The sequence below is a fragment of the Balaenoptera ricei genome, chromosome 21 (assembly GCF_028023285.1).
Source record: "Balaenoptera ricei isolate mBalRic1 chromosome 21, mBalRic1.hap2, whole genome shotgun sequence".
Classification (NCBI taxonomy): domain Eukaryota; kingdom Metazoa; phylum Chordata; class Mammalia; order Artiodactyla; family Balaenopteridae; genus Balaenoptera; species Balaenoptera ricei.
The window spans coordinates 18,744,987-18,817,075 of record NC_082659.1 but is presented as its reverse complement, the minus strand read 5'-3'; the positions used below and the strand labels follow the sequence as shown (position 1 = coordinate 18,817,075).

Sequence of the window (72,089 nt, the reverse complement as noted above, 5' to 3'; positions counted from 1 at the left end):
CCTCAGTTTCCTTAGGTATTGCAAGAACCTTCTAACATCAGAACCAGTGTCACCACTTGAGCATAAAGACAAAAGAAAAACATGATCATCCAGCTAAGAAGGCAGAGAATTTACAGAAATGTTTACCAAAGTCCCCAGATACTCCACAGTTGGAGAATGGCTTCAGACATTAGCATTAGATCACAAATAATTCCAAATCTGTTTTACACACATAAATAACTCATAGGGTCAACCGTGAACAAGCACCTCCTCTAGGAAGGGGGTCAATTTATAGGCGCTTTTCTGAATTTTTTCTAGAATATACATTTTAATATTTTTAAAAATCCAAAAGTAATCATACAATGCTGCTAAAGATAAAGACCATTATGGGATATTATTGTCCTAGTATTCACTCAGTTATTTTACTAAATATATTATACAAAATGATAATGTCCGTAGATATCAGATATTGCTCTTTTCAATTTTAGGGTAATTTTTTGAATCTTGTGTCATTTGATGACTCAACAATGTCTTGCACGTAATCAATTGCAATCTCAGCTACCATATCATCTTCATTATTGGTCTGGCCGAGTATATGTCACAGTTTAGCACTTGTTTTAAATTTATATGTAAAATGTTCTGCACTAAAGACTTCCAGCATTCTATAAGAAAATTCAACTTGAATAACAGTCACTTACAAATGCAATTTTTTTTGCATCACTACAAAGTAAATAACATCATTTGATTTCAATTAAATAAAGTGACACTAAAATCTTTGTAAGCAAAAATATAACAATAGAAATACATTAGGGTGGAAATTTATAGGCACACCATAACTTATGCTTTAGGATGCATTGTAATGAGTGCCAGCTGCTGCAATTGCATTCCTTAAAATGCAGAACAAACTTTACTCACTAATTCATGACAGAAAGGAATCATGAAAAATTACACTTCTTTACAATGTCTAAGTCCAATATGCTTTCAATTAGATAAGAGTTTGATTCAGATCAGGATGCAAAAACTATATAACACCTGAAAAACAGATATATGTGAGCCAGAGGGTATTGTTCTATGAGAATAAAGTGATTAGATCACTAAATTACTCCCATTGTTTAATTCAATTCAATTTAATATATTCTCTAAACACCTCTGGTATTTTCAGTAATTTTCCTTAGTTATTGCAAAAAACAGAAAGTCAAGAAAGAGTTATCATACTGGATTGGCTAAATTCTATTTTATTCAGAGTGTTTTAGGAAGTATTTCTATCCCTTACTCAGAATCTGTGCCTCTATCTTAAAACCCTATGCAGTTCCAAGCCAGGTGCCATATGGTCCAAGAGTCATCTGCCCTGACAAGTACTGTCCTTCCTCCCATCAGCATGACTTTGAGGACCTAGATACTCTGGGTGAGTCCAAGCTCTGCCTGGGGCTCTGAGGTCTTCCTCTGAGGTTGCCAGTGGTCCCACTTGCCTATATGGCTTTTGTAGGCAGTTTTCCTCCAGAAATATTGCTGGCCCTCTGCCTTCTCTGCTGGAAACCAGGGCATGTCCCCTGTATGCTGAGACCCCCAAACCACTCCATTTTCACCATCTCCCTTCACACTAGGCTGGAAAAACTTTCTAGGTCCCAGTCTTTTCCCATCTCTGGAATTTAGGAAGATTCACAGGAGTCTTCTGTATTCTCTCTTGTCCCAAAACTCACTCAAAACAACAAACATAAGTCTAACCATTTGCTTATATAGAATGGGTTGGGGTGGGAGTGGTCAGAAGAAAACAGAGGGAAAAAACATAATACCTCAAAATATCACATGACCCACACACCAAGTTTGCAGGATTGTAGTAAGATTTAGAAATGATCCATGTAAAATTTCTGGCATATTCTAGACTTGCTCTGGCTGTTGTTCTTATTATCATTATATAAGAACGTGTAAAATTACTCCTTAGATTTCTGATATTCCTGAAACCTTGGAACAATTATTTGAACAAAGACTGATAATATTAACACTGGAATAAGTGTGTGTGTGTGTATACACATACATACATATACATGTATCAATATATCTACCAGGTGGAAGATACTGAAACCCCAAGATTCAGAGAACTTGATTCAGCAGAAGCAAGCTATTGATACTTTGAAGATGCAATAAAGATTTAAATCCCAAAGAGTAAAAATCAAATTTAAATCTAAACAATGATCAAGGTTGCTGACATATTTCTCCAATAAGCAATCTTCCCACATTTCTATTGACGTTTTCTTAAAAGTTTCAATTCTCACTGGGCTTATTGAGTGCATAGTGAATATCTATATATTCTTCTGACTAATCCTTAATGGGGCTGTGCTGGTGTTATTCTGACTGCAATAAATTGGCTTTGCCTTTCTCTAGCTGCAATTTTTTTTCATAAAAGTTTATGTCATCTATAGATCATGACTCTAGAACATATGTCCAAATATGCCCACTTTCTGAGAGGAAAAGCAAGGAAGGTCAAGATTTCATGGCCTCCATACAACTTGAAAAGGTATTTGAAGAGCACGAGGCACTATGCAATAGTACAAGGAACAGATTCTCCAATAAAGGGTTTTATATATTTTAAGAGTAAGACCAAAAGGCCCCAACACTAAGGCCATTAGCTGTTTTAACATTATTTGAAGTGAGATCACAGTATGTGTTTTACCACCTAAGTGAGGAGAAAGAGGCTGAGTCACAGGATGTGAACTTCATGGGCTGTGACAGCAACAGCCCTGTGGCAGCCACACCTGGAGATGAAACCACGAGCAGAATGCATTGTAGAGGCCAACCTTATGCACCCAACTTCAATGCCAACAGACCAGGCCTCTGGGAGTCGGCATCACTGAGCCTCTAACTTCTTCTGAGTCACAGTTCTCTCCAGGTCAGTGCAGGGCTTAGAGATGGAAAGTAAAAGAGAGCCTTGGCCATCCTACCAATCTATGAGTCAGGAGGCCAAGAAAAAAATGAATGAAGCCTTTTGCTCACCTTAAATCATAGCAAATGATCAACTAATAAAGAGACCCCACAGTGGTCAGATTCTAAATCTAAATACATTAGGAATGAATTATCCAGCGGAGTAGGTTAGGGATTGAACATGAATGAAAGTGTTTATTCTAGCACTTTTCTCCTCTCTTGTACAGAATCGATTGGAATATAGTAATAGGGAGGAGATTATAAGGTTTACCCCTGAAATGTTGGAAATTAGGCAAGTACAGGGGAAATATGGCCCATAATCTTTTGAAGCATCCAATATTTTTGAGAGTGGTAACGCTGAGATTGATTACAGAGGGAAGAGCCAGTGTGAATTGGATCAAGATGGTCATAGTGAGCAGAGAAAGAAGTAGATGAATTCTAAATATTTGGGGGGTAGATGACTTTATGATTGATTTGCTAAGATCCTGTGTTGGAAAACAGAGATTGAGGAGCAAACGATCACCTATAGTTTCCAGGATGAGTAGCTAAGTAGATAGTGGGGTCCTTTGCTCAGATGGGAAGCAATGGAAGATCAGAAGGCTGTAGATAATCATCTGTAGTTTGATTAAAGATGTGCCTATAGCTATTTCTACTTGTCCCAATGACATTTCAAGTTCAATGTATCTTTAACTTCTGTTATGGACTGAATGTTTGTGTCCCCTCAAAGTTCATATATTGAAGCCCTAACTCCAACGTGATGCTAGTAGGAGATGGGGACTGTGGGAGGTGATTAGGTTCAGATGAGGTCATGAAGGTGGGGCATCTATGATGGGATTTGTGCCCTTGTAAGAAGAGGAAGAAACACCAGAACTACCTCTCTCTGCCACTTGGAGCTACAGCAAGAAGACGATGATCTTTAAGTCAGGAAGAGGGCTCTCACCAGAACCCAACCATGCTGACACCCTGATCTCAGACTTCCCAGCCTCCAGAACTGCAAGAAATAAATGTTTGTTGGGTTTTTTTTTGTTCTTTTTTTTTTTTTTGAAGTAAATGAAATAGCAAGTGTTTATTGATCATCAAATATGCGTAAGATAGTATGTGAGGTGCTTCCAGAGATTAAAAGAAGTACAATTCATGGTGCAGTTATGTTGAAAACTTTTGGAACCTGGTGGAGAAACGAGTAACAAACAAATACTTGGAAGATGATTTCTGCTTCCAAGGGGCTCAGCGTAATCGAGAAAAGCAAGGCATATCCACAAAATCAGGAAACACAGCAGTTTCTATTTTGCACGTGTAGTAATTTGTTACCAGTTAAATAGATGTGTGGGATGAGAGTGAGAGCCGGTGGCCTCCATGGTCAAGAGGTTGCTGTGGGGAGCAGTGAGCAGGTCCTTCCAAAGGAATACGACCAGCTGGGCCTTGAAGGGATAATGCAATCAAACAGTGAAACAGTTTTTCATCAGCTCCAGCCACATTCCGGAAGAAGATTTTTCGGCAGCCTCCTCCCCTCTCACTGGTATAAACTCAAATTCCAGGCTCCAAGTAAAATGTGGTAAAGCTCCAGAACTGTGCCTGCCTCAGTGCAGTCTCTGAGGAGGACGGTGAGTGTAAAAGGGACATGTTAGGAAGTGTTCCCAGGAGAGCCAAGAGGGGAGCCGGGGTTGGACAGGGGGGTGAAGTCCAAGGACGTTCACTTTAGCTCGTGAGGCAGAGCCGCGGAGGTTGTCCTGATGAATGTTTGTCGTTTAACTCACCAGTCTATGGTATTTTGTTATAGCAGCCCAAGCTGACAAAAACAATTGCTTTCTGTATACTGTCGTTCTGCTAACAATCCCCAACTGTATCGGACAAAAACAATAGCTTTCTATATACTGTCTTTCTGCTAACAATCCCCAACTGTATATATCAAGCCTGGACTTTCCTTCTGAGAATTAGCTTTGTTTTTAAGTTTGATATATACATTTGGGAATTATTTGAGAGACAGTCATAAAATTTATACAAGTAGATAAAATCACCTAGGAGAGTGCAGAGTGAATAAGCAGAGGAAGAAAGAAATTTGAGAAAGAATTTGAAACCTAGAAAACAGTACTTACAAGATGGCAAAAACATGTACCTGTATAGCTGACATGTATTTACTGATTTCCTTTTCCCAGGACTGTACAAAGACCATTTTATACATTATTTCGTTTAGTCCCTAACAGCAATGTCTGGAATTATGACTGTGGACACAGAGTATACTTCAACATTCAGTGGGAAATGATGTCTGAAATCAACCAAAAAAATTCAAACAATCATCTCTGTATTATTTTCTTTAGATTTGGGTAGAGGCACAAAAAAGAGACTGGCAAACATGTGCACTCTTTCTAAAAGTCTTTTATGCATTCTGGAAGTCAGAAATTTCTACATCTATAAAACCTCCGAGGGACAGGCTAAGCAGATATTCAGGTTCTTACAGGGCTTTTCAGGTTTTAAATGTCAGTGCTCTTAAGCCACTCTTAATTTCTCCCGAATCAAATAAATGAATAATAAATATTTGCAAGCTTTTTTCATGTATACCCTTACTAAACCCATGCATTCATTTAACAGATCTATGTATTTATAACTTGGACTACTGACCAGAGAGAGTATTATGGCCATTCTCCTTTCTCTGCATTCTATCATATTTTTATAAGGTGCTTAACATTTTAAATAATCCCTTTACACATCTAGGTTTCCCATTAGACTATGAGTTCTTTTGTGACTGAGAACATACCTTACTTAACTTGCATATCCAGAGCTTAGAAACAAATATAAGATATATTAGAACCTTAATTAGTCATGTTTTAAATAATTTTTGATATTTATAAGTATTCATTTTAATTTGTTTTGTGAGGGGTTAAAATACAATAGTTGCCAGTAGATATTTTCTTTTAGATCATGGTTTATGGTCAAAAAAGCATAGTCTTAGAGGCAGATTCAAGTGCATGTCCTCACTACATATTAGCTTTCTCATTTTTATTTTCCTCCTTTCTCATCTCCGATTCCATGGTCCATGGCGTATAACAACTTGCCTGCAAAGAACCTCAACTTCCTAAACCCTTGCATCGGTCCACGGTACTTGCCTGGTAAAACGCCACCCTAGATAAACCTGAGCACCTCCCTCCTACATGCCTGCACCCATGAATTATACTGGAGAGAAATCACCCAATCAGTCTTAGGTTTTTAAACTCTGAATTAATAATTAAAAACTTCAAATGTACACCCAAGATTTTCAGGAATTCTACTGTTTATCAAGTAAACTTGATGTCCCATTCACGATGTTTTATAACATCTCCTCAATCTGAGAGAAACAATCAGATGTATTTCGTGCCATCAAATCTATAATGAAGCAGTACAAAAAAAGTGCAGTTTTGAATAACTCAACCACCTCTCCTCACAAATGATCTTCAGGAGGATATGGTAGGAGAAAAATTCTTCACCTGGAAAATTTTGTCAGCTTCTGCACCCACATCCCCTTCAAAATTCCAGGCCTGTCCATACTTGCAGGCCTCTTGGATGAAATCTCACTACAAATCAATTGGATGAGGGAATTTAATTTCGCTAATGTTAAAATGGCAAGCCTCAAAGCATGGCCTTATCTTGTAGCTGATGTGGTCTACCAACTTTGTTTCCTGTCTTGATTTACCTACATCATCCTTGAGGATTTCAAAAGGCTTGCATCATCCATTCCTAAAAATGTTTATTGAGTGCCAACTGGGTGCCAGGTATTGTTATAGAAGAGGGAGGAACAAAGTGAACAAAAATATAAAGTTCCCACACTTGTGAAGATTATATTCTAGTGGGGAGAGCTACACTTATATATAAGCAAGTATATGAATAGACCATAGATTGATAAGTGCTAGAAAGAAAAACAAAGAAAATATGGGAAATAAAGAGGGCCATGTAGTTGGGACTCTTTTCTATAAGGCTGGTAAGGAAGACCTCATTAATAAAACATTTAAGCAGAGTCCTAAAGAAAGTGATAGTGCAAGCCATGTGACTTAAAAGGGAAAGTCGGGGGGGGGGGGCGGAAATAGTAACACATGGTGTTCATGAAGCCAAGACTACCAAGACTTTTACTCCATTGATACTACAGCATTATTTTGTGGTCCCTCATCCCCGTAATGCCCTAATTACTCCCCTTACACGTGGTTAAATATGATAGAGAATCCATTGGAGTGTTAACAAAACCCCCTTGCCTCTATCACTTTGACATAGCCCTTTGGTTAAACCGTAACTCTAGTTAAATCTGGTTCCCCACATACTGTCTGTCTGCTCTCTTGTAGCTGAACGTGGCTGGAAAAAAGCACAAAACCATGAAAACTAGTCTCTATAAACCCCATCACTAACTTCGGAGAGGTCCATAATGGTGACACAAAGTCATTGTATATTTCTGAAATCCATCTATCCCTCCACTTCCTTTTCTTTTCAAATGTACAACACCAAAACCCATTCTCTCTATGAGCTGGTGTTATTTCTTATTTCACTGAGAACACTGAGCCATCAGAAGAAAACCTCTACAAGATATCACCACCACTTACAGTTTCGGCATCTATACACATATATTTTGCTTTTTTTTCTTCTAACTATGGATATACTGCATGTTCTACTACCTAAGGCTAAGCTGTCTACTTGAGTAATTAGATCCCAACCTCTTCCCATATATACTTAGGGATGTTCTTCTAGAAATTCTTCCTTTTTTCCTATCATAGTTTTTCATAGTGATTCAGTCCCCCCAAAATATTAAATTATTTCTCTTATCTTAGAAATACTGCATTGTGTCTTATTTCTCCTCTAGCTACTGTTCAATTTTTCTTTTAGAATAAAATGTGTACAAATAATTCATTTTATGTGTCATGTCTGATTTTAATCCCTCTATTTTCTACCTCCCACTATAACTGTTTTTATCAACAACATCTCTGGCGTCACTAAGTCCCATGATCTTTCTCAGCCTTCTACTCTCGACATACAGCAGCATCACAGAGCAGTTCTCTCTCTCAGAACCATTTTCTGCTCCAGGTTATCAGGACTTCACACTAACCTGGTTCTTCTCTTTTGTGCCCCAGTGTTTTTTGTTGGTTCTTCTTCCTTCCCCTGATCTCTATAGGGAGTATCCCAGTGTTTAATTCTTGAATCTCTTCTATTTCTTACCTAAACTCATGACTGAATACCTCAATCAGTTTCATGGCTTTGAAAATCATACATAATCTGTCATTTATTAATATACATGTCCTCCCTGAACCCTAGACTCATATATTCGACCCTCTACTAGTCATCCTTAATTTGAATATCCAACAACCATCTTAAGCTTTACATATAGCAAACTAACTCTGAGTATTACTTCCCACCAACAACAAAAGCACAAATGTTCTCATAATGTTAGTCATCTCAATAAAAGGGCAACTGAGTTTCTCCAAGTATTAAAGCCAAAAGTAGCTTGGAGACTTCCTTAACTACTTTTACTTACACACTACTGCAAACCTCCAGCAAATCCTGCTCCTCTGCTTCTGACATATAGCCAGCATCCAACTGTGTCTCCCTTCTCACTCTACTACTGCTCTGTACCAGGCCACCAATATCTTCTATAGAAATTCTTGCAGTAACATGCTGACTGGTCTCCTTCTGTTGTCAGCTACAAAGCTACTAAACTTGTGGCAATTTGTTATACCAGCAATAGAAAACTAATACACCTTTGTAAAAGTTCAACCTCGTTCCCAACATTCCTTAACCATTTCCTCCTTTTTATCTTCTCCATAGCATTAATTACTTGCTAATATACATTGTATTTTGCTCATTTATCCTGTGATTGCTGTGTCCTCAGTGGAATGCAAGTTCCATGAGGGCAGTATGAACAGGTATTTGGCCTTTTTTGTTCATTGCTTTATCCCCAGCTCCTAAAGAATGCCTGGGATATGAGAGCTACTAGAAAAAGCTTGAATCAGTACATAAGTTATATATATATGGGCATACATGTATATGAATTATGTATTCATTCAACGAATTTTGTATATTTATGCATGTATACATATATATGCATACATATATACATAAATACACACATATATACTGATTGATATATATGTATATCATATACATACACACATACTGATTAATTATATTGAATTTAGATTTTCTCCATTGCTTTATTCTGTGTTGTTAAATGGCCTTCCTTTTCTATTAACTAACCTAGTTATTGAATAATAACTACTTCTAACCTCAAATAAATAATCTTACAGCTGAGTCACCCCTTTCCCACTCCCAATTCACTTGATCCTTGTCACCTATAATATTAGACAACATTCTGAAGCAAAAACTGGCCTCTAAGTCACCTATGAACTTGGACAGTATTATTAAAAACCAAGGCGTTTAGTTACTGTTGATATGTACTTGTGAAACATTGCTAAGCAGTAAACCCAGTGCTTATAACGGATTACATGGTGAAACTTTTTCATCTTAATTTTAACTGATAAATAACAACAAAACATTCATTTCTAATTACCAATAAATTATAAACATAAACTTATACATAAATAAATGATTAATCCTGTTAAGTAGTGACTAAATATGTTGCAGAGGAAAGGCCATATACAGATGTCTTTACTACCTTTTCACTCTAACCATCCATCTTCCTTCTTGCCTAGACATTTTTTTTTTTTTGCTTTTGATCACTTTTCATACCTCAGTTTGTATTACAATAGTGTGTTCAGTCTCCAATATTATACTTCTTTAAAGCACTAGCTTCTAAGAAAAATAAAATTGAATTTACCCTTGAAATCATTTTTCATATGTATAATATGATATCTATTTTATTCACATTATGCTAGATAGTAGGCCATATCTTTGAGTGGCTGATTGCCCTGTTCATGCTATTACAAGCAATCTGAAGACAAATACACTAAGCAAACTGAGTTAAACTTTATCTCCTGAAATTTGCTGCTCATTTAAAGACTTATTAGGAAAAAAACCCAGATTGAATAAAAAGGCATTTTATTCCATCTAAAAATCCTTATATATTCTGATTGTGATTACATGCAGGTTATTTTTCAAAATGTCAAATACTGCTTTATCAGAATAAGAATGACATAAGATGCACTCTGACTTATGTGACTTTGAGACTCAAAATAAGTCACTAAAGTAAATTAAAAAGAGAGATTTGAAGCAGGTTAGGCCTCTTCCCAAATTCTTCCTTGTAGAGTGTCATGATATATTGAACTATCAAGAGCATAAAATACACTCACAACAATTAATATTTCCACTATAATTCAGTTATTGTGACATCAGAATCTGACATCATATACGAAATTGTCAACCCAATGCTTAAGGGAAAATGCTGGATAGTCAAATTTAACAGTAGTCCATCCTTAATGCTGAAGGTGAATAATTACGCCATTCAGAACTCATGCTGATTATTATGGTCATTTCTGTTCATAATAACATCTGTAATCTTTCAGTAACATTTGTCTCATACAAATAATAATGTCTCATACAGAAATGAACAAAACTAGAGAAAAATATGTTAAAGCAAATTGAAATTTTTATTTCCCATAATTCAAAGAGTTAGAAAGTAAATGGCCAAAATTTTAAAATAACATTTGCTCTAATTTTGTACATCATTTTAATTAGTTCTCAAATAGAATCCTAACTATATAACATAACCAATTCATTTACAGTGGTTTTCTAAATATACTTGTGATGATAATTTGTCAATATCAGTTAGCAGAGGCCACTTTCCATTTAATAGTTTATCTGTTTCACCCGTGAGATAGCTCAGAAGCTGGGCTTTGGATGTTAATAACCATTTTGCAAACCATTGACTAAATGCTTTCTGTTTTGTTTTGTAATCCACATAATAGCAAAGTCATCATAGGGAGTTTAGCAATCAATGCCACCATTGATCAACCTACAGTGCCACAACATTATTACTCAAAGTCCAGAGCTTACATCAGGGTTCACTCTTGGTGTTGTGTATTCTATGGATTTGGACAAATGTATCCACCATTATAGTGTCATACAGAGTGTTTTCACTGTCCTATAAATCCATTATGCTCTACCTATTTATCCCTCCCTTCTCTACCAATCCCTGGCAATAGCTGATCTTTTCATTGTTTTCCATAGTTTTGCCTTTTCCAGAAGGTCATATGCTTGCAATTGTACACTATATAGCCTTTTCAGATTGGCATCTTTCTTTTCATAATATGCATTTGAAGTTCCTCCATGTCTTTTCATGGCTTGATAGCTCATTTCTCTTTAGCACTGAATAATATTCCATTGCCTGGATGTATCACAGTTTATTAATCCATTTATCTACTGAAGGACATCTTGGTTGCTTCCAAGTTTTGGCAATTATAAATAAAGTTGTTATAAACATCCGAGTGCAGGTTTTTGTATGGACAATAATTTTCAACTCCTTTGGGTGAATACCAAGGAGTGTGAGTGCTGGATCATATGCTAAGACTATGTTTGGTTTTGTAAGAAACTGTCTTCCAAAGCAGCCATACCATTTTTAATTCCCCCAGCTATGAACGAGAGTTCCTATTACTCCCCATTCTTCCCAGCATTTGGTGCTGTCACTATTCCAGATTTGGGCCATGCTAGTAGATGTATAGTGGTGTCTAGTTATTTCAATTTGCATGTGTCTGATGACAAATAATGTGGAAGATCTTTTCACATGCTTATTTGCCATCTGTATATCTTCTTTGGTGAGGTGTTTGTTAAGCTCTTTGCCCTATTTTTAAATCAACTTTATTTTCTTATTGTTGAATTTTAAGAGTTCTTTGTATATTTTGGATAACAGGCCTTGTTAGATGTGTCTTTCGCAAATATTTTCTCCCAGTCTGTGGCTTATCTTCTCATTCCCTTGGCATTGTACTTCACAGAACAAGTTTTTAATTTTAATGAAGTCCAGCTTATTCATTACTTCTTTCATGGATTGTGACTTTGGTGTTGTATATAAAAAGTCATTGCCATACCCAAGGTCATCTAGATTTTCTGCTAAGTTATCTTCTAGGAGTTGTATAGTTTTTCGTGTTACATTTAGGTCTATGATCTATTTTGAGTTAATTTGTGTGAAAGGTGTAAAGTCTGTGTCTACACTGTTGTTTTTTTCCATTATGAACAACATTCAGATGTTCCAACACTATTTTATAAAAAGACTATCTTTGTTCCATTGCCTTGCCTTTGCTCCTTTGTCAAAGATTAGTTGATTATACTTATGTGGGTCTGTTTCTGGCTCAATGTTCTATTCCATTGACCTATCTGCTTATTATTTCACCAATACCACATTATCTTTATTACTGTAACTTTATGTTAAGTCTTGAAGTTAGGTATTTTCATTCATCCAACTTTGTTCCTTCTTCTCAATACTGTGTGGGCTATTTTGGGTCTTTTGTCTCTCCATATGAACTTTGAAATCGGTTTGTCAATATCCATAAAATAACTTGCTGGGATTTTGATTGGGACTGAATCTATAGATCAAGATGGGAAGAACTAGCATCTTGACAATATTGAGTCCTCCTATCCATGAACATGGAATATATTTCCATTTTTTTAGTAGTTCTTTTATTTCATACATCTGAATTTTGTTGTTTTCCACATATAGATCTTGTACATATTTTGTTTGATTCATACTTAAATGTTTTATTTTGGGGGATGCTAATGTAAATGATATTGTGGGTTTTTTCCAGCTTATTGAGATATGATTGACATACAGTATTGTGTATGTTTAGGGTACACAGTGTGTTGATTTGACACATTTATATATTGCAAAATGATTACCACCATAGCATTAGCTAACACTTCCATCACATCACAAAACTACCATTTCTATTTTGTGATGACAACATTTAAGATCTAGTTTCTTAGCAACATTCAAGTATATAATACAGCAGTATTAACTATAATCACAATGCTGTGCAGGAGAACCCCAGAACTTATTCATCTTCTAACTGGATTTTTGTACACTTGACCAACATTCCCCTTTCCCCTTGCCCCCAGCCCCTGGTAATCACCATTCTATTCTCTATTTCTATGACTTTAGCTTTTTCGGGTTCCACATATAAATGACATCACATGGTATTTGTTTTTCTCAGTCTGACTTATTTCACTTAGCATAATGCCCTCAAGGTCGTTGCCCATGTCGTTGCAAGTGGCAGGGTTTCCTTCTGTCCAGTGGTTGAATAATATACCATTGTGTGTATGTGTATATCTATCTATCTATCTATCACAACTTCTTTATCCATTTATCTGTTGATGGATACTTAGGTTGTTTCCATACCTTGGTTATTGTAAATAATGTTTCATTTAATAGGGGAGTGCAGATATCTGTCTGATATCATGTTCTCATTTCCATCAGATATATTGCCAGAAGTAGGATTGCTGGATCATATAGTAGTGCTATTTTTAATTTTTTGAGGAATCTTCATACTGTTTTTCATAGTGGTTGCACTAATTTACATTCCTACAAACAGTGCACAAGTGTTCCCCTTTCTTCACATCCTTACCAGCCTTTGTTATTTCTTGTCTTTTTGATGATAGCCATTTTAACAGATGTGAGGTGCTATCTCATGGTGGTTTTGATTTGCATTTCCCTGATGACTAGTGATGTTGAGCATCTTTCCATGTATCTATTGGAATGGTATTGTATTTTTTATTTCAAATCCTATTTGTTCATTCCTGGTATATAGGAAAGTCTTTGACTTTTGTAATATTAACACTCGTGTCCTGAAAACTTGCTATAATTTCTTATTCATTCCAGGAGGGTTCTTTTTTAAATTAATTCTTTCATGTTTTCTACATGGGTGATCATGTCATCTGTGAACAAAGTGTTCTATCTTCCCTATCTATATGCCTTTTATATCCTTTTCTTGTCCTTTTATATTCGCTAGTATCTCCAGTACAATGTTAAAAAGGAGGCATCTTTGCTTTGTTGCTGATCTGAATGGGAAAGCTCAAAGTTTCTCACCTTTAAGTATGATGTTAGTTATAGATTTTTATACATATTCTTGATCAAGCTGAGAAAGCTTCCCTCTGTTTCTAGTTTACTAAGAGTTCTTGTCATAAATGGGTGCTTGATTTTGCCAAATAGTTTATCTATATATATTGAAATAATCATGTGATTTTTCTTTCTTAGACTGGTGATGAGATGGATTACATTAATTGATTTTTCAAGGTTGAACCAGCCTTATATACCTGGATAAATCCTACTTGGTCATGATGCATAATTCTTTTTATACACTGTTTGATTTGGTTTACTAATATTTTGTTGAGGATTTTTGCATCTATGTTCATGAAAGATATTGGTCTTTATTTTTCTTTTCCTGCAATGTCTTTGCCTGGCTTTGTTATAAGGGTAGTATTGGCATCATGGTTAGGAAGTTAGAAAGTATTCCCTCTGCTTCTATCTTCTGTAGGAGATCACAGAGAATTGGTATAATTTCTTCCTTAAATGTTTGAGAGAATTCCTCAGGGTACCCATCTGGGCCTTGTGCTTTCTGATTTGGAAAGTTATTAAATATTGATTCATTTCCTTAATACATATAGGCATAATCAGATTGTACATTTCTTCTTATGTGAGTTTTGGCAAATTGTGTCTTTCAAGGAACTGATCCTGTTTCCTATTTTTGATAATTTTTCAGTGGTTGTGGCTATGAAGACACAGGATCAAGGAAAGAGACAGATCAATGAAAATGATAGAAGAGTCATTACGTAGAAATACAAAGAATAATAAATGTCCACATGGTTTAAAATATATTTGTTGGGAAGATATACAAAATTTACAGAGAAAAACTGCCTTTATATATTATATGTATATATTATTAAAACATTGTGATTATCAGTCTCTTTAAGTTTTTGAGTGCCTAAAATTCTAGGTCACAGAGAGAGAAATGTAATTATTTTAAGTCATTTTAAGTTTGCATGTATTAACAAAATGCTCCTGCTAAAATATCCTAATATCTACTGACTTTAACTGATTGCCAATAATTGTCTAATGGAAATAATGATAGGCAAACCTAGACCAAAAAACAAATATTATTTGGAAAAGGGATGTAGAAATATACATTAAAAGCAATAACCTGTCACTTAATACATTGGAAAAATAAAGTATCCTTCATGATTAGAAAGGGAATACATCTCACACACTGCTCCTTTCTTTATGCTTAAAAACATCAGGATCTTAAGAAGCCATTTTCATTCATTCTCAAGTTGAACGCTATTTATGCTTTTGTTAAAAGCAATTAGGAAGAAATACCCTGGAAAAGAAATTTAACAACATCCTAGGGTCATAAATTCAATAAAATAATCATATTTAGTCAAAGAAACCTGACAAGAAGTGCTTAATATTCAATATAGGAGCTTCCCCATCCACTGCATGCTCCCTGGCTCACATTTAGGCTACAGAGAAAGAGCTTTGCAAGGAATGATATATTTGTGGAGTAAAGATAATACACTTTGGCATGACTCTTTGGGATAGATCATTTAAATGCGTGTCCTATTTAGAACTTTGCTACAACTTGGGTACATGGATGCTGAGCCAGTCACCCTATCTGTACTAGGTCATATAAAAAACCTAAAGCATGTTTCCATTCCCATTTAAATAGTTGCAGAAAGTATGATCATCTCTTCTGAAACAAACCAAAAAAAATCAGCCACAAGCAAAACAACCACCACAACAAAATTATTGAAGTCTTTATGATATTTTTTTAAAGGATAATGTTGTAAAATTAGTCATATTTCTTTGCTTTCTTCTAAGTCAGGAATGAACTTCTTTTTAAATTTTGTGTCTGTTTATTATCACTAAAATCAAATGGATTCCTTCTGTAAGAGATGAAATTGGGGCCCAGAGAGATTTCTTTCTTTGCTTTGCTCTCAAAACCAATTTGCTTGTGCTGTTCAAGTGTTCTATTCACTTTCAAGATCAGGGGAAGTAAGTTTTATGGATTCATGCACTGCTTTATGTATGGCAGCAACTTGAGTAAATGTAGTAAAGATGTGACTAGAAATCCCACACTTGGAGATAACTTTAGTTTACAGAATTCAACCATCTATAACTCTTACAACTCTGAGCTGTAACAACTTACAACATCAGGACCAATTTTCCATACTCAGGCAGAGTCCTGCTTCAGGAAGAGCATTCTTATATCAATATGAAAAAACTGTTGCTAAAGAAAATAATTTTTCTATCAAGAGATGCCTGTGTGTTCTTGCTCCTTTTTTAACATACTGGATTTTCTTCTTCAAGACATTTTTCTTTCTGTTTCTTAGGATTCATCTACATCTCAGTTAAATCACTTATAGTTAAGGGATCTTTTAGAGATTTATAAGGCTTATGATTTTTGATGATGCAGACACTGTATACAGTTTCTAAAATTCATTGTCTCAGTGAATCTTACTTAGTATTTTAATTCAGATCAAACTTTTAAAACATCCTGGTGTTTATATTAGATAATATGTAAGAATGAAGAGTCTGAAGATTTTGAAATAGAATACATATTTACATTGTTCATCCTATAGGTGAATGCGTCCTGTCTGGTTTGGGGGCAAAACAAGACATAATCCTCTACTGAGTATGAATGGCATTCTACTCTCATAGCAAACTCATATTTGTAGTGGTAGCAGTCAAGGAAAGATTCCCAAGGAAAGATATGATGTTTTTACATCATATTAAAATCTGTATAATCTTCAGGATTAATTATAGGGCTATGATATGCAAAACAATATATTTTTGAATGGGAATGCAGACAGAAGTTTTATTTCATCTCTATTCCACTTTCTTTTCTTTGAAATTTACTTTCTTTCTTGTAGCCAACTTAATTTTTCAAAAACCAAAGGTCAGTAGCAAAAATGAAAACTGGGACAATTGATTACACAGGGCTCTATAGAACTTTTTCTTCAAGTAAGGTCCAGCACAATGAGAGAAATGACACATCTGTTGTTCTGTCAAATAGCTATTCAGAAGAAGAATATCGAGCAGTATCGATCAAGTCTGGTGGCCTCAAAATCATGGGTACTACTTATAGGTATATCATTTCCCATCTCAGCAATCTATTTTACACAGCTGACTCTTTGTCTCATTATTCACAAAGAGTTTTTCAGAACGTTGAGCCTCTCCTTGTGTTGCAAGTGGAGTCCACTTAATTTAGACTTTCCTAAATTCCCACAGAAACGTATATAGTCTTATGTTCATGCCAACTTAAACATATACACAATCACACAAAATACTTCAGAAATTAAGATTTTTAGCTTTCCTAACATTCCTTTGGCCAGTATCTAGAAGAAATTTCTCATATTGTGGAAAATGGAAATAATATTAGCAGACAACACGTATAAAGGAGAACAAATCTGTGAACCTCTAAGAAAATAGGGTTATAATTAATCCATTAATTAATCTATTGCAAAGGAGGACAGTATATACAAGGTAGAAAAGACAGTCTCTTCAATAAATGGTGCTGGGAAAACTGGACAGCTACATGTAAAAGAATGAAATTAGAACATTTTCTCACACTATATACAAAACTAAACTCAAAATGGATTAAAGATCTAAATGTAACACCAGAAACCATAAAAATTCTAGAAGAAAATATAGGCAGATCATTCCTTGACATGAACCATAGCAATCTTTTTTCGATCTATCTCCTAAAGTCAAGAAAACAAAAGCAAAAATAAACAAATGGGACCTAATTAAACTTAAAATCTTTTGCACAACAAAGAAAACCATCAACTAAACAAAAAGACAACCTACTGAATGGAAGAAAATATTTACAAGTTATATGACTGATAAGGGGTTAATATCCAACATTTATAAATAGCTCATACAACTCAATGTCCCCCCCTCCAAAAAAAAGCAAATAAACAAACAGACTTTTTAAAAATGGGCAGAAGACCTGAATAGACATTTTATCCACAAAAGACGTACAGCTGGCCGTCAGGGACATGAACAATGCTCAACATCACTAAATCACCAGAGAAATGCAAATCAAAACCACAATGAATTATCACCTCACAGCTTTAAGAATGGCCATCATCAAAAAGATCACAAATAAATGTTGGTATGGATATGGAGAAAAGGGTACCCTAGTATGCCGTTGGTGGGAATGTAAATTGGTGCAGCCATTTTGGAAAACATTATGGAAGTTCCTCAAAAAACTAAATATAGAACTATGGTATGATATAAACAAAACACTAATTTGAAAAGATACATGTACCCCAATATTTATAGCAGCATTCTTTACCATAGCCAAGACATGGGAAGCAACCTAAATGTCCATCAACAGATGAATGGATAAAGAAGATGTGGTATATATACATAATGGAATATTAGCCATAAAAAAAGAATGAAAGTTTGCTATTTGCAACAACATGGATGGACCTGAAGGGTATTGTGCTTAGTGAAATAAGGCAGATAGAGAAAGACAAATACTGTATATTATCACTTATATGTGTAATCTAAAAACTAAAACAAATGAATGAATATAACAAAACAGAAACAGATTCACAGATATAGAGAACAAATTAGTGGTTACCAACTGGGAGAGGGGAGGGGAAGGTGCATGATAGGAGTCACAGACTGAGAGGTACAAACTACTGTACATAAAATAAGCCAGAAGTATATATTGTACAGCACAGGGAATATACTAATATTTTATCATAACTTTAAATGTGCATAATCTATAAAATATTGAATCACTATGTTGTACATATATAATATTATATATATAATATTATATTATTAAATATAATATTGTAAATCAACTATACTTCAATAAAAATAATTTTAAATAAATTTTAAAAACTGGAAGCATGCTTTACAAATCAAAAAATATCATAGTGTTCTAATAATTAAGAATATGTTACCAGTGTAACAACTGATGGAAGAATCATTTTAATAGTAAAACTAAAACAAAAATGTTGCAAACCAGGGTAACTTGATATGTTTCTAGTTAGTCATAGAATGACAAAACCTTTTAAATATTATGTATCCTAAGAAAATTATCAAAAGTGTGAATAAGGATTCATGTACAACACTGTTAACAGCATTATTAGACAGTAAAAAGAGTGGGAGTTGCCTCTAAATGTCTGTATATAAACACAAGAAGAGAAGAGTTTTCAAAGTTCAAAAAGTAAATTAAACGCATTTACATCTATTTTACCTCTCTTTTTCAGTAATCCCTGACCCACTCTATTTCTTGTCCTCATGCCACATGCTAAATCTAATGATGGACCAGGCACTAGATCTGCCCAGGCTCTTCCCCAGACTATCTCATCTAGGCTTTCTCCCTCCTCCTATTTAAATGTAATCTATTTATTCTTGACCATTTATTTGAATGAATACTAATCCTTTAACCACTATGACCTTCTGGACCAGTTCTTTAATCTCGATGAAACAATCTATGAGAAATCAAGCTTTCAACTCTTCAAGACCCTCTGTGACCCTCTAGTCTCAGAAATGTCTCCTGTAATCACTTGTTTCAAATAAGGTTTCAGAGACCAAGATAGAGACCGCAGAGACTTCACGTATGGATTTATACATTGTTTCCTTTCCCACAACTTTTCTCCCAATGACTGCTAATTAGGAGCTTGGGATTAACATGTACACATTACTATATATAAAATAGATAAACAACAAGGACCTACTGAATAGCACAGGTAACTATATTCAATATATTGTAATAACCTATAACGGAACAGAATCTGAAAAAGAAAAAATATATATATATATACACAAGTGTGTATGTGTATAACTGAATCACCTTGCTGTATACCTGAAACTAACACAACATTGTAAATCAACTATACTTCAATAAAAAAAAAATGGCTCTTACCAAGCTAAGGAGAAAAATACAGAAAATAAGAGAAGATTTTTTGTTTATACTGATATAGTGTTACAATATTTAGAATTATTATTAAATAAAGTAGAACAATCCTGCTAAAAATTTGGTGTGTATCTGAATCAAACTGGAAGTTCTGATACAGGCAATTTTGGGGTAAGTACTGGTGAATCTTTAACAAGCTGCTCAAGATATTTTGAGGCTCTCTACAGTATAGGAACCAGTGGTATGGAGCTTGGAGAGAAAATTAGTAAATCTTGAAGGAGTTACGGGAGTTAAGAACATCTGATAAGAATGAGGGCTGATTGCTGCATTAGGACAACTGTATTTTAATTCGGGACTGAGAAAGAATTAAGACTGAGACAGTGAAAGGAATGATAAAATATCTCACTCTAGAGTATCTACAAAATCTTTAAGGAGAATCTGCAGATAAAATAATGATTTCTATGTTTTCTTCCTCAAGGATCCTGATTTTTAATTCCTCAAAAGTAGTTTCAGCTGTGCTTGACTGTGATCTACTAACTGAATAAAGTTATCAAGTATCCTATTTTTTCTACTCCGAATATTAATCAGATATTATGCCAGATTGGTCAATCTGGGGAGATCGACAGAGAATAAGTGCAACCACTCTAAATGAGTATGATTCCAACTGGAAGCAAGCCTAGTAGAAGCTTATTTATCTGGTGCCATCAAGATGTGTAATTGACAGGTTAAAGGGAAAATTTTGTTAAATGTGAAGTCATTAAAGGTTTTTTATATTATATAATATATATATACACTATATATACTATTATATATGTACTATATATGTATATATAATGTTTTACATATATATGTGTACATACATAAGCATACACACTCTAATTATTTTACTTTAACCATAAAAATGTCAATTTGAACTTTTATGACATTTTACATGAAATGGCAAGTTCTTCCCTTTTGAGTTCTATGTTGCTTTTTTAAAATACACCATGGAAATCATAATCTACAGTCTTCAGTGTTGGTTCAGAAGAAAGACTTTTACAGAGCTACTTTGAGTGTAAAACCTTCTAGATTTTTATATGTCCTCCAAAATTTTAGTTATTTTGCATAAATCCAATTTTGAAATATTTTTTCAGCTATTAGCATTTCTTTTCACAGTCATATTTCAATGGCTTTCCATAACATCTTATTAAGTTGCAAAATTATGCTTAAAAGTACCGTTAGAAGGAACACGACTGAGAACAAACAAAACTGGTTCTTGGGAAGAAAATACTCATTTTGTGAAAGCAGAAGCATATAGGCGTACCAAAGAGGAATCAACTAACCTTTAGTTTTTAGGATGAACTAGACAAAACTCAGCATGTTTCACAGAGAAAATAAAGCACATTCACAGTGAGTTATTATGTAAAGGTCGGTTAAAAGATCTCGTCCTATGAAGGTAACAGCGAACCTCTGCTAACGTCTTATTGTCCTTGCACTGAACTCCTTATGTATTTTATCTTTTAACCCTCAAAGCAAGCCTGCGAGATACTATTAGTATTAGCAGATACTATTATAATTCCCATTTTACAGATGAATAAATAGGGGTACAGAGAGGTTAGGGAACTTACTGAAGGTAAGTGCAGAGCCAGGGAACTGTGAGTGAGCTGGTCTTGCTCCAGAGGCTGCAAGATTACCGGAAGCTGATTTCACAGGAAGTTAACCTATGAGGCTTGATTGTCGCTAGGCAAACATAATTTTTTTAAAAAAACACAACTTTTTCAGTATCATTTGTTTTCAAAATTTAACTAGTTCCCCCCATCCCCAGCCCCACTCTTGTTTTTAAAGTAATATTTGTCATCATTAAAAAAAATAAGGCAATTACAAACTTGAAAGAGACAATAATTATCACCTGAAATGCTACGACCTACGTTGTCAGCGTGATCATGTTTCACAGCTCAGTTTCACCACCTGAAATGCACAGACCTTTCCAGCTTCACGTGGTAATTACAGGGAAAGGTAATGATGGGTCTATTTTCAGTTAGATGCTAACACCCAAACCTGTCAATTATAGTGCAAGGTAGAGGGTACTGTAATTGGCTCGATTTCCATAAGATGCCACTTGTAATCACCATTGACAAAGGTTTATAAAATAAAGAAAATCACATTTAAATCACTGAAGCAGGTAGGAGGTGGATTTTTCAGAAGTGGATAGGATGCTGATTTTATACATTTTATACACACACACACACACACACACACACACGTATAACCATCTAAAAAGAATGGTTTGTAGAAATGATTAGAAAAAGTTTCTAGGCAGAGGCAGTACTTGAGTTGGACCTAGAGTGGTTAAAAGTTTTATAGAGGCAAGGTTTTTGGAAAAAAATCCAGGTAAAGGATTTATGTTTGCTAAGTCATGGAGTGGATTTGTTAAATGACTAAAGGTGGAATTTGGGGAGAAGTGGGTTGTATTTGTGATGTATGGTAAAAGGAAATAAAATTGAAATGGTAAACTGAAACAAAATCACTTTGAGTGATCTAGCACAAGTCAGTGTGTTCTCCTTTCATTTAAAGGTTTACTCAAAAATTTGAACTTTGAAAAAAAAATTTGAACTTTAGGACAATTTAAAATTTGTGAGCAAGATTGACATGATACCTACAAAATAGTTTCTTGTTATTCAGAAATGTTATAATGCCAATAGCTGAACCTGTCAGAAAAAGAAACAAAAGAATCTATAAGTTGCTTTAGGATTGATTTATTGCCATGTTTAAAGTAGTTTTACCAGATTGAATTGTTTTTGCCTCATCAGTGTGACTGAATCAGTGGGCTGGAAAATAAAAATTTCTGAGTTCCATTTTTACTGTGTGCCAGCTTAGAATCTGAACAAGAATCTTTGTTGAACTCCTTTTATACATATACAAATTAAATTTTTTTAAAGTCTAGCTTCCTCTAATGATTAATGTTTCACTAACTGACCAAATCTACTTGTTAAACATGGAGCTTCAATTCACGGAAAACTTGATAAAAGATTGCATGTCAGTTTACAATTGCATTTCAACACTGAATCATCTATTTTCATCTATTTTAAGAATTATAGGAACATGGTAGATGAAGTACCATTTCAATATGTTTTAGTTTACCAAGGAATACATCATCCATGGTCTCACTGAAGCCTTATGGAACACCTCTGAGTTCATCAGGCATCTCTTTTAAATGTTTTTGATAAACTCATTGTCCTACTCTCTGAGAGATGAAAGGTCTTTTCCAAACTCCAAAACTCCTAACTCAGTCGATGACTTCATTTTTACCTTATATTAAAATGAGAACTTTCACCAGATGGTAGTTTCCTTAACCTCCCACTAATCTGCCTGCATTCCACACATCCTCTGTCCTCTGGGTCCCATCTGCCCCTGACTTCTCAGAGAAATTACTCACTATGGAGGATTCCTTCTTGCCCTCTACCAGCCATCTATTTGCCTTTAGTGGCTATTTCTCATTACTATTCACACCTATTCATCCATCATTAAAAATTAAACAAATCGTTTTTTCCACCCCACTGCCTCATCAAACTCACACTTACCTGAAGCCTTATACCTAACTCATGCCACTCATTTCTGGAAGTCAAACAAGTAGGAGGTGAAAGATTCCAAGCACAATAGGAGTATGGACCCAAGCATTAAAATCTTGGCATGAGTACACACACTGGATGATGGAATATTATTACATTATTTTTCACATATTCAATTACGAAACGCAAAATGAATCTATATGAAGAGCTTTCAGGATTTTCACCCCAATCTCTCTTCTATTTATGAATAATATCCAAAAAAGATAGTACCCTGGATCCCCAATCCCTGAATATCATGTCTTTAACCACCTGCTCACTCCCATTTAAGAAAAATACTTAAAATAATAATAATAATACCATACTATAAAAATCTGTCATATGAATAAAATAGAAAAATGCTATTATTAACTATATTCTTATTACAGAAAGCATTGTAGATAAACTACTCATACAACTACAATATTATAAAGCAAACATTGTTATTGTAATATTAGATATAATGCTGTTCTAGATATACACTAGAATATAACTGCATTTTAATACTGTAGCATTTATTAAGAATTATAGAAACATAGTAAAAGACATACTGCTTTAATATACCATTTAAAACTTTAATAGTATTTCATTTTAAATGATGGAATCATTACTTATGAGCATAATAATCAGAATTATCTCCAGGAATGTCTTTTAGATAAGTTGTAATGATGCTTTTTAAAAAATTTACTGAATATAGAATAACTTTGTTCTCAGACTTCCAATAATTTATTAGTGATGTAATTTTTCAAGTTTGTTTACTCATAATAAATTCAAGTACATATGCAAGAAAATGCATTTATATGAAATTGCATGATAGAAGAAAATTAGGAATGTGACAAATGTTTGAAATTGCAAGTCTAACCTAGTACATCACAAAATCACTACAATTTTAAAACACAGATCATAGGTCTTATGGTATGGGAGATAACAGTAGACAACAGTAGGAATTTTTTTCCTGTATTGCATAGTTTTTGATACTTAAAATTTTTGTGATACCTTTATCTCTGAGATTATTTTTCTTTGTTGATACATAGCATCAAAACAATGGGATTTGCTTGCCATCAAATTGGAACATTTAATTTGTTTTCAGTGCATTTAATGCGTTCGCTTATGCTAACATTTTCATCAATTTTATTGAGGTATAATTTCTATACAATAACATGAATTCTTTTAACTGACAGTTCAATGAATTTTAACAATTGGTCCACCCATGAAATCAATGCCTCAGTCAAATTATAGAATATTTTCTTCATATCCAAAAGTTTTTTCCTTCCTCTTTACTGTCCGTCTGTGCTACTACAATCACTTATCAGCTTTCTTTCACTACCAATTAATTTGCATATTTTAGAATTGTGTATAAAGGAAATTACATAGTAGGTATTCTTTATGTCTGGTTTAATTATTTTGAGATGGACTATTTTGTGATTCAATATTTTATTTTACATTTTATCAAAAATATCCCATTGTTATGAATCTACAAAAAATGTTTTACCCATTCTTCTGTTGATAGACATTGACTTATTACCAAATTTTTGCTATTACCAATAAAGATACCATGGATAATCTTGTAGAAGTTTTTCTGTGGACATGGACTTTCATTTTTGTTCAGTAAATACCTATAAGTGAAATCACAGCTTCAAAGCGCAGGTATGTGGTAGGTATATGATTAACTGTGTAAAAATATGTCAAACTCTTTCCCAAGTGGTAGTACCCTTTTATTCAATCACCAGCAATCTATGAGAGTTCTACTCACAACATATCTTCAGCGACATTTAATGTTGTCAATATTTCTAATTTTAGTTCTAGTGGTGTAAGAAAACATACAGTTATAATTTAATTTATATTTCCCTGATAACTATTAATGTAGCATTCTTTTTCATGTGCTTTTTTTGCCATTTGTGTATCCTCCTTTGTAATAAGTCCCATCCAAAGTCTAAATGGTTGCTCATTTTACACTGGATTACGTGTTAAATTTGGCTCCTCTGAGGAGCAGATACCGAGATAGGATTAGGTGCGCAAGAGATATATTGCAGAAACACACCTGTGAAAGATAAAGGAGAGCCGCAGAAGGGAGGGAGACCTGGAGACCACTCTGCTAGTCTGACACTTGTGAAGCAAAGAGGAAGGAAGGAGAATTAATTGGGTAGGAGGAGTCTCAGACTGCATCACAGTTTTAAAAAGGCCTAAGGGAGTCCACGGGGAGTCTTCAAAGCAAAGCAACCCATTAAGGAGTCCCCCATCTTGCAGGCATGGGCCCGTGTCAGCACCACTGCCATCTCCGTCACTGCTGGGCACAGCCTGTGGGAAGCAATGCCTCAGCTGCAAATGTCAGGATGGTACCAGAAGGACAGCAGCTGTAGCCATTTACTCTTCTCTTTTTTTTTTTTTCTTTTTGCCATTTACTCTTTTACTTTTCAAAGGTTGATGAGAACAGAATGAACTGTTTCTTATACAATATAGCATTTGTAATATAAAAATATTACTAAGGTCATTCAAACAGGATAAACCATGAACAATTCAACTGTATTTAATATAAAATCCCAACTATATTTCCTGGGAAGATACCCTCTAAAGAACCGATGAGAACCGCTTGGACTACCTCTCTGCAGTTACATATGGACTTTTAAGTATAGCATTATTTTTCTCTACTGTTCCAAATCCATAAGGAAAAAGGGATTTTGAAGAGATTTTTGTGTTATCTTTCATGCATTCGATAAGCATAGGCTCCCCATATTCTGTAATACCTTTGTGCTGGTGTCCTTGTTTTATAAACAAGAAATACTACATGCCCATCATGATAAATGCAGAAAACTAAAAACTTCAGGGCAAATAAAGCAGAGGATTATTCTATGAGCCACATGACCATTTGCTGGAATCTTAGAGTATGTGAGTGATTGTTTTTCAAGAAATTAAAAAGCAAAGCTAGACCATGATAGGCAGCCTCTAAAATGCACCCTTTTGAGCCCCACTTCCTAGTATTCCTCTCCCTTGGGTAATCTTCTCCCCTTGAATGTGGGCTGACCCTTGTGACTCACATCTAATGAATAGAAAACAGCAAAAATGATGGGACTTCATTTCTTAGATTAGGCTTTTACCGGTATTAGGTGATGTCTTCTTGCTCTCTTTACTGCTCACTCAGAAAGAAGCCAGTTACCATATTTTCAGCTGTCTTATGCAGAGACCCTCATGGCAAGAAATGAACTGAGGAAGGCCTTCAGCTGATAGCCAGCAAAGATCTAATGTCTACCGGCAGCCATGTGAGTGAACTTGGAAACAGATCCTCTGAGATCAGCCAGGAACCGAATGAATCATCTTGAAGGTAATCCTCCACCAGTTGGGTCTTGAAATGACTATAGCCCAGGCCACCAACTTGATTTCAGCCTTGTGACAGACCCTGAGCCAGAGGCACTCAACTAAGCCATCTGCAGATTCCTGACCCACAGATTATGAAATAACAAATGTTTATTTTTTTAAGTTGCTAAGTTTGGGGGTTATTTGTTACACAGCAATAGGTTACTAACATATCTTGGTTCTCATAAGAAGACAACTCACTCCCACCAGATGCATAGTTCCTGAGTGATGGTATCAAACTCTATTTCAGTACTTAACAGGCTAAAGCTTCAGCAGTTTTAGCCACCTCTTTTGGAGAACATGGTATTTAAAGCCAATTACTTTTTTTTTTTTTTTTTGTAAGTCTTAGCTCATTTGCTTTAACTGAGAGTTTAGCTAATGTCAACAGTTTTAGAGCAATCTTAATTGTTTTCATATTCTATCAATAATATCTTGGTTAATTTATTGTAAATACGCAGAGAGAGGCTAAATATTTTTGAGGATTAGTGTGGTTTCTCATAACTGAATAAATTAGACACTTGGAAGATAAGTTAAGAAATTCTGTCTTCTAACTTTATTTTCCTAATCACTTGATCAAAACTGATTATGTGTCAGGGAGAAAATAGAAAAAGATAAGCAAATACTCATTCCCATATTAGGTGATTGGATATTCTAGTCTATAAAGAATGATTCAGACAAATAACACAAGTACACTGGGAGCTTAGACACTTTCAAAGGTATTCTCTGCTCCCCTGAGTGTACTTGTTGTAAAGAGTGTTACTCTGTGAATCGCCAAAGCTGCAATGCCCTGCCAGCCTCTTACCACCATACTTTTATTACTTTTAGTAGTTAGGCTTTAGAAGACAAACATGCACACTTAATTCCACTTGAGACTCTATGTAGCATTGGACGTGACCTTAGGAAAGCCAGTTTTTTAAATCCTGTTCATTGTCTTCAGTTTCTACTTTGAGTCATTCTCATATCTTGTCCCCTCTCATCAGCTCTTGCAACCAGTTTCTAACTCATCATTTCTTATTCTGTGCCTACATTCTGTCTCTCCAAACCCTCCTCACTTTGTAAAATGTAGCGCAAATGTGACATGCTTTATATAACTTTTCTATCTCCATTACACACAAAAAGAATCACTCGTTTCTCAGTACCCAGACATGTTTCTAAACTTTATTGTAGCAGTTATAACATTTTTCTTGTTTCGTAGATACTGCTATGAACGGAAAGTTTTTTGCTTCCAAAATTCACATGGTAAAACCATAATCTCCAGTGTGATGTATGTGGTATGTATGATGGGGCCCTTGGGAGGTAGTTGGATCATGAGAGTGGAGCACTCATAATGAAACTGGTGCCTTTATAAGAAGGGACATGAGAGATCTTGCTTCTCCCTCTTCTCTCTCTCCACTATGTGAGGATACAATGAGAAGATAGCTGTCTGCAACCAGGAAACAAGCCACCATCAGACACCAAATCTGCCAGCACCCTGATCTTGGACTTCCCAGCCTCCAGAACTGTGAGAAATAAATGTCTGGGCTTTTTTAAACTGAAGTATAGTTGATTTACAATGTTGTGTTAGTTTCAGGTGTACAGCAAAGTGATTAAGTTATGCATATATATATAAATATATATATACCTATATGTATTACATATATATACATATATATTCTTTTTCAGATTCTTTTCCATTACAGGTATTACAAGATATTGAGTATAGTTCCCTGTGCTATACAGAGTAGGTCCTTTTTGTTTATCTATTTTATATATAGTAGCGTGTAACTGTTAATCCCAAACTTCTAATTTATCCTTCCCCCACCTTTGGTAACCATAAATTTGTTTTCTATGTCTGTGAGTCTGTTTCTGTTTCATAAATAAGTTCATTTGTATCATTTTTTTAGACCACACGTAAGTGATATCATATGATATTTGTCTTTCTCTGTGTGTAAATGTCTGTTGTTTAAGCCACCCAGTCAATGGTACTTTTGTTATAACAGCCCAAACTTACTAAGATACTTCTGTATCTGTGTATGTATGTGTGTGTGTGCATGTGTATCATTCTTTAACTTGTAAACTCTTGAGTTACTTGTAACTTGTAAACATTTTAATGTGCAAAGGCCAGTGATAGAGTTCCCTGTGATCTCTCTTTTCAATTATATTTCTCCCTTTAATCATATTAACAATAATAATCCATCACTGTATTTCCTTCTACCTTTTTTTAATTCCTGTGGGTTTTTTCTTTTTAAACAACTTTGTGATTCTTTGTAGGAACACTTACCCTCTCAATATAGCCTTCTTTTAGCAAGATACACCAACTTGTACTTTCAGTGCGCATAATTGGACACCATTTCATACACATGTTCTGTGCCATCCATGATCCTTCAGTGTCCTATGCCTGGGCCTATAGATTAACCATAGATAATTCTGTATCTTTTCCTATCAGCTGCATAAATTGCCTAATTACTGTGCCCAATTCTGTGACTACTGGCCCAAGGCTATGCTGAGAAATATTGCCTTTGTCTGCTTAGCAACTCCCCACTACCAGCTGACTGTCCTTCTTGCTTTGTAGTGATTGTGGTTCCTGGCTTCCCATAGGCACTGAACCTGCACATTTTCCCAAAATTACCTTGCCCAACGGTATGTGCCTCCTCCCACTCTTCCTGGGTTATCTTTCAGAGCAGCAATATGTCATGCACAAAGGGTTAAGTACGGCTGTATATACTTTTTTATTAAGAATAATTGATGTGACACCAAAACATGTTCTAGTTATTTTCAAAATTGGCATATTATAAATGCCAAGTGCTTTCTAATTCAGCAATTAGGTTATAAAAATTAAATTCTGAACCTTATGTTTTACATCAATCTCATTCTCAATAGGGAATATGAAAACTGACATTAAGACAAATAGGGAAGAGTACATGAGGCAGCACAGTGAAACAGTTTATTAACAAGCACCTTGCATGATATACTCCCCTAATGTTAACTGAAACATAATTTACAAAGATGTATGAAGTGAGGGATCTTACATTCTAGGATAAGTTAACTGAGAAAAAACACTATGGAATCATACACACACATATAAATATATATATGTATATGTGTGCGGCTAGAGAAAGAAAATGGATAGAGAAAGATGCACATCTGTCCCTGTTCTCCAAAGTGGTTAGAAAGTGAATGTGTTAAGTTTCATAAATCTGAAGTAAAGAAAATGTGCCTAGTGAACTCTTGAGATTTGTTCTTGAACAACATCCCTGGAGGTGAAACTCCTCCAAATACCATGTTCAACCTTCGAGGGCAGGGAGAGTGAGCTAACATGTACAGCATGAGGATGAACAACAAATGGAGTGTGGTGAGAGAAAGGTCACTCTCTGCTCAGATAACCATCTCCAAAGGAAATTCTTGACTTCCTGAGTCAAATGCAGGCTCAACTGGTTTTGTTTGGGAGCTTGGAGTTAATCATGTTTCTAGGATAAAATGGGCTTAGTGTCTGTGTGAGAGGTAGGACTGGCCTGGGGATTCTTAACATTAAGACTCTACAACACTCTCTGGCAATGGCCAAGCAATAGTGAAAACAAGCCATTTCTTGCCCTTCACTGGATTCAAAGAAACCTTCAGATTCCTTCAACATTTGGACTATTGATGCCACATGAGAGCAGTAACGTGTGTTTCACCCCACAAACCATTCTTGCAATAGTATCGTTTTTAATAGTGCACATTTTGAATATTCCTTCTTCTCTGTATGTTGAGTATTTTAGTCACACCTCTACAGTAACACTTACCACATTTTTATTGTAATTATCTGTGTATATGTCCGTCTCAGGTGAGAGATTGCAAACTCTTGAGCATGGACTATATCTCACTTATTTTTCTATTCCTGACACAAAATCTCTTCCATACCTAGAGTAGGGACCCTATATTTCTGTTAAATAAATGCGTAAATAAATGGCTATAGAATATAGGCAAAAATGCCTGTATAGATATTTATGTATACATTTATACACTTTACACATATTAATGTTTGTGCAACTGATAATATTCATATATTTGGTGGTATTTATTTTCAAAAAGTTGTTTTTAAATAGGTGATAGTTTAGATATAATATGATCAATGTAAATATATATAATTGGAGGAGACAAATTATATAGTTATTAAACATTTTCATTTTGAGATTTTATAAATATGAGAGCGATAATAAATTTTTTGCACAACTGCTTAATTGCAAATGACAGCACATTCCATGCCATCAAATCACTGACAAAATGTAGAACTAGCAAGCTTCACAAATCATCTGCTATTAAAGATAATATAAATCTGATCAATTTGAAGGGGATTGTTTTCAGGCCAAAAAAAGATAATCAAAGAAAGATGTTACAGGTACCAGCAGTCTTAAATTTATAGGTATATATAAATATTTTTAAAGTTTCAGAAACAGTGTTGCAAATTAGTTAGGAATTTTCAACAGAGTCATTTTTTTCAGTGTTTAAGATACATTGTGTATGAATTATTCAAAGATAAACTTTTATAATTTGTTATTTCTTTACATTATCGAAATTCCTTACTAGTGTGAACAAACAGTACTTTCTCCTTTTTGTTCTATATTTCTTTGCTCAAGACATAATTCCTTCTAATAATAATTTGTTCCTAGAGTAGTTATTAATGAGTTTCATTTTAATGTCATAAAGTAAACATGAAACTTTTAATTTTGCATATGAGTCTAACTATACATATATATATATATATATATATATATATATATACACACCAGAAATATGCATTATGCAGTTATTTCTAAACAATAAACATGGAAATCACATTAGAAGGAAAACAAAACTTATGAAACTCTCGAAAGGACAAAGTAAAATGCAGATTAAATGCATATTTAATATATTTTGAAAGTAATAAAAACTATTGCTAGATAGAATATTAAGAAAAACATTTCCATTTAGGTTGTACTGTGTCAATAAAAGGCAAATTTTTCATAATTACTTTTATGGCATTCTAATTTATTAGATGATTTTAAATTATGGGAAATAAATAGTATTAATTACAGAATAATAATGTTTTTTTATGTTTTTTGTGCATAGTGTACTTCAAAATCCGAATTTCTTGTTTGCTTAGAATATTTAAATATACTTCAACTCAGAGATATGACTGTTACCTAAGACAATGCCATAAACCCAAAGAATCTTACTAAGAATTTTGATTTTGTTTCAGAAATAATAATAAAAGTAATCTAAGAATATGAAAAATAATGTTTTCTTCTCCCAACCTGGATAGCCCTGCATAGCCCCATTTTTTCATATCCCCGTTTGGAAATCTTTTTTTTCTTTCAAGATTCAGTTCACATACCACCTCTTTCCTGAAGCCTTCTCTACTTCTTCCTCCATTTTCCCTGATTTTAGTGGTTCCTTCCTCTGCATGCATATACCATTTAATTAGACTTCTATTTAGCATGTTGCCTTCTTCTTTGTAATATGGTTTTATGTTTCTCTTTACCACTAGATTGCAAATTCCACAATGTTAGGGCCAACTCTTTTCTCTGTTCTCTCATACATATCACACTGTTACACATAATTTATACAATGAAGACCTGCTGGATTCTTATTGCTATCTTTCTTCTTCCATTCACATTGATGAGGACAATATAAATTGTGCAAATGACTTTGAGTAATACAGAAGAAAATTAAAACAAAGCCGCTACTTAAGAAGTTTATATACTGTTTATCTTGAGTGAAAGAGAGAGAAGATAGAGTTGACAATATCATTACAAAGTTCATTTTAAAACAAAAACAGTATTCTGATGCTAATTACATGTTAATTGAAAAGGCCAGCATACTGAACTCCATCCATGCTATGATTAAAACTATAAAATACTTATATGCATTTAAAAGGTTTGTAATATAAAATTGAAAGCCTGACTTCCCTGGTGGTGCAGTGGTTAAGAATCCACCTGCCAAAACAGGGGACACAGGTTAGAGCCCTTGTTCGGGAAGATCCCAAATGCCGTGGAGCAACTAAGCCCGTGTGCCACAACTACTGAGACTGAGCTCTAGAACCCGTGAGCCACAACTACTAAGCCCACATGCCACAACTACTGAAGCTCGCATGCCTAGAGCCTATACTCCACAGCAAGAGAAGCCACCGCAATGAGAAGTCCACGCACCACAACGAAGAGTAGCCCCGGCTTGCTGCAACTAAAGAAAGCCCGCACACAGCAACAAAGACCCAATACAGCTATAAATAAATAAATAAATAAATAAATAAATAAATTTAAAATTGAAAACCAATGAGTCACTATAATACTTTTTCTTGACTGTTCAAATGTTTATAACACAGTTATATAAAATATTTATACAGTTCATTAAATAAATTTCCAGAGGAGTCTAAGTATCCATAAAAGCCTATCTCCATAGAGCATTATCTCTAGACTTAACAATTTGGGAATCTAAGATTCACTTTAAAGGATTACATAGGAACAACATGGTGATTTCCTGTCATTCTTAGGACTTCACGTGTTACAGTGCCAGGACTTTTTTTTTTTTTCCTGGTTTCAAAATTATTTGTAATGTACCCAAATCCTTGTAAAACACAGCTAGCATATGATGGATGGAAAACAAGTGTGCCATATTCCCTATCAATAAGATCCTAAATTTGATTTTTCCTGTTTGGGTAGATCTAAATACAAAGTTTCTGGCTTTTAATATAAAATATATGGTATGTGACCAAGGCTTTGTATGATCATCTCTTTATTCCATAATTGTGTTTCAAATATAATGATCTCAAACCATAATCTGACCTCTTGCAGTAAAATAATTAAACCCAATATCTCAACTCGTATCCCAAGATATCAATGAAATGTAAATCTCAAAAAATACATGTCTCCTGTGGGCATTTAGCTATTAACATTAGAAATGTTTAAAAGAAAAAGAAAAGTAAATTCGGGATGCTAACCACAAGTAAAATATGCCACGGATAAAATACAAAAAGGGGTGGTGTGGTGAATTGGGAGGTTGGGATTGACATATATACACTAATATGTATAAAATGAATAACCCTGAGCCTGCGCGTCTGGAGCCTGTGCTCCGCGGCAGGAGAGGCCGCGATAGTGAGAGGCCCGCGCACCGCGATGAAGAGTGGCCCCCGCTTGCCGCAACTAGAGAAAGCCCTCGCACAGAAACGAAGACCCAACACAACCATAAATAAAATAAAAATTAAAAAAAAATGAATAACCAATAAGAACCTGCTGTATAAAAAAATAAATAAAATAAAATTCAGAAATTCAAAAATAAATAAATAAATAAATAAAATATGCAAAAGGCCCAGTAAGTATAACAAAGGAGATTAACACTATATCCAGATATCAAAATTAACTAAAGTTGGAAGCTCTAAGTCTTAATCTATAGTATAGATTTCTTTATTTAGGAAAGAAGAGCAGCATAAGGGATCAAAACAAACTTAATAATCAAAAACTTTGGCTGCCTATATAGTAATAAATTAAGACTGCTGTGTTTTAGCATATGGTTATCTCCAAATGAGTTGGCATTTTATTTTTCCAAAATTGCTATCACAAAACACTGACATGTACCAAGATGCCTTTGGCAGCAGCAGTAGATATACTGCTATTTTCTTCACCACCAGAGTAAAGGTCAAATAATTTAGTGAAACTGATTTAGGACTCTGTCATAACTGGTTAATTCACAGGTAAAAGGGGAACAATAAAACATAAATTTATGGGGATATAGTGTCAATTAAGTTGTCATATGGCTGAGTGGGTGACATTCTTTTTTTTAAAAGTACAAAGTTTCAAAACATGCATCTATATCTGGGAAAACATGCTAGCTAAAGAAGTGATTTTTCTCACCTATAAAATGGGAATTATAAAGCTTATCATATCAGGCTCCATAAGATTACTTCTTGGTTTTTTTTGTTGCTGTTGTTCAAAATAGGTAATGTGGAAATCAGTATGAACTCTTTTTGAAAACACATTAATTTTGGTAACAGTGTCACAAGGTTGGCTTTAAGCAAAGCCAAACAGAGACCTTTCCATTCAAGGCAGAGCATTCTATTAAAGACAGAACATTTTGGTTACTTAAGGCCTTTGAACTCAAGTTCTATTACTTGAGGCTTGCTTCTCTTTCCTGGTAAACCTATATATACCTGCCTGATAGCAAAAGTTTTAACCTCCTCATATTCCCATCAGGCACCCTAATGTTCATCTCTCTCTTTTTCAGCTATGCCAGGGTCCTGATAAATTAAAGCATGAAGCATTCAGAAATTCTCTCAACCTGCAAATATTTATGACTGTTACTTTGTACCAGCCACAACAGCAAATGAAGCCAACTCATGAAGCTTAGAGTCAAGTGTGGAGACAGATTTAAACAAATAATAATAAGAAGAAAAAGGTGATGAGTGTAATCAAATAGTAATGTAGGATGCCATACATTAGGAGTCCCTACACGGCTGCCTTAAACTTTGGTGATTTCCCTGGGTACCCACTTAGCTTTCCTTGAGCATAATCTAGTGGTCATCAATAGAGATAATACTTTCCTCAAAGTGAGTTTAGAAATATGTGAGACAACTTTTGGTTGTCACAATGATTAGAATCTCTCTAGTTTGTCATTTGGCTGGAAAATCCAGGAATAAAATTTTCATTCCCCACAGCCTCTTGGATCTCCTGAACATAAGCCCCATTAGTTTTCAAAGCCAGACATGTGGGGGCTTGTCTCTCCGGTGCAAGTCCCAAGGGTTGGGGGTGCCTGATATAAGACATGAACCCCTCCTGCAGCTTCAGCCTGGGGGCAGGCTTCAGGTTCACCACACATCTAGAGGCTACAGAGTAACCCTCAAAGAACACAGGTGGGTGGGCACCATTTATGCATTCTGCCTTGACCTCACTGCACCTCCTAGAAAGGAAATGACATACCCATCGAGAGTTCTGACTTTTACAACTATCACCAAGGGGACACCTGCAAATTGCCTGGTCTGGAGACAAGCAGGGGTGATGATGGTGATCCCAAAGAACTGTATATATTTTTATACCTTAAAAGCTCCTGCCTAAGGGTCTGGTTTCCAATTAACCTGAAGCTAGGTGCTGACTGAGATCCCTCTGTTTGGAACACTGACATCACCTGACACAATCTCATTTGGGGACCTACCAACAATCAATCAGGCTGCTTAGACAATCACAAAGGTTTGAGAGACAACCAAGAGCTAGGGCAAGGTTAAACAATAAGCTTCATTGCCTACACAAGACCACAACTTCAAGACTAGGACAGGAGGTGTTTCACCTAATACATAAAAACAAACACAAGCAAAATGAGAAAACAGAGGAATGTGTTCCAAATAAAAGAACAACAGCAACAACAAAAACAGAAAACCTTAATAAAATGAAGATAAGAAATTTAACTGATAAAGAGTTCAAAGTAATGGTCATAAGATGCTCACTAAACTCGAAAGAAGAATGGATAACCACAGTGAGATCTTCAACAAAGAGACAGAAAATATAAGAAAGTACCAAACAAAAGTCACAGATATGAAGAATACAATAACTGAACTAAAAAATACACTAGAGGGCTTCCCTGGTGGCGCAGTGGTTGAGAGTCTGCCTGCTGATTCAGGGGACACGGGTTCGAGCCCTGGTCCGGGAAGATCCCACATGCCGCGGAGCAACTAAGCCCATGCACCACAACTACTGAGCCTGCGTGTCTGGAGCCGTGCTCCGCAACGAGAGGCCACGACAGTGAGAGGCCCGTGCACCGTGATGAAGAGTGGCCCCCGCTCGCCACAACTGGAGAAAGCCCTTGCACAGAAACGAAGAACCAACACAGTCAAAAATAAATAAATAAATAAATAAATAAATTTATTTAAAAAAAAATACACTAGAGGAGCTCAACAGCAGACGAGATGAAGCAGCAGAGTGGATTAGTGACCTGGAAGACAGGGCAGTGGAACTCACCCAAAAAGAACAGCAAAAACAAGAAAGAATTTTAAAAAGAGAAGATACCCTAAGGGACCTTCAGGACAACATCAAGAAGGATAACATTCCCATTATAGCGGTCACAGAGGAGAAGAGAGACAGAAAGGGGGTGCTAATCTTATTTGAAAAAAAATAATGGTTAAAAATTTCCCTAACCCAGAGAAGGAAGCAGATATTGAGGTCCAGGGAGCACAGAGAATCCCAAACAAGATGAACCCAAAGAGATCCATAACAAGACACATTTTAATTAAACTGTCAAAATTTAAAGATAAAAAGAGACTCTTAAAAGTAGCAAGAGAAAAACAACTTTTGATGAACAAGGGAACCCCTATAAGACTAACAGCTGATTTTTAGGAAGAAACTTGGCAGTCCAGAAGGGAAAGGCATGATATATTCAAAGTGCTGAAAAGAAAAAATTCCAACCCAGAATATTTCTACTCAGTAAGATTGTCATTCAAAACTGAAGAATAGGTGAAGATGTTTCCAGACAAGGAAGCGCTAAAGAGTTCTTCACCAGTAAACTGATTTTACAAGAAATGTTAAAGAGTCGTCTTTAAGCTAAAAAGAAAGGGCATTAATTAGTAACAAGAAAACATAAGAAAGTAAAAATCTTACTGGAAAAGGCAAATATGTAGTAAGGTAGTGGATTACCACTTATAAAGCCAGTAGTAAAGTTAAAACAGAAGTAGTAAAATTAACTATAACTGCAATAATTAGTTAAGGTGTACAAAATAAAAAGATGTCGGGCTTCCCTGGTGGCGCAGTGGTTGAGAATCTGCCTGCCAATGCAGGGGACGCGGGTTCGAGCCCTGGTCTGGGAGGATCCCACATGCCGCGGAGCAACTGGGCCCGTGAGCCACAACTACTGAGCCTGCACGTCTGGAGCCTGTGCTCAGCAACAAGAGAGGCCGTGATAGTGAAGAGGCCCATGCACCGTGATGAAGAGTGGCCCCCACTTGCCGCAACTAGAGAAAGTCCTCACACAGAAACGAAGACCAAAAACAGCCAAAAATAAAAAAATATAAAAATAAATAAATAAATAAAAGATTACTATTAAAAAAAAAGATGCCAAATATGACATCAAAAACATAAAACATGGAAAGAAGGAGTAAATACAAAAAGCTAACCAGCATTTCTAGAGAAAATACACAGATAAGAGCCAAATCAAAGTCTTGAAATATTCCAGGGCTATCATTCCAGTATATCTCCACTTAATTCCAACAGTTTAGCCCATGCTAAGGAGCCCATGGGTTTAGGAAATTAGCAGTAAATTATTATAATTTGAGTCAGGTGAACTTTAAGTACAAATGTTTTAGAAGTTTTATGCTTCTTGCTAGATATTAACACAGCCCTTGCAACTGATAGATGAAGCTGTTAATTTGGCACATGCATTTTTGTCCTTTTCAATAAACAGAGACCATGAGAAGCAGTTGACTTTAATTGGTAGAAACAACTGTACACCATTAACATCTGACTGCAGGGTGTCATCAGCACTTAGGTTCTGTGTTATAATCTGCAGGGACTTTAATTACCATCATCCCACAAGGCATGCTGTTGATGCACTCTATTGATAGCATCTTCCTTACAGAATCTGGAGAAAAGGAAGCAGAAATCACCCTAAAGGCCTTGAAAAGACATACGCATGCCAAGGGTGGGAAAAACATTCTCTGAAAATAGAAGAATCTGCCTAATCAACCAAGTTACAACTGAGAATCAATATCCTCAGGATATTTACCTCAAAGTGAGGAACACTTTTTTCCACCTTGTACTCTAAGGAAGAAGTAACATATTTAGTAAATTCTTTAAAGTTTAAAAGCAACTTAATACCAATTTGGGTCTGCTGCTTCCGCCCAGATGCCAAGATGGCCAGAAAAGAGTTGTAGTGTCATCTAAAGAAATAAAGCAATAGCACGTCCCGGTTGTGGTATAAGCATCCTATACGTGTTCCAGTCCCCACGACCCTGGATCATATTGCTCAGATATTTTGGTATTCAAAGGGACAATTTTCAGCAAGGGACACAGTGATGTTTCCACTAGATTGGAAACTGAGATTGCAACCAGGTAAATATTCAGGAAAAGATCTTTTGGCGTTAGAAGTGATTTATTCATACTTACAGGGAAAATAGGATTGCTGCTCTAACATTGGGTCCAAGAAGTATACTGAGAGACCCTAGGTGTTACCTGCTTGTCCCACCATGCCCAGAAGCGGAGGTTTATAACTACCTTTGCAACTCTCTAAAGGCAGGACTATCTAAAGTTCAGAACACTTCATAGGGAAAAGAACTACATTCGGCTCAATGCTCTGCCAGAGTAAATGGGTAATGTGAAGAGCGTTAACATTTAATCATATCTCCATACAAGGAGGTTTAAATTTTTGTAATGTGGTTTCTTTGCAACCAGTGGTATGGTTACATAATCCTAGGTAACCATAGGCACAAGAAAATGGAATTTGGTATGCCAAGATAAAGAAAACTGCAAATTCTGATTCAGTCATTCACAAAAAATAGGATTACATAGCTCTATAAACCAAGTTATTGGTATGAAAAAATACTTCCAAATTCTATCATAATAGAGTTTGGAGATACAGCTCATTGGTTCTCCCATTGCTTAACTATAGTATCTCTATTTTCCATTAAGGCTTAGACACCTATTGGGAGTGGAAAGAAGAAGAAAATGTTAATATGAGGTAGAGAAAACTTGCTCTTTTCAGACAAAGGTGATTATAGTAACATGATATCAAATCAAAGGGCTATCTATACACTTATCTCCCTATTTCTCTTCTTTGGGACTGGGCTCACACAGCAGGGGAGTACATGAGATAAACTGATGACAGCAACAAGGACAAACCTCACTGTGTTGCAAACAAGGAGCATGCCTACATCAAATAAATTAGGTAAGCCAGCATGGTCATGGGCAGTGAGTCAGGCACAGGAGTTTAGCTTTCCTAGGCTGTGTTCAGTGCCCTGTGAGAAGGCAGCAAGCTGTTGAAAGAGCCAGTGGGCCAGCCATGGGCTCTGTCAGAACAACGTGAGGTAGCTCCTTAGCAGATGCTGGAGCTGGGCCACCAGGTGAGGACAGAATAGAAGATACGTGGGACCCAGTGTCTGCAGTCAGTTGGAGCCAAGATGAAGCCACAGTAGTTTTACTGTAAGGTTAGTAATGGACCAAAATAAGCATGATCACTAGTTACAAGCTTTAGGACCAGGAATATCCAGAACAAGAAACTTCACTAGAGTCATGGAAACAAGCTTGTGTGTTCCCTACCAGCAGGAGCCCAGGAGCGCTGCTCCTTAACTCGCTTCCCTAGCCACAAGCAGCCATACCCCTTCTTTCTGCACACACTGGAATACCAGGAGAGAAGCAGGGGAAGCAGAGAGATTTGAGACACTGAGAATTTTTACCTCAATGGAAGACTAAAAATAATCTTAAGAAACTCTTTTTACTGCAGGTTCAGACTAAACTTAATCTTGTTTGAATTTAGCTAATAGTTCTCCTGCTAATCAGAAGTGAGAGCCTACAACAAAAGATTTTTTAGGACTTCCCTGGTGGCGCAGTGGTTGAGAATCTGCCTGCTAATGCAGGGCACACGGGTTCGAGCCCTGGTCTGGGAAGATCCCGCATGCCGCGGAGCAACTAGGCCCGTGAGCCACAACTACTGAGCCTGCGCGTCTAGAGCCTGTGCTCCGCAACAAGAGAGGCCGCGACAGTGAGAGGCCCGCGCACCGCGGTGAAGAGCGGCCCCCGCTTGCCACAACTAGAGAAAGCCCTCGCACAGAAACGAAGACCCAACACAGCCAAAAATAAATAAATAAATTAATTAATTAATTTTTTTAAAAAAAGATTTTTAAAAAACTTACAGTATGAGTTTATTTCTGACCATCCTTCCTCCTTCTTATTTATGTATATACTTCAAATTTCCCTTTGCCTTTCTTTTCCCCACTATTGCATATGGAATATACTTCCACTTAAGTTAACCAGAGTGGATTTCAGTTGCTACAACCAAAAATCCTTAACTAATAAAAATTGTCACATTTTTATTCTTTAAAAAATAGAACTATAGACCTAATTCAGTAACAGGTATAAGCCCTTTTACATATTTTTAATGTATTAATCATCTGGAATATATGTACTAACTTCCAATGTCCTTGAATTTCACTCTAGAACATTCATAAAAAATGGAGGATGGATCTACTTATTTATTTAATCAAAAAGCCTTTGAGACCTGAATTATTGGTATAGTTACATTGGTATTTCTCCCACCATGATTCTTTTTAAAAATTTTAATCACTCATACTTTTGCCTGTTTAAATGAAATATTTCACTTTTAAAAATCCACATTTTTCTTCTATTATCTGAACTGTATTCTAAGATAACACAGGTACTTCAGCCTATTTTTTATAGAAGACAACCATATACATATTAATTACTACAAGGATTAATTAATTTATTGCAATATATCAATAATTTTATTATTTTAAATCTAGAACATTTTTATAAGAGCAATCTATTACAATTATGGATAAAATATAAAGTAACAAGAGTGAAACATCTTTAATTTGAAACTCAATTTTAGAAAAGGTCCTAAAGACAAATAGCTTTAATATTCTGAACTGATTTTCTTACAAAGAGTAGTTTTGTATTTGTTTTTTTTTTTTTTATTAAGTCCTACATCTTGCCAGAAATCTGCAATCAAAGTTACTTTTGGAGATAATATAGTACTGAGTTCAGAACACCTTTAGAATCTCCAAAATATAAGCTACAAAAATAACCTAAAATTTGTCTTGAGAAAGAACATGTTCTTTAGACTCTTTTCAAGTATGAGAAAACCAAATTTTTAGTAGTTTACTGTCACAGGGGGAAAAATAGCTAAATATCTAAAAGAGCCCTACATTAAAATCTAGCAACCTTTAATTGTGTAGACGGCCATTTTTAAAGAGTCAATATGTTGAAGGAAAAAGATAATAGGCTTCGGAATTATATGGATCTGAGTTTAAATTGTGGGTCTAACCCTTACTGTCCTTCATATATTCTACAACACACATTTTTTTCACATTTTACAAGAAACAATCAACAGTTGCTGTCTATCAGTCTTAATGTAGTTGTCACTGCTTGTAAATGAGCAAGCATCAAAAGTTTCAGAGTCAAAAGTAGTAGAACTTGTGGCTTGCAAGGCAAACGTGGATAAAATAGTAGAATACATTTTAACTCTAGGAGAAATGATTGTGAGGAAGAGGTAGGATCAGTGGTGACTTGATATGTTTAGTAACAGTCATAGAGAAGAACAGTTCTTGCAAAGCCAGGTTTAGAGTACAGTACAAAAAGCTTTGATTTCCTTTATGGATTCCTTAAATGCTGTTTAACTAACTTTCTGGTGTTACAAAGTATTATAGAGCTACAGAAGAGCATAATGTGTGCAAAACCATGGACATGGTTTATTCTGCATTAAAAAAATTAATTCAGGAGTCAGACTTACTATTTTACTTTCATATATGTAAAACATAAATATATGAACATTTATATGTCAAATTAAGCCTAAAAGAGATCCTTCAGTAAGTGTACAATTCCAAGAAAGTATTGTGTCACAGCAAAATTAACAGCATCATTTTCAGTAGTGGGTAAGATAATGGTACATCTTCCAATTAATGCATCTTAGATTGGATGAAACACAGTATTTGCTTTTTTACCTTAGTCAAAAATTTGATTTTGTCCTGCCTAAGCTTCAGTTTTCTTATTCATAGTATTTATGGGAAGATTAGAAGGCCTATATCCTTTTTAAAAAAGCCTATCGTATGATGTATCTTCAATATAGTTATTACTATTATTATCATTGATCAAAATGCCCATATTTCCCATTGAAAAATTAGCTGGCACCCAAAAAACAGTGAAAAACCAGATGATTACTTTTTCTCTTGTACTACTGCATAAATACATTGCTTATTATCCCTAGGATAGTCTTTCATATTAAAAACCCCGGTGAACAGATGCTAAAATGGTTCCTATTCTTGTATGATTGAATATTTCTACTTCAAGAAAAATGATGGTAGTATCAAGAACTACCTATAAGTAGTCACATTTTTGGCAGATAAATTATAATTTTTATGTCCACTTTTTTAAAAATATTAAGGCATATTTTTGTATTTTCTTTAAAATAATAGTACTTTTTTTGAATTGTTACTTATTTCACATATTCAATAGTTAGTATCGATTATAATCTAGTTATTTCTTGCAATAAGCTATTTCAAGTTTTTCTTTATTTCAACCTTTGGACTTCTTTTAGCTGCAAATTTCATTGTTTTGTTCTAAACTTAGATAATCAAATTTCAGTGATCAAGTATGAATTTAGAAAAACTTATTTATTGTTGAAAACAAATATACTATTGTCACCAAACAACATTCATAAAAGATGACAACTGGTAATATGACAACATAATATCATAGATGAAAACACCCTTTAAAAATGACAAATTCCTCCTAGAAAAAGTAGCTATCAAAAATAGGATAATTATGAATTATAGAATTGTCTAGGAAGAATTCATAATTCTATTTTCCATTCTTGCCAGCTAATCTAACTAGTGAGGGATGGAAAAGATGAGGCAATCATATTTATGACACAATAAAGGGTAATCCATTAATATTTTGTATTAATATATAGGTTAACATTGTATTCAAATATATTTTCCAAGAGTTCTTCAATTGGGTCACACACATGTCACTGGGGCACATCTTGGAGATGCTCAGAATCCTTTGAAGACTACAGGTTGAATGGTCAAGTTTTCATTTAGTATAGGTGTAAGTCAGTAAAATTGAGAATATTATTGCTAATATTATATCATTTATACTCACTGGCTGGTAAATCTGGATGAAATTCAAATCATGCATGTATCATAAGACTCTGAATTGTCAAACTTTATACAGTTGAAGTAATTTTAACAATCATGAGCAGTTGCAGCAGCAACCTGTCTCTGGTGAAAAGCAATGCCTGTCACCCCTCGCCCCCAATTCCCCTGTGTAAATATGAATCTATGTTCCCGTTGTGCCAGCTGGCAGAGAATATGAAAATAACACAGGTGGCCTTTGATACATTACAAGTTAGAAAAGAGAGCATGTTGCCGCGGTAAAGAAGAGATGGAAAGAAATTAATACAAACAGACTTTTTTTAACTAGCATATTCACACCATGCTTTTATTTTCCTTTTTAAATTGATTCTTATAGTTTCTCTATAGAAAAACCAAATGCATAATAGAAAAAAATGGTAAAATAGAGAGAAGAACAAAAAACCACCATCTGCACATGATGTATTTTATCATCTTTTTCATTTATTATTCTTTCTAAAGCTAGATAACATTACAGGATGAATTCTATTTTACATCTTATTTTTAACTTAATACTTATATCAAAGAATTTTTCATGTTTTCATCTTCCTGTTTTCAGTTTATAAGTGATATTATGATAATGCCTATACAAGACTTGGTATTTTCAAATTTTCACTCTTTACTAAACAGAAAGAATCACACTATCATTTTATTTTGTGTAATAAGATTCTAAGTGAGACTGAATTTGACATATGTGAACAGGGGAGGGCTATGTCTTCACTATTATTACCAAACTGTAGATTTGGGCAAGTTACTGAATCTCCCTTAGTTTCAGTCTCTTTACCAATTAGATGGAAATGTATTCCTAGTTCAGATGTTTTTTATGAAGCTTAAATTAGTTAGACTATGTACAGAACCCTATATCAAGAAGCTGATCCATCTCCTTTTCTTTTTTTTTTTCTCCCTTTAGAGTGTGTTCTCTTTGAGAATTGACTGATCATAAAGAAATGTTTTATTTATTTCTATGAGATTTTACATATAATAATGACATTAATTACATGTTACATCTTTGACAATTGTCTTTCAGTGTTAAACTTTTTATGTTTCTGAGTGTAGACTGTTTGAAAGACAGGTATTTAATTTTTTATAATAACTTCAGATGGTAAAAAATATTCCTCACTTGAAAGTTTTAATAAAAATTTGCTTTAATCGTCTTCTTAATCTTTGCAAAGACTTAAAAATATAATCCTTTGACCTTTATAAAATTTAAATAAGTTTATAATGTCAAGGTGAGAATTCAAATTGCTCTGAGCAGTTTTTTTGTCACTTGGTAAACAGGTATCCTAGAGAATTTACTGAATAAGGATGCTCTTCTCTAATGACTTATAACACTTTCTTTGAGTGATTCCAGGCTTTCTTTGGATCCATGGATCCATCTCTTTCATTTTGCACCAGTAGCAACTGCCTTTACCACAGCATTGTAAAAAGGCTAGTCTTGCTTCACCAACATGAGAAGAGTTTTTAGTTATTTCTATGATAGGTTTTATTTACTGTTGATTCATCATATATGGATCAGTGAAGGATAAACATAAAACCAGGTATCCTATTAAGAGTCACCTCAACTCATAGCAGTGGTGGCTGAATTGTCAGTTAGGAATTTTATGTGCACTTAGGAAGAACATTCCTCAAAGATTAGGGTGAAAGTTTTTATATTACCAAAGCCAAGACTGGATCATTGCTGGTCTTCCATAACAACAAGCTGATATTTGTTAAGGATTTATTATGGGCAGACCAAGTAGTATTCTAAGTGTTTAATGTGTATTATCATTTTTCCCCTCAAAACAATCTTGTAATTATCTCCTAATGACCTTTTAGGGTGCTCAAAGAGCCAGAGGATACCATGAACAAAGAACTAAAGGACCAGGAGAGCAATGTCTCAAAAAAAAAAAAAAAAAAAAAAAGGTAATGTGAATAAAGAGATAGAAAATACAAAAAGGAATCAAATAGAAAATTTGGAGCTGAAAAGGTACCATAACTGGAAAATCCCATGAGGAAACTGATGTACAGAGAGTCAGGATCACATATGTGGTAGGAGACAGAGCCAGAATTGGAACTTATGTGGGGTTCATGGTCTACCATCTTGTCTACCTGACTACAAAATTGCCCAGTGGACATCAGGTTCCCTCTACTCCTTTCACTTGCACTGGCCAGCCCCACAGCCAGACATTTACATTGTGTAAGAATCTTTCTTTAGGACTTCCCTGGTGGCGCAGTGGTTAAGAATCCACCTGCCAATGCAGGGGACATGGGTTCGAGTCCTGGTCCAGGAAGAGCCCACGTGCCACAGAGCAACTAAGCCCATGCGCCACAACTACTGAGCCTGCACTCTAGAGCCCACGAGCCACAACTACTGAAGCCCACATGCCCTAGAGCCCGTGCTACGCAACAAGAGAAGCCACTGTAATGAGAAACCGGCACACCACAACGAAGAGTAGCCCCCGTTCGACGCAATTAGAGAAAGCCCACGCGCAGCAATGAAGACCCAACACAGCCTAAATAAATAAATAAGAATCTTCCTTTAAAGCCCTTGACCTGAAAATGACAGTTAAACAATCATCCTAGCAAAGAATTTTAACAGCTACTTAAGATATGGGAAAAGACTTAGACTACAAACAGATAAATGAAACTTAGTATAAGAAAAAGATATCATTTTGCCTAAAATATTTTGATATTTCTAAAAGATTTTACAACCCAATATTAGCAGAATACAGGGCTACAAATCTCTCAAGACCCTGCTTTTGGGAATCTAAGAATATTCTGAAAAGCCATAACACAGTGCATACTCTACCCACTGAAAACTCTTAGATTCATTCACCTGAACATATTCCAGTTCAACAAATCTATCATTTAAGAAATCAGAACTATGGATCAAGATATATAGACAAATAGCTTTTAACTTTGTAAATTTTACCAACCTCAATTAAGGAAATGAGTGACCAAATGATTATGATGTAAGTTCAAATTTAAAAAAATAGATTTTTATATTCAACAAATTTCAAATACTATAATTATAAATGTATTTTATTGAAAAAATACATCAAATATTAAAAGTGCTAAACTCGGGGTGGTAACACGGTAATTAATGGTTCTTTTCTTCTTTACACTTGTGGATATTTTAAATGTTTCCACAAGAAGCATTTAATAATTTTATATATATTCAAAATATAATGGAAAATAGAAAAAACAGACAGCAAAACACATACTCAGTACTATGGTAATTTGGGGGACAAAATGTGAGCCTAGAAATATTAAGATTAGATGAATTATTTGTTCATATTCCTTTCCTTTGGCCTGCATATCTTCATATTCTCTTGTTTTTATAATCAAAATAAATTATAGAATATTACAATCTTTACAATGACCGAAAAATTACCAAGATGTTCTTGAAAAGGAAATATAATGTGAAGATGTGTTATTTTTTTTCTCATTACAAAACTAATTCTTGGCAACACCAAAATTGGGTGCTGATTGCTCCAGATCTCTGAGTATCGGGCAGGCTTCTGTCCCTCTCAGCTACTGCGTATTTCCAACACACAGCACACTGTTACAGAGAAGCTAGAACTTCAAAACTATTTGTTAAATTAATTCCACATATTCTGTCTACACCAATGGAAGGTTGAGTCCTGACTGGTTAGCAGAAACTCACTCATGTGATATTAGAGATACTTCCCCTTCAGCCAGAGCACAGACTCCAAATAAAATGGGGAGTTTTCCATTAACTTCAATATGTATTCTTCTTACCTCTAACTTGATAGTATATAACCTTGGGAAAACTACTTAAACATTTTAATATTATTTCTCTCATTTTCAAAATGAAGACAGCATTATCTAATTTTTAGGATTACTATATTAAGTAGGTAAATGTTAATATAACATTTAGTTGTTATATGAACTGCAGGTTAGTTATATTAACATTTACCTACTTAATATAGTAATCCTAAAAGTTCATCTGAATATATGATGAAACAAATTGAGTTCAACCATATTGTACACTTTTGTAACTCATTGACTTTTTTTTATATGACTGCATGTCTTAAATTTTAAAGGAGTAATCTTGTTTTATATTTTTATCTTGAGGAATTTGAAATAACAATACTTCATTCTTTTTTTGCAGGTTATTTTGGTGAATCACTCATAGTGAAATCATACAAAACTTTTTTTACACCATGTCCATTTAATTAGACCATTTAATGGTCTTCTTGGCAGAAACTGTTAACAAGATTGTGAAATGCAATAGATTTTTAATAGCTAAATAAATTAAAATGTTGCAATCAAGGCCCTTCAATACATCTAGTTTCCATTGTAAAACAGAATTTTAATATGCCATATATTTTCTCTATTGTAGCACTGAATATGAATTTGTAATACGGATTTTAATTTGTATCACTATCATGAGGAAATGAAGAGATATGGGTTACTGTATATTTGTTTTCTTAATAGATCTTTTAAAATAATGAAGAATATTTTATGAAATACTAATGTATAAACAGAAAATTGAGACTTCCTGTGATGAAAGAATTTATCAAGGCTTTCAAATGGTGATAAATTAAGTTGAAAAAGACACAAAAGGAGCCAAAAAAATACTTTAATTTTAAATAGTGTGCATAGATATTACACACAAATAGAAACTTGTATAAGTGCATTGGGAATCATCCTTATAGTCTGAGTCATAAAGCAAGTCTCAAAAAAATTTCAACAGGTTGAATTTACATAGAGTATGTTCTATGACAACAAAGGAATAAGCTGGAAATCATAACAAAAAGATACCTAGATATGCTCAAATACTTGGAAAATAAATGATGTATGTGTAAATAATCCATGGGTCGAAAAAAAAAAATTTCAAAGAAGAATAGAAAGTATTTTGTACTGAGTAATGACAATATGACATATCAAAACCAGTGTAATATAGCTAACATTGATCATTTGAAAATAAATCACAAAAAGTTAAGAACAAAAACTTTTAAATGAAAGAAGAAAAATATGATAAAGAAAACAGCCGAAATTATGAGAGAAAAAAATACAAATTAGACAAAATATCTGAAGTCAGAGTTGATTCTATGAGAAGAGCAATAAAATTGATGAAACTCAATGAACAAAAAGCAGTTGCATTTCCACACACTAACAATGAACAATTTAATAAGGAAATTAAGAAAGTAATTTCTTTTACAATAGCACCAAAAATAATAAAATACTTAGGAATAAACTTAACCAAGGAAATGAAAGACTTACACACCGAAAACTACAAAACAATGCTGAAACACTGACACAAATAAATGGAAAGATATTTTGTGTTCATGGACTGGAAGGCTTAATACTGTTAAAATACCCATACTATCCAAAATAATCTACAGATTCAATGCAATACCTATCAAAACCCAATGACATTTTTTGCAGAAATAGAAAAAATAAAATCTAAAATTCATCTGGAATCAAAAAGAACCCCAAGTAGCCAAAACAATCTTCAGAAAGAATAACAAAGTGGTTGTGTCACACTTCCTGATTTCAAAACATATCGCACACCTACAGTAATCAAAACAGTATGGCACTGGCATAAAAACAGACATATATATGAATGGAATAGAAAAGAGAGCCTAGAAAGAAACCTGCACATATACGGTCAAATCATCTTTGCCAAGGGTGTCTAGCCTACATAATAGAAAATGGATAGTCTTTTCAACAAATTGTGCTGAGAAAACTGTATATACACTTGCAAAGGAATGATTTTGAACTCTTATCTTATACCATATACAAAAATTAACTCAAAACGAATCAAAGACCTAAACATGAGACTTGAAACTATCAAACTCCTAGAAGAAAATATAAAGGAAAATCTGTGTAACACTGGATTTGGCAATAATTTCTTGTATAAAACCAAAAGCACAGGCAACAAACAAAAAATAGGTAAATGGAACTACATCAAACTTAAAAACTGTACACAGCAAAGGAAACAACAGAGTAAAAAAAGCAACCTATGGAATGGGAGAAAATATTTGCAAACCACATATCTGATAAGGGGTTTTATATCTAGAATATATAAAGAACTCCTATAACTGAACAACAACAACAACCAAGAAACTCAAATAACCCAAGTAAAAATTAGGTAAAGAACTTGAACACACATTACTCCAAAGAAGATATATAAATGGCCATCAAGCACATGAAAAAATGCTCAATATCACTAATTACCAGGGAAATGCAAGTCAAAACCACAATCAGATCACCTCACACTCTTTAGGATGGCCACTGTCAAAAAAACAGAAAATAGGGGCTTCCCTGGTGGCGCAGTGGCTGAGAGTCCGCCTGCCGGTGCAGGGGACACGGGTTCGAGCCCTGGTCTGGGAGGATCCCGCATGCCGCGGAGCGGCTGGGCCCGTGAGCCACAATTACTGAGCCTGCGCGTCTGGAGCCTGTGCTCCGCAACAAGAGAGGCCGCGATGGTGAGAGGCCCGCGCAACGCGATGAGGAGTGGTCCCCGCTTGCCGCAACTGGAGAAAGCCCTCGCACAGAAACTAAGACCCAACACAGTCATAAATAAATAAATAAATAAATAAAAGAACGTGAATTTCTAAAAAAAACTAAGACCTGGCGCAGCTAGAATAAATAAATACATAAGTAAATATTAAAAAAAAAAAAAAAAAACAGAAAATAACAAGCATTGGCAATGCAGTGGAGAACTTGGAACCACTGTTGGGAGTATGTAAAATGATGCAACTGCTATGGAAAACAGTATGGAGTTTCCTCAAAAAATTAAAGATAGAATTACTACATGATTCAGCAATTCATTTTTTGGGTATATATCTAAAAGAATTGAAAACAGGATCTCAAAGAGATATTTGTATACATGTGTTCACTGCAGCCTTATTCACAATAGCCAAAAGGTGGAAGCAACCCAAGGGTCCACCGACAGATGAATGGATAAATAAAATGTGTTATATGTGTACAATAAAGTATCATTCATCCTTAAAGGAGAAGGAGATCTGTCATATACTACAACATGGATGAAACTTGAGGACATTATGCTAAGTTAAATAAGCTAACCACAATAAAACAAATACTGCATGATTCCATTTATACTGAGGTATGTGAAATGGTCAAACTCTTAGAAACAGATAGTAGAATGGTATTTGCCAGGAGCTATGGGGGAAGGGAGAAAAGGAAAGTTGCTGTTCAAAAGATGAAGAGTTTCAGTTTTTCAAGATGAAAAATTTATAGAAATCTGTTGCACAACAATGTACATATATTAGTTAACACTATTGTTCACTTAAAATGGCTAAAATGGTAATTTTGTTATGTGTTTTTAACACAATAAAATAAAAAATTTGTAAGATTTTACCAAAGACTATAGACAGTATAAGAAGGTCAGAAAAAGAAATAAAGGATAGAATAATTGAAAATAAAGATTAGATTTTTCATTATTAGAGATTAAATTAAAGATTTTTCATTATTAGATGCAGTCTTCTTTAACAAAAAACAGTCTATTTGCTACCTAGAAACAATCCTAAGAAAGTTGGACAAGAACTTCCTGCCTAAAAATGATGAAATTTTGCATAAGATACTAAAACACATTATAATAACTGAAGAGATAGTCTATGTGTGAAGATAAGAAACTGTAATAAATATGTTAGTTCAACCCAAATTGACTTACACTTTTAATGCAATTCCAATAAAAATTCCAATACAATTCTTTAGTTATTTGAAATTATTATTTGAAAATTTATTTGGGAGACCCCATGGTCAATAATTACCAACATACTCCATTAAGAATTGTTATGAAGGTTTACTATATAGCTATAGTAATTGTATAGAACCCCTGAACTTATATGGAAACTTGATATATAACATGTTACAGATTATAGAGAAAGGAAGAATTTTCAATAATTAATGCAGAGACAGTTGGTTATCTACATGGGACAAACAATGATGACCGTTCTTGAACTCTATCTCACAGCCCACAGTAGAATGGAAAGGTATACAAGAAATGTGTGAAATTTTTGGAATGTTTTCATGGGCTTGCCACAGGGAAGGATTTCATAAACATACAAAAAATAATTATATTAACACTGCTTAAGAATTCACCACTGTGAAATTTAAAAAAGAAATTTGTTCATTAAAGGACACCTTTTAAAAGTGAAAACAAAAATCACAAATCGGGGAAAGATACTTGCAAATTAAATATCAACAAATAATTAATAGTAAGAAAATATGAAGTTCTCCATCAAATCAATAAATAGAAGACCACCCAATAGAAAGATGGGGCAAGAGACATGAATAAGCATCTTCACAAAAAAGGAAATACAAATTGTCAGTAAGCATATACAGATATGTTCAACCTATCACTAATCAGAGAAATGCAAGTTAAAACCAAAATGAGATATCATTTTACACTGAACAGAATAGCAAAAATGTAAATATCAAAGTTGGATAATACCAAATATTGGTGAGAATAGGGAGCACAATGAACACTTTCATACACAGTGTGTGGCCATGTAGATGTATACAGCAACTGTGTATGCAGTTGGGTGGATCTGTACTGTCAACTTAGCTACCCTGGAGTTATGTTTCCCAGCACCTCCTTGTATAGTCGTGAGTTAACGCAGCCACAAGGATCATTTGTGCAAGAGCTGGTAGGCAGAAGAAAAGCAGCAGCTACAATCTTTTTAAGCTTGAAAGATCAGTTCAGAATACCCAGCACCAATACAGTTTACACATACTGTCACCCTCCCTTACCTGCTGGCTCACCAGGGTGGTGTGGGACACCAGCCGGCCTGCAGCTTCTATGGCACCTGTGGCTCCTGCGGCTCCTGCAGGATCCTTATTGGGCCAAGTGCTTGGTTAGCCCTGTGCCGAAGGACACCATGTTCTCCTGGAAGATATTCTCATCACGAAAGGTGAGGTCCTGGAGATAGAGGAAGAGGAGGTTTCAGTTCATCCTCTGCCCTACTTAACATCACCTTCCCCTCCTGACTGCCTGCCCTGCTGGCTTTAGACTCTGATACCAGACACAAAACAAGAGCTTTATAAAGACTGTTTAACCAGTTCCCACAAGTGCATAAGGTCAAACTCTTAAAATAAATCTCTTATTATATATATTATATCACTTGTATAGTTCTGCTTCTTTGAGTTAAACTTGATTGTTTCAGCTGATTATGAAATGGAGATAATAATACAAGTTATAGCAAGAATGGCTTAATATATCACTATTAATGAAAAATACCAACTTCGTCTTTTTTACCTATTACATCTATTTAAGGACAAAAAACACACAAAATTCACCATTTATTTATAACTAATGCTTAATGTCTATGTGCTTGCTTTCTACTGAACTTTACTCAGGTCAAATTTATCATTGGCAGGAAGCATAATTCTTAGTAATGCTAGGTGCTTCCTCCCAGAAAAGTGGATGCCACCAACAGGGGTGAAGTATCCAGGAAACCTGGGGCCAATTTAGCTGTCACCTGACAGCCACAGAGTATTTGTGCAGATACCAAAGGATTCATCTGAGAAGCAGCATCCTAGGAAGAAATCAAAGCCAGGCAGAGAATCCGATACCCAAAGGCAATCTAAAGGAGTTAAACAGATAAGAAGAACACAAGTGAGACAAAAAGATTTAAGAGGAGGAACAAGGAAAGAAAACGAGTGTAAATTTGAAGGTGAGAGGTAAGCCTGGAGGAATCCTCTGAGGAAAGGGAGCCAGCTGTGGCCAGTAAGGGCAAGAGCGCAAGTCACAGCTGTGATTTTCCATTTTTACATATTTTCATAAAGCACCTCTACTCCTTACATGTACCACAGAAGATTTTGGGGGATCCTAAGGACATGTTGACCTGAGGAAAGCATTACAAATATGCTACTTGTAAACTTAAGTGATAGATCAGTTAAACCATTAATAATGACCTACATAAACCTCATATATGTGGATTTCAGTATTTTGATCAATGTATTGATTATCCTAGTATTCTGGCATTGTGCTATACACAGACATCCATTAAAAAATAAGTGGACTTCCCTGGTGGTGCAGTGGTTAAGACACAGGTTCGATCCCTGGTCCGGGAAGATCCCATATGCCATGGAGCAACTGAGCCCGTGCCCCACAACTACTGAGCCTGCGTGCCACAACTACTGAAGCCCAAGCACCCTAGGGCCCACATGCCACAACTACTGAGCCCACGTGCTGCAACTACAGAAGCCCACACCTAGACCCCGTGCTCCGCAACAAGAGAAGCCACCGCAATGAGAAGCCCTCTCTCCGCACCTGAAGAAAGCCCGTGTGCAACAATGAAGATCCAATGCAGCCAAAAATAAAAACAAATTTTTGTTTAATTTAAAAAAAATAAGCAATTACTTATAATGTTGCAAGGTATGAAAATATTGTTTCACACTGGTAAAATGAGATGTAATAATATGAATGTTTAATTCTAATAAATTTTGAAATATTTCTAAAGAAACACAAGTAAATACTACGATTCCAACTCTGACAAAAATACTATGTAGACTGTAACCAATACAAAAATGTCTTAACCCTGTATTTAGATTAAAATTTCCTTTTTTTTTTTTTAATTTTCAACTTTTTCTTTCAAATTTTGGTTTCCACATTCATTGTACTTCCTGTTTTGATGCAAAAATGTGTTTCTTAAAATTGAGTGCTACAGATAATCAAAATTCTGCATTGTATTTTAAATTTAATCTAGAGCTAATTTTCTTCTACTTTTTTTTTTTTTTAAACAGAGAGCCTTTATTTATATTTCTAATTTTAAGGACTCTGCACAGGCCTATACTAGATTATTAGAGCTAGGATAGCAAAATGATAATTAGTGGGTTATCTCAAATTTTTGTGACTAAACAACCTTGATGGCAGGTATTAAAATGTATGTAGGGCTTCCCTGGTGGCGCAGTGGTTGGGAGTCTGCCTGCCAGTGCAGGGGAGGCGGGTTCGGGCCCTGGTCTGGGGGGGTCCCGCGTGCCGCGGAGCGATTGAGCCTATGAGCCACAGCTACTGAGCCTGCGCGTCTGGAGCCTGTGCCCCGCAACAGGGGAGGCCGCGACGGTGAGAGGCCCGCGCACCGCGATGAAGAGTGGACCCCGCTTGCCGCAACTGGAGAAAGCCCTCGCACAGAAACGAAGACCCAACACAGCCAAAAATAAAAATAAATAAATTTTTTAAAAAATGTATGTAAACTATTTTCTATAAGAATCATTCCAAAAAATGTTGTCTCTAATGATAAACTTCTACATCCTCAAGTTTATAATTCCACAGTCATTACTAAACAAACCTTTGAATATTAAACAAAGGCCCATTGTCCATTTTGGTGAACAGACATAACCAGAAACTCAATTTTAGAATAAGATTTAAGTATAAATTTTTTTAAGTACTAAGGGGAAAGAATTTGTTGTAACTGGGAAGTAAATACGTGCTAACCTTTTTTGTGTGTCTAAACAATGATAACCTAGACCTTTGCATTTTCAAAAGTATTTGTGACTCAGCTTCTCATAATCCCAAAAGTTCTCTAATAAAAATTTGTCAGTTTGGCTTCTACTATACCTTAATCAAGATTAAATGAATGATCTATAGTTTATAATAAATTAGACCCAGTGTCTACAACCTTCTTTTCTAAATATTTCATCAATTAGGTTTTACACTGGATTAAATTCCTGGCTTTCAGAGCAAAACTTCTCAAATCTTAACCCCTGCAATTTATATAACAAAACTCAATACAAGTGCTCTTGTTAATGGTCTCAAAATGAGAAAACCAGAATATCTGGAACAGGAGACACAAGAATCCCAGGTTCAAGGGTACTGATCTTTGGTTTCCAACATCTTAGGGCTTCTGAATTATAATTGATCTCACACCACCCTCTCATAAACTGAAATATCTATTGGATTAGAACCCTGTGCATTGCAGAAATGTTTCTTTAACTCCCTTTTTCACATAAGAACTGAAACACCACAAGACAGTGCAACTAATACAATTCCATAGCTATAAATATTACTATAATTCAAGTAGTATAAATGTTAGAGAATTTCATAGATAGGTGAAATAAATAATCTATTTAAGCCCTCTGACCTTTTCATGAGGGAATAAAAGACCCAAAATGAAAAGTGGGCCCTAAGTCATAGACCTAAATTAAAAATTTGAACTATGACAGAGATACGTGATTCCAGGCTTAGATTATTGAGCAGTTGGTCCTATAAGCATAGAATTTTAGAGCAGGAAATCATCTAATTCAATCCCTTAATTTTATAGATGAGCAAACAAGGCTACAGGAGTTCCTAGGTTTGCTTAATTAAGACTGTTCACAGAGTTTGTCAAATAGTCTCTGAAACCCTGAAAACATTTCCTATGCTTCCACATATACGTAGAAAGGACTACCTTAATCTATATTCCTTGAGGAATCTTTTTTCTGGCAGCAGTTATTACTCTTCTATACTCTGAAGCCCAGATAATAAACTCATAGCTTTGTTTCAAAACAAGGTATATTTTCAAAAGCAATTTTCTAGTATCAAAATAGTAACTCAGTCAGCCAAAACCTACTTATTGAACCAGGCACTTTGTACTTGGTGTTCTTCTAGATTCAAGAATAAGGCAAAGACTGAAAGCAGTTTTCATTCTAGAAAGGGAGACAGGTAAGCCAAAACCTAACTACCAAGCAAAGCAAGCGAAATACACACGATTATTCCAAGTATTCATAAACGCTCTAAAATTCTAAACTCAAAAGTTGAGTCAGATTTCTTTCTAATCTGGATGACTTACCAACTAAAAAGCAATCACTAGTAAGTGGCCCAATAAACAGGGAGTTCTGGGAAGAATGATTTCTGTAGCACATCATTTAGACTACCAATAATTGCTAGAGGGGTCGTATGGTTTTTGTGGGGTTTTTTTGTAATAAACTGTTTATTTTCCGTCAATCCTTATTTCCATTTTCTGTTAAAGAGTCTACAGAAGAACAGCTTAAGACTCCTCAGTGGAAGTTCCTACCCATCAGAGCTGCAGACCAGCCTTCAGTAGGAAATTGCTGCACAGACACAGAGGGGACCAGCACGCCTTCAGGCCCGTCTGCAGCCTCGGGCTGGAGAGCAGTAAACTTGAAAGCTGGAGCAGTCCGTCTAGCCTGAAATTCCTCCTTGGGCGCAGCCTTTCAGCAGCAGCCTACTGTTCCTTTTCAATCTCCTCTGGTTTTCTGCGGAAGCAGAGATCAAGCTGACCTCCTGAGGGGGGTCACGTGAGACGGTGCCACGGCGCATGCGTGGAAACTCCCAGGCCCGCATCACAACATGGGACCACGTGGGTGGGCTCCTTTTCTGTTGCACTGGTGGCAGTGACCACAGAGCACAGAGGAGAGTCTTTATTACACAGAACGGTGACAAGACGCCTCTGTGAGAGGCTGGTTGTCAGCTCCGGGATCAGTAACCACCAGAAGTCTCGGTTCTCGGAAAGCTGCCTGGATCTGGTTACTGAAGGTTCCGGGAGAGAAGCGGCCAGCAATAGGAGCAGCCCCCGTGGCAGCGGCAAACTTCAGCACAGCTCACTGACCAGTATTCCTGAAAGACATGGCTGTGACATCAGCTGGGTCTTCAGTGGCAACCACGGCACGAGCTGGCAGCAGAAGTTTCTCCAGGTTCTCCTCAGATTTATTCTGTAAGTGCCATCACGTTTCCCTTTGTGGATGTACTGTTCCGTTTGGAAGTCACGGTTGGTGCCACCTAAGTAAATCCCCACTGCAAGGAATTTAAGGACATTCTCCTCCTTCATTTGCAGGCCATCACGGGCTCCAGATATTATGAAAGTTTCCCTTTAAGTTATCACAGGAAACCAAGACACTGCCTGTAGAGACCCCTCTCTGGGTAGCGCAGAAAGGTGAGTCCATTTTTTTTAAGCACCAAAGAGTTACCAGCAGCAGGAGAGCCAATTAAATGAAAACAGGAAAAAAAGTCCCTTGAATTTGAAACTTTGAAACAAAACATTCTCTCTCTCTCTCTCTCTCTCTCACAAACACACACACACACACACACACACACACACATTAATCAGCAAATAAGAAAACAAAAGCAAATATAAGGAAAGTAAGTAACCTCATCCCACAAGAAATGCTGTAAGAAATCTTGAGTTCATTGAATCAGTGACTAAGGAGAATATCTGATTCCAAAGAAAATACTTTTGAGTATTTTAGTATTATTCCTCCAAGATATTCGGTATATAGCACCATTTTTATTTTTCCTAATTTCTAGGCACTTTTAAAAATTTAAATCTACACATTATTTTAATTTAAAACATTCTATTTTCCTATTAAGATTAATCTAGGTATTTTTAGAAATACTTTGTATTAATCTATAGTTTAACACTGTATTCTCATATCTTTTCCAAGAGTTCTTCAATTGGGTCACACACATGTCACTGGGGTGCACCTTGGAGACGCTCAGAATCACTTGAAGACTACAGGTTGAACGGTCAAATTTTCACTTAGTATAGGTGTAAGTCAGTAAAATTGAGAATGTAATTGTTAATAGTATATCATTTATACTCACTGGCTGGTAAATCCTGACGCAATTCAAATTATGCATATATTAGAAGACTCTGAATTGTCAAACTCTACACAGTTGGAGTAATTTTAACAATCATGAGCAGTTGCAGCAGCAACCTGTCTCTGGTGAAAACAACACCTGTCACCCCTCGCCCCCAATTCCCCTGTGTAAATATGAATCTATGTTCCCGTTGTGTTAGCTGGCAGAGAATATGAAAATTCTCTGGTGGCCTTTGATACATTTCAACTTAGAAAAGAGAGCATGTTGCCGTGGTAAAGAAGAGATGGAAAGAAATTAATTGTACCCCCTAGAGATACCCTATAATTTTTATAATCTATAAAAAGAAATTATGCCATATAGACAGCTATAGAAATCTTCACAGCTATATATTGAATTATCACTATTTTATAATTTTAATATTCTGGCAACAAGGCCAACTGCAAATTATATCCCGATTGTTTTAATTGGCATCATACTGTCATAAAGAGTATAAACGAAATGGAGAAATTACTTTCTAGTCAATTGTAAACAATTTTGTAATTCATTATCATTCAAAACAAAAAGACCCAGGGAAACCCAGGAAATACTAGTGAGAATGGATAGAGGCTAATGGAAGAGAAATAAACATACAAATGTTAAAGAAAAAAAAATCAACTCTAAGACAAAAATAAACCAGTTATTAGGAGCAAGGTATGGTGGAATCAGTTTAACTAAAGCAATGGATAAAATTGAGGCAAGTAGTGAGACAGCAGGAACATACCCAATAAATCCAGTAATCAAGAAGACATTGAAATGAGGCAACAGTGCCTTGGCAGAAAGACTTACCTTTAAAGGGCATGACCAGCTCAGAATCATGTTTGAAGTGGAGGAACTAACACACTGGTGGGATATTGTGGGTTAAATCATATCTCCCTATATTCTGTAGAGCTATCTATTTAAAACTAGGCATGACATAAACAATTTGAGAAAAAAATAATTACAAAATAAAAATATATATATGAAAAAGTGTAATAACTGCTTATGGTTTACTGGTATCTTAGGGAATTTAGACAAGCACAGATAAAAATGCTTCAATTCTGTCAATATTATGACATAGTATGAGGGTGTTTCATGTTTGGTAATTGCAATCATTGTTGCTTTTGTTGTGGTCATCCATGTACAATGCTTGGTGTCAGTCTATTTATCTCTTGTAAAAATACAGTGTGTGTGTTAAAAAAAAAAAGACACTTAATAGATAAATCAATATAAAAAAAATGCTTCAATTCTAAATTTGCAAATGTACTGATGATTATTTCATTGAATTTAATTAATGCATTGTCATTAAACCAAAAGCAAATCTAAGTATATCATTTATGATTCTACCTCCTTGAGAACTGGGATAGAGTTCATATTTAAATCTCATGCAGAATATCAGCCCTTGGCTACAAAGTTAACCCCCAAATCACCTACTATTTGCATCGCAGTTTGACTATGCATTTACTGTTTGTTCCATATGCTTTAACATTTGTGAAAAAATGTTAATTTTTTTAAAAAAGAAGTCAATTCCCACTGTTGATGACTGAAACAAGGGAAAAGTTAAGGCATCTAAGAAAGTGATAATCTTTAGGCAGAAAACATTTTTCGGTTAAAATAAAACAATGAAATTTTAAATTCTGCAGTGGCTCCAGTTAATATCCTAAATGGACTTGTCATTCTTTCTGATCTGTACAGAGACAAATAAGAAAGCTTGTGAAATATCAAACGCTTCTGTCAATACTCTTTGGTAAAAACTATGTTATACGTGGTATCTTTTTTTTTTTCAACATCTTTATTGGAGTATATTTGCTTTACAATGTTGTGTTAGTTTCTGCTGTATAGCTGTATAACAAAGTGAATCAGCTATATGTATACATATATCCCCAAATCCCCTCCCTCTTGCATCTCCCTCCCACTCTCCCTATCCCACCCCTCTAGGTGGTCACAAAGCACCGAGCTGATCTCCCTGTGCTATGTGGCTGCTTCCCACTAGCTATTTTACATTTGGTAGTGTATATATGTCGATGCCACTCTCTCACTTCGTCCCAGCTTACCCTTCCCCCTCCCCATGTCCTCAAGTCCATTCTCTATGTCTGCGTCTTTATTCCTGTCCTGCCCCTAAGTTCTTCAGAACCATTTTTTCTTTTTTTTTTAGATTCCATATATATGTGTTAGCATACGGTATTTATTTTTCTCTTCCTGACTTACTTCACTCTGTATGACTGACTCTATGTCCATCCACCTCACTACAAATAACTCAATTTCGTTTCTTTTTATGGCTGTGTAATATTCCACTATATATATGTACCACGTCTTCTTTTTTTTTTTTTTTTTTTTTTTTTTTTAATTTTTATTTATTTATTTATTTATTTATGGCTGTGTTGGGTCTTCGTTTCTGTGCGAGGGCTTTCTCTAGTTGCGGCAAGTGGGGGCCGCTCTTCATCGCGGTGCGCAGGCCTCTCATTATCGCGGCCTTTCTTGTTGCGGAGCACAGGCTCCAGACGCGCAGGCTCAGTAATTGTGGCTCACGGGCCCAGTTGCTCCGCAGCATGTGGGATCTTCCCAGACCAGGGCTCGAACCCGTGTCCCCTGCATTGGCAGGCAGATTCTCAACCACTGCGCCACCAGGGAAGCCCGTACCACGTCTTCTTTATCCATTCATCTGTTGATGGACACTTAGGTTGCTTCCATGTCCTGGCTATTGTAAATAGTGCTGCAATGAACATTGTGGTACATGACTCTTTTTGAGTCATGGTTTTCTCTGGGTATATACCAAATAGTGGGATTGCTGGGTCATATGGTAGTTCTATTTTTAGTTTTTTAAGGAACCTCCATACTGTTCTCCATAGAGGCTGTATCAATTTACATTCCCACCAACAGTGCAAGAGGATTCCCTTTTCTCCACACCCTCTCCAGGTGTAGACTTTTTGTTTGTAGACTTTTTGATGATGGCCATTCTGACTAGTGTGAGGTGATACCTCATTGTAGTTTTGATTTACATTTCTCTAATGATTTGATGTTGAGCAACCTTTCACGTGTTTGTTGGCAATCTGTATATCTTCTTTAGAGAAATGTCTGTTTAGGTCTTCTGCCCATTTTTGGATTGGGTTGTTTGTTGTTTTGATATTGAGCTGCATGAGCTGCTTGTATATTTTGGAGATTAAGCCACTGTCAGTTTCTTCATTTGCAAATATTTTCTACCATTTTCTACCATTCTGAGGGTTGTCTTTTCATCTTGTTTATGGTTTCCTTTGCTGTGCAAAAGCTTTTAAGTTTCATTAGGTCCCATTTGTTTATTTTTGTTTTTATTTCCATTTCTCTAGGAGGTGGGTCAGAAAGGATCTTGCTGTGATTCATGTCATAGAGTGTTCTGCCTATGTTTTCCTCTAAGAGTTTTGTAGTGTCTGGCCTTACATTTAGGTCTCTAATCCATTTTGAGTTTATTTTTGTGTATGGTGTTAGGGAGTGTTCTAATTTCATTCTTTTCCATGTAGCTGTCCAGTTTTCCCAGCACCACTTATTGAAGAGGCTGTCTTTTCTCCACTGTATATGCTTGCCTCCTTTATCAAAGATAAGGTGACCATATGTGCGTGGGTTTATCTCTGGGCTTTCTATCCTTTTCCATTGATCTATATTTCTATTTTTGTTCCAGTAGCATACTGTCTTGATTACTGTAGCTTTGTAGTATAGTCTGAAGTCCGGGAGCCTGATTCCTCCACCTCCGTTCTTCTTTCTCAAGACTGCTTTGGCTATTCGGGGTCTTTTGTGTTTCCATACAAATTGTGAAATTTTTTGTTCTAGTTCTGTAAAAATGCCATTGGTAGTTTGATAGGCATTGCATTGAATCTGTAGATTGCTTTGGGTAGTCTAGTCATTTTCACAATGTTGATTCTTCAAATCCAAGAACATGGTCTATCTCTCCGTTTGTATCATGTTTTATTTCTTTCATCAGTGTCCTACAGTTGTCTGCATACAGGTCTTTTGTCTCCTTAAGTAGGTTTATTCCTAGCTATTTTATTCTCTTTGTTTCAGTGGTGAATGGGAGTGTTTCCTTAATTTCTCTTTCCGATTTTTCATCATTAGTGTATAGGAATGCAAGAGATTTCTGTGCATTAATTTTGTATCCTGCTACTTCACCAAATTCATTGATTAGCTCTAGTAGTTTTCTGGTGGCATCTTTAGGATTCTCTATGTACAGTGTCATGTCATCTGCAAACAGTGACAGTTTTACTTCTTCTTTTCTGATTTGGATTCCTTTTATTTCTTTTTATTCTCTGATTGCTGTTGCTAAAACTTCCAAAACTATGTTAAATAATAGTGGTGAGAGTGGGCAACCTTGTCTTGTTCCTGATCTTAGTGGAAATGGTTTTAGTTTTTCACGATTAAGAACGATGTTGGCTGTCGGTTTGTCATATATGACCTTTATTATATTGAAGTAAGTTCCCTCTATGCCTACTTTCTGGAGGGTTTTTATCATAAATGGGTGTTGAATTTTGTCAGAGCTTTTTCTGCATCTATTGAGATTATCATATGGTTTTTGTTCCTCAGTTTGTTAATATGGTGTATCACATTGATTGATTTGCGTATATTGAAGAATCCTTGCATTCCTGGGATAGACCCCAGTTGATCATGGTATATGATCCTTTTAATGTGCTGTTGGATCCTGTTTGCTAGTATTTCGTTGAGGATTTTTGCATCTATGTTCATCAGTGATATTGGCCTGTAGTTTTCTTTTTTGTGACATCTTTGTCTGGTTTTGGTATCAGGGTGATGGTGGCCTTGTAGTATGAGTTTGGGAGTGTTCCTCCCTCTGCTATATTTTAGAAGAGTTTGAGGAGGATAGGTGTTAGCTCTTCTCTAAATGTTTGATAGAATTCACCTGTGAAGCCATCAGGTCCTGAGCTTTTGTTTGTTGGAAGACTTTTAATCACAGTTTCAATTTCAGTGCTTGTGATTGGTCTGTTTATATTTCCTATTTCTTCCTGGTTCAGTCTGGGAAGGTTGTGCTTTTCTAAGAATTTGTTCATTTCTTCCAGGTTGTCCATTTTACTGGCATATAGTTGCTTGTAGTAATCTCTCATGAGCCTTTGTATTTCTGCAGTGTCACTTATACATGGTATCTTGCGGATATGTCTTAAATCAACTGTATCAACCCTGTTATGCCAGTATTAGTTGTTGAGATTAAAGAATGTGCCTATATATTCAACTGAGATTATTCAGGCAGGACCTCCTATTTTCAGGACAATGGTCTATATGCTCGTCAAGACTGTGTAAAATTGTTTCTGAGAATCTTGTGTTCTGATTAGTGCTCTCCTCCCCCAAATTTGAGAAAAAATTCAGGTATATGATTTGCTGACTACCTTGAAAATTCCATTTCTTTTCTAGAGTGTTTCCACAATAAAGGTGTCCTAGTGTTTCATTAACTCTCATAGGTGTCATTTCCATCACCACATTTTGATTCTAAGATATGAGTTACTGAAGTAGTGTTTACCCCCACTTCTTCCACATGGTTTCCTATCTAATATGAATGATAACTGAAGTAGCTATGTCTACAACTTATCATTGATTTTTTTTTCCCAACGGATGAGCTTTGAGTTTTTCAAAAATGTTGTTTTCTGACTCCAAACTCAATGCTGCCTGCATAAAACTTAATTCACAGTACATCAGAAGAATGTTTCTTTTTTTATATCTGCAATTTTGTTTGCTTTACTTTAAAATAGCATAGTGTTTTATATGATTGCTATTTTCAATTTAATTAAAGAATAAGAAGTCATTAAAGGCTGAGTGTATTAAAATCTTCATGCACCATACCTTTAAATTATTTCTAGATTAGAAAAAGAATGTTTAATAGTTTATCTGCTAATGTGAAGAAAGCAAAGGGAAGTTATATAATATTTATTTTCCATCTATTCTGTGGCATTGATCTAGGTGCTTTACACGAATTACTTTTTTAACCCTCTCAATAAAGCTATAAGTTGGCATTATTTTCTTCATTTTGCCAAAGGTGACAAGGCTAAGTAGCTAGTATATGGAAAATTTCAAATTCAAAGCAGAATTTGAATTGATGTTTCCCTGCCCACAAAGCCTGTAATTTTTCTAGTATGCTATAATGGTTTCCATACAACCATTTCACTTTTACTTACTATAAGGAAATTCAGTCTGTAGTACATATGAACTTACCCATCTAAACACATTGTCACATGACTTTTTAGATCTGAAATTGTGGCTCGTATGGTATTGAGAACGAAGACTTAAAAAACAACTCTCTGAATTCCTACACCCAGGATATTTAAGACTTGTAAAAGAAAATGCCTATTAAGCCTGTTTCACAGGTGAAAACACTTGCATAAACCAAGCATCGGTTTACTCCAGAACTATTCCTTAACAAGGAATGCTTAAGTGAGAGTAACACTAATAATACTAACATTATTACTGCTAATATATTATTTTAGTATACTTATTATACTGATAATATTAACAGCACTCATCTTATTAGTATTAGTACACTAATATTAATAACAAGTAGATTGAAATCATTACAAACAGATTCTTGAATTATCTTGAACTCTAGCTACAGGGGTAGTAAGAGAAATTCTGACAGTTACCAGGCTGGCACTGGGGACTTCAACAGGAAGCAACTCACAGTTTTTAATTCTGTAGTTTACAAAGGAAGATTTACCCTGAAGTTACCTTAGGTTTCACTTGGACAGGTCTTTTTAAGTCTTGGAGTGGCCCTAGCAACGTTTTTACATGGTAAAATGTGTTTGTACTTTCTCCAAAACTAAGATATTAAATTCAGTTAAGACAAAGGTTGCTTCCTATTCCAAGCCCCATCCCCACCCCAACCCCCATACAAATACCTATACTCACACTATAATAGAGGCTGTGGGCATGCTTGGTACCCAGCCAAGGCAAAGCTGTGCTGGTGACATAGTCGGTTTGGGTTTAGTGAACCAGGCTTGGACCAGAATATAGAATTCTGGCACATAGGACAACCATTTGCTTTCTATTCTTTCTCACCTTCCAAGCATGTTTGGTAAATTTAATCAAAATCACACTGGAAGATCAAGAAGGAAGTAGCAATCAGACAGCATATACTTAAGTTTTCTAATCCGTTCTTCCAAGTAACAGTTTCCAAATTCTCTATATTTTATGGGAAGTAAAAGCAGGAGCTTTTTTTGATGGGGAATGATATAAGTAGTTTTCATTTGTATTTTGAAAGATGAGATCAGAATAGGCAAAAAAGATTAGGCCAGTTGCAGCTTTTTGGAAAACAAACAAAATCTAAGAAAAAAACAGAAATATGTGTTTAGCTGAGACCTCCTAAAAATGATATATCATTAGTAGTAAAGATGTGATAGCTTATAAGAAAGATATTGATCATCTTGTGAAATAAATGAGCTTAAATTTTCACTTCGTTTATTACTGAAGTGATCATTTCTTTGACATTGGTTTAACTTTCATGCTCTACTGATATTTATAAAAGCTTTTATTTTTTTCTAGGGTATTTTAAAGGACCAAAACAGATTCTCATTTTCTCCCTAAAAGCAGTGATATTAGCAATAATTCTCTTTGAAAATGAACAGCCAAAAATATATGCAATTAATATGTATTTTAACTAAGATATTGACAAATGTACTTTTTAATGAAAATCTCATTACTTTAATGATGGTATTGTGCAATTCATTTTTTTAAGAAGTGATATACTGAGAACTTAACCTATTCTTAGCACAATGAAGTAACTTATCCTCTTTCAGTTTATCTTAGAAATAAATTCAAAGCTTAGATCTTATTTTATTTTCTAAAACCTCTTACCTCTTCTTATTACAGCTACATGCTCAAGATTATACCATTTTTTGCATTAAACCTACAGGTTCCAGTAAGCATACTGAGTTTAGTATTAAAGTTAATCATTTTACCTTATACTTGAATTGTGTTTAATAGTTACTGAAGTATTTTGACATATTATTTCTCTTGATGTTATGAATACGTCAGGAGTTAGCTCAGTTTCTTATAATATTATCCTAAAATGACAAAATCATGATTCTGAGTTATTTTCCAGTCAATATTACCATGTTCCACAATTCCAAATAATGCCTAAAATACTCATAGATTTGCACACACATTACAGAAAAAGAGTAATATAGAATTTAGGTGAATTGTAATAAATCTAATATTGAATTTTTTTAAATAGGAATTTATTGTTTTATTCCAAAAACAAAAGAGGAGTTCTTACATATGGACAACATTGTTATGGACATGTAGGGATATATGATTTATATGTATATTTTATATATGTATATATTTTTTCATAGCTAAATAGAACCAATGTGCATCATAAAAAGAATATCGTGTTCTGTTTCACTAAATAGAAAAAAATAAAGAAGGGGGAAAAAAAACATTAAAACATTGCCTGCAGGTGTCTTCGTTACCTAAAAGTTCCAAAAGTCATCTGAACAGATTACTTCCCAGATACATGAAGAACTTCTTAATTAAAATTGTATTGATGTATTGTATCTGCAGAGATAATTAAATACAACACTAGTTTTTGCATGCAAAAACATATTTGTCTTGCCAAGAAAGTAACTGAGAAATAGAGTTGAGTGAGTGACTCAGCCTTGATGCAGAAACTTTTATCAGAAGAGTTTCAATCAGTTATGGAAACTCTGAGGACTGCCCACAAACATATGAGTTGATCCAGCTTCTTTTTGCATTTTAACTGAACATGCAAAAAGATGGCATAGTAAAACAAATGTGTATTTCTCCCCATGAGTTCACTCTACAAGAAAAGATAAGCCAAATTGGATTATGAAGTCAATTAAGAGTTGATGCTTTATTCACTTGGTATTATTCATCTGCTTCATCGTGATATTTACTCTGCTTTAAACAATCACTGTACTACTCAATTATACTTTTCCATTTCTAAATACAAATTATTGTCCTATGGATGCATCCCAATGATAATTATTGCTCTGAAGGAGTCAGTTCTACTGAAAAGATCTGCTGCACATTCATCATATAGCTATGGTGATAACACTGTAGTTACTGGAGCTCACAATTGTGAGATTTCAATAGAAAACAGCAGAAAGGAAATCCAGGGGAACCCATCAGCCTTCCTAAATGTATTTAACAGACTTACACCAAGAATGGGTTTATTGCTATGCAATATATAATATCTTTTTAAATCCTTGTAACCATACAAGAATTTAGAAAAAAATGATTTTGTTAGAAGAGCACAAAGAGATTGACCCAGATTTTCAAAAGCTCTACTATACCAGCACTACTATATGACTCCAGATGAAGTTAAACAAGGCTACCCAAGAGCAAATATGATCCCACCGGCATCTTAGGTGAAAAGAAAAGAAAAAAAAAAACTCAAAAGTTAAAATATCTACACAGGCCCTAAGCACTTCAGATAGTAGTTGAGCTCTTTGAGGACAGAGTTCAAAAGGATTATCAAGGAGTAGAGAAGATAGCCTTCAGTAAGTGAGCAAATACTTGCTTCCAAGAGTTCATAGGTTCAACACCTGTGCCATGTCCCAGTGGAAAAGTTTTTTAAAAGTTATTTAAAAACTTTTTATTATTATTATTATTAAAACTTCCACTATTAGAGGAAGATGATTTTCAGCATGGCAGAGTAAGAACCTCCGAAATCTGCTCTTCCATAGAAGCAATAAGAACACTGATAAAAATTGTCAAAATTAACTTTTTCAAAACTCCAAAACTTAACCAAAGGCTTCCAAAAATCCAAGAAGTATTTATTCAAGAAAACTAGCTAAATCTCAGTAAACAGCAAAAGCCTTATGTCTTGGGACTTGCATTATCCCCATCCCTCTCTGCCCAGCTCCACAATAACCTTGAAAACCAGCAGCCTTGCACCCATGGTAACAATGAAAACAAGCTGCCTAGAGGTGATAAACTGAGTTTGAAATTCTTTAGAAAGCCCATTCTCACATATTTGATCTGTTTGGTAGATTCCTGCAAAAGCTCCATTAGCAGGACTTCTCACTATTTGACCTGAGTCAGAGTGTATTCAGTGGGATAAGCCTTAACTCTAGCACATTTATTGAAAACAATTGCTTAACATCTCGACTGCCTGAGTCAGTGATAACAGTTGGGGCAAAAAAGAGGCTGGCCTAAAAAAGGAAGATCTGGAGAATAAGATCTCACAGTTGGCGTTGTAAAACTCCAGTGTATTATTGTGACTCCAGAAAGCTTCAGGCATGTACAGGGTTTTGTGCATTCCCAAGAAGACCTAGGAAGGCTCTAATCTCTTGCCTGTGGCTGAACTTGAAGCCCTGAGCAAGCAGGAAGTGAAGGCTAAGGTACAATTTTGAAGTGCTTGAATGTTGAAGGCATGCTTCAACACACACACAGAGCCCCCATTGAAATGAGTGGGAGTATTATTACTTCTAGGATATAATGGTTTAAGAAAAGTCAACCATTTTCTAACCAGCAGGCTAAACAAGCCATGACTTCAGTGACTGCACACGGCAGAGAATATAAACTTTGCAGAATTATTACAAGACAGTTACAAAACAAACAGAGAAAAAACAACAATAAATAGCAGGAACAACATCCCTAGAGAAGGTGGGGAATTTGGTTTCCACAATTGTCATATTATAAAATGTCCAGTTTCCAACTAAATATTATAAGACATACAAAGAAATAGGAAAGTATGACTCATACACAGGAAATAATGCAGTCAACAGATACTCCCTGAGGAAGCTCAGATGTTAGACTTAATAAACAATGACTTTAAATCAGCTCTTGTAAATATGTTGAAAGAATTAAAAAAAACAAAACAAAAAACCTGTGTCTAAGGAATTAAAGTCTGAGGATAATGTCTCACTAAATAGAAAATATCAATAAAAAGAAATTATAAAAGAAGTAAATAGAAATTCTGAAGTCAAGAAGTAAAATAACTGAAATTAAAAATATACTAGAAAGACTCAACAGCAAATTTAAGTAGGCAGAAGAAAAAACTTGTGAACTTGAAGATAAGTCAATTGAGTACACCTTGTCTGAAATACAGATATAAAAAAGAATGATTAAAAATGAAGAGAGGACTTCCCTGGTGGTGCAGTGGTTAGGAATCCACCTGCTGATGCAGGGGACACGGGTTCAATTCCTGGTCCAGGAGGATCCCACATGCTGCGGAGCAACTAAGTGCGTGCACCACAGCTACTGAGCCTGCGCTCTAGAGCCTGTGAGCCACAACTACTGAGCCCGGGGGCGACAGCTACTGAGGCCCGCGTGCCTGGAGCCCATGCTCTGCAACAGGAGAAGCCACCACAGTGGGAGGCCTGCACACCACAGCGAAGAGTGGCTCCTGCTCGCCACAGCTAGAGGGAGCCAGCATGCAGTGACGGAGACCCAACGCAGCCAAAATAAAAAAAATAATTAAATAAATAAATTAAAAAAAAAAAAAAAAGACGAGAACCTTAGAAATGTGTGAAACAGCACCAAGCATACTAAAATCTGCATAATGAGAGTCCCAGAAGAAAAGGGAAAAGAGAAGGGGGCAGAAAACAATATTTGCAAGAATAATGGCTGAAAAGTTCCCAAATTTTATGAAAAGCCCTTTAAGTTAAAACAGTACTTTTAAGTGCTAACTGCATAAATATTTGCTCTACTGAATTTCTAAAATCTTCTAGAACAAAGTTTAGTATGCCTGTTCACCCTTCTTAGTGCAATGGAAATAAAGGATATATGTTGTATTACTAAATCAAACCTACTGTATCTTATTGTGTAATTATCAGTTTATTGCGGAAAATATACCATAAGTATTTTAATGTATATATTTGTGATTTTGTTGAAAAGTGTGTATTAAATAGACTACTTATAATTTAGTTTTTAGCATTTATACAAATTTTTAATTTTCTGCTCTACAGCCCTTTAAAAAAAGTGGAATGACACTATTCCAAAGGGACTAAGGGCGTATTAATTCATCTATTTATCCTCTCCAGGACTTAAAATATATACCAAATCAAAATACTTCATGATGAGAATAATTGCTCATTACACTATCATTTATTACATATTGCTGTATAATCTATTCTAGGCACTGGGAATATAATAAAACATGTAGTATTCATAAGCACTTGAACTTACTACATGCTACAAGCACTGTTATAAGCAATCTGTGTTAATTTATTTAAACTTTCCAGGACCATTAAGAAGTAAACACTATTATTATTTCCATTCAGCAGATGATTATAATATTAAGTCATAAGGAGAGTAAGTAACTTGCTCAAGATCATGCAACACCTAAAACTTTCAAGAGTTAGAGCCATGCTATGAACTTACACAATCTGACTCTGGGTCTAAGACCTTCCCAGATCCACTAAACATGAGTGAAAATATTCAGTGTTTCACCTGGAGCTTGTAGTGTAGAAGAGGGGATAGGCATGAATGTGGCAGTTGCAATTAAACACAATTCCAGGCATTCCTCATTTTATTGTGCTTCATTTCACAGTGACCGTTTTTTTTACAAATTGAAGGTTTGTACCAACCTTGGGTCAAGCGACTCTATCAGCACCATTTTTCCAACAGCATTATTTTTTAATTAAAATATGTACATTGTTTTTTTTAAACATAATGCTATTCATACTTAATAGACTACAGTATAATGTAAACATAACTTTTGTATGTACTGGGAAACCAAAAAATTGTGTGACTTACTTTATTGCAATATTCACTTTATTGTGGTGGTCTGGAAATGAACCTGCAATATCTTCAAAATATGCCTACAGTGTAGTTTTAGAGATAAGTACATAGCACTAGAAGAACACATAGGTGGGACCTCTAAGCAACCTTTTAACATAAGGGTAGTTCCCTGCAAGGAAACTCTTAGTGAGGGATATATGACTATTTTCAGAGGCTTGAAGATGTTACAGGCAGAAAAGATACAATAGCAAAGATTCAGATGCAAGGAGAACATCAGGAATATGAGTAGTCATGAAGAACTTTAGGAAGTTTAGTAAATTAGATTGCATCTTGTAATCAAAACTGTGAGAAGTGAGGCCATCAGTGTTAGAGAGTAAATATTGATAGTACTTTGTATGTTAGGTTAATGAGTTTAGATTTGTGCTGAGGGCAATAGGTAATAAGTGAGTATAAAGGAAGTTATTTTCAGATTTGGATATTAAGAAAATTCACTCTGGTTGGAGTGGGAAGAACAAATAGGAGAGGAATAAGTGTAGATAGAAAGGGAATACTTAGGAGGCTGTTGTACATGATACAGGTGATGATATATTGAGAGATAATGACACTGTGTTATAGAACGGTGACTTGAGAAATATTTGGAAATGTATTTGGTAAATTAAGTGATGCTGAATATGAAAGATAGGAAGGAATCAAGAACAATTCCAAGTTACTTTAACTAATCTCAGAAATGCATACATGTGTGTGTATGTGTGTAACTATGTTTTAATATTTTACTATTAGCTGTTGCAGATGGGATACATTTTTACAGAAAATTTTAAAATCTTGTACAACAAATCTCCTTTTGAAATCAGCATCAAAGTAACATCTTCCTACCTTTTGAATCTGTATGTTCAATTTTATTACCAGGCAAAAGCACAACAAATGATCATGTGTTCCTTCTGGCACTGGATGCCAGCAAGCTCTAAGGTAAGGTGTGTTCTCAATTCCACTTATTTCTTTCTGCTTAATTGTCTTGAATAACTATCTACACTCATTCTTTATCACTGTCATATATCCATAATGTCTTGCTTTTGTTTCTGACATATGTAAATGCTAACCTGATGCTATAAAACGACTAGTACTAATTCTCTTTGCTGACAGTGTAATTAGGACAGAAAACAAGATTAGTATACTTAGAGTATGGTACTGATAAAATTAACACAAAGTATATATAAAATTTTAAAAGAATCAGGAATCAGAAAATCAAACAATGCAGAAAAATAAGACAAAGTTTTATGAGACTATTGATTAATTTCTAATATTTAGTCAGTCTGAGCTAAATAAATTTATTGTGAAACTGGTATTTGATAATTAGAGAAGGAAAAAATAAAAACCACTAGAAATAGAAATAAATAATTACA

At 35.1% G+C, this 72,089-nt stretch overlaps 1 pseudogene; it reads right to left on the bottom strand.

Annotated features, from left to right (window-relative positions):
• Positions 1-56,444: 56,444 nt before the first annotated feature.
• On the bottom strand, positions 56,445-64,214 carry LOC132356739 (small ribosomal subunit protein uS2-like; annotated as a pseudogene).
• Between the last annotated feature and the right edge of the window lie 7,875 nt (positions 64,215-72,089).